Genomic DNA, 72,089 nt, shown 5'->3' with positions numbered 1-72,089 from the left:
AATAAATGACATATGAATCAGTTCTAATGAGGTGGATGAAACTGGAGCCTATTATACAGAGTGAAGTAAGCCAGAAAGAAAAACATCAATACAGTATACTAATACATATATATATGGAATTTAGAAAGATGGTAACAACAACCCTGTATACAAGACAGCAAAAGAGACACTGATGTACAGAATAGTCTTTTGGACTCCGTGGGAGAGGGAGAGGATGGGATGATTTGGGAGAATGGCATTGAAACATGTATAATATCATATATGAAATGAGTCACCAGTCCAGGTTCGATGCATGATACTAGATGCTTGGGGCTGGTGCACTGGGATGACCCAGAGGGATGGTATGGGGAGGGAGGAGGGTTCAGGATGGGGAACACATGTATACCTGTGGTGGATTCATTTTGATATATGGCAAAACCAATACAATATTGTAAATTTAAAAGATAAAATAAAATTTAAAAAAAGAAAAAGAAATGACATAAATTCTTTACTTACAAAAGAAACTACTACCCAAGTAATAACAGCTGAGTAAAAAATGTAGAATACCTATTGCCTCATGTCCACAATTGCAGGTCTGAACTCTGCCCTCAATATTTCTCCACACAACACTGAACAGATTATCTACCAGTTTTATACAGAACACAAGAAAGGAACACAATGACTGTAAGGATTCCCAGGTGGCGCTACTGGTAAAGAACACATCTGCCAATACAGGAGAAGTAAGAGATGTAAGTTTCATCCCTGGGTTGGGAAGAACCCCTGGAGGAGGGCAAGGCAACCTACTTTAGTATTCTTGCCTGGAAAATCCGTTAGACAGATGAGCCTGGTGGGCTATACTCCATTGGGTCACAAAGAGTCAGACGCGACTAAAGTGACGTAGCAGGCATATAGACATGAAGGAAAAAGAAAAGGAGGAAGAGGAGAAAGAAAATGAAGGAGAAAAATAAGGAGGGGTAGTGGCTTTCACTCACCATCTACTGGGCACTCTGCATGGATTATCTCAATCAATATGCACAATTATTACATGAACTAAATATCATTGGGGACACTGAGGATAAAAAGGAAAGGGCATATAAGAACATTGCGTCTTACTTGAGATTGTGCAGAAATCCCAGGAAATAAACTTTTCATTATACATCACTCCACAGGAAAGTAAGAGAGTCCACCATACCTGTTTAACAACCAGGGCAGTCTCAAAAGGCCAGTACAATTTTACGATTCAGTTCAGTTCAGTCGCTCAGTCGTGTCTGACTCTTTGTGACCCCATGGACTGCAGCATGCCAGGCCTCCATGACCATCACCAACTCCAGAGTTTACCCAAACTCATGTCCAAAGAGTTGGTGATGTCATCCAACCATCTCATCCTCTGTCATACCCTTCTCCTTCTGCCCTCAATCCTTCCCATCATCAGGGTCTTTTCTAATGAGTCAGCGCTTCCATCAGGTGGCCAAAATGGAGTTTCAGCTTCAACATCTGTCCTTCCAATGAACATTCAGGACTGATATCCTTTAGGAAGGACTGGTTGGACCTCCTTGCAGTCCAAGGGACTCTCAAGAGTTTTCTCCAACACCACAGTTCAAAAGCATCAATTCTTTGGCACTCAGCCTCCTTCACAGTCCAACTCTCACATCCATACATGACTACTAGAAAAACCATAGCTTTGACTAGACAGAGCTTTGTTGGCAAAGTAATGTCTCTGCTTTTTAATATGCTGTCTATTTTGGTCATAACTTTTCTTCGAAGGAGTATGCGTCTTTTAATTTCATGGCTGCAGTCACCATCTGCAGTGATTTTGGAGTCCCCCAAAATAAATTTAGCCACTGTTTCCACTGTTTCCCCATCTATTTCCCATGAAGTGATGGCACAGGATGTTGTCTGAATGTTGAGCTTTAAGCCAACTTTTTTATTCTCCTCTTTCACTTTCATCAAGAGGCTCTTTAGTTTTTCACTTTCTGCCATAAGTGTGGTGTCATCTGCATATTTGACGTTATTGATATTTCTCCCGGTAATCTTGATTTCAGCTTGCACTTCATCCAACCCATCATTTCTCATGATGTACTCTGCATATAAGTTAAATAAGCAGGGTGATAATATACAGCCTTGATGTACTCCATTCCCTATTTGGAACCAGTCTGTTGTTCCATGTCCAGTTATAACTGGTGCTTCCTGACCTGCATACAGATTTCTCAAAAGTCAGGTCAGGTGGTCTGGTATTCCCATCTCTTTCAGAATTTTCCAGTTTATTGTGACCCACACAGTCAAAGGCTTTGGCATAGTCAATAAAGCAGAAATAGATGTTTTTCTGGAACTCTCTTGCTTTTTTGATGATCCAGTGGATGTTGGCAATTTAATCTTTGGTTCCTCTGCCTTCTCTAAAACCAGCTTGAATATCAGGAAGTTCACAGTTCACATATTGCTGAAGCCTGTCTTGGAGAATTTTGAGCATTACTTTACTAGTGTGTGAGATGAGTGCAATTGTGCTGTAGTTTGAGCATTCTTTGGCATTTCCTTTCTTTGGGATTGGAATGAAAACTGCCCTTTTCCAGTCCTGTGGCCACTGCTGAGTTTTCCAAATGTGCTGGTATATTGAGTGCAGCACTTTCATAGCATCATCTTTCAGGATTTGAAATCGCTCAACTGGAATTTGAAAATTTGAAATCGCTCAACTGGAATTCCATCACCTCCACTAGTTCCAGTTGAGGATACATATAAGAAACACTAAAAGAGCTGACAATTCAAGTTTTGATCTGTCATTGTCGTCAAAGAAGAAAATGACTATTCATTGCATTAATTGGATTGTTTTTCTCAATAGCCATGGCCTCATAATTTCATACAGGTTTTCTTAGTTCAGTGTCACTTGACTTTGTGAGGAGCTTGAGAAGAAGTACAAGTCAGTGATGAGAAACCATAAATCATTACCTACATTCATTCTCCTGGGACTAACAGATGATCCTCCAATGCAAGTTCTGATTTTTACACTTCTATTTGCTTCCTACACATTGAATGTCACTGGGAACCTGATCATCATTATAATCACTTTAGTAGATTCTCACCTTAAAACTGCCATGTGCTTTTTCCTCAAAAACTTCTCCTTTTTAGAAGCCTTATTCACCACTGTCTGCATTCCCAGATTCTTATACAGCTTATCAACTGAGGACAAGACTATTTCTTATAATGCTTGTTTTAGTCAGATATTTTTTATCTTCACTTTTACAGCAACAGAATTTTTTCTCCTAGCCATCATGTCCTATGATTGCTATGTGGCCATCTGCAAACCTTCACATTATGCAACCATCATGAACAGTAGAGTCTGTGGAAGACTTGTTATTTGCTGTTGGATAGCAGATTGCCTGGTCATATTTCTACTAGCTTCCCTGGGCTTAGAGCTGGAATTCTGTGACTCTAATATCATTGATCATTTTGTCTGTGATGCCTTTCCTGTGCTAAAAATCTCTTGTTCAGACACATGGTTCCTAGAACAGATAGTTTTTACCATTGCTGTGTTGACTGTCATTGGAACATTTCTGTGTGTGTTTCTGTCTTATACATACATCATCGAGACTATTATAAAGTTGCCTTCGGCTCAGCAAAAATGAAGGCCTTTTCTACCTGCTCTTCTCACCTGATTGTGGTTTCTATCACCTATGGAAGCTGTATTTTCATCTATGTCAAACCTTCAGCAAAGGATGAAGTGACTGCCCCCATGTTAAACCCATTTATTTATAGTCCGAGGAACAAACAAGTGAAACGAGCTTTTACAGAGTTAATTGAAAGAATTTCATTGATCTCAAAGAAGTAAAGAAATGTTGAAACTAAGCATAAAATATCAATATAAAAAGAGCAGTGGGCCTCAAGGTCACAATCTTCCTTTATTAACTATTAAATCCTGGTGTATTGTCTGTTCATATTAACATGCTCATACCACTGTTATTATTGATTCTTGGACCTAAAGTCATCTTTTCAATGCTTGTTGAAATAAAAAACTTGTGTCATTTCAACTCTTGTTGAAAATAAACTTTATCCAAGATGACATCTCATATGAAGAAAATGTAAAGGGCCTTACTGAAACTCTAACCTTGTTCTGATCAGTAAAAGAACTATTAAATATTACATGGAAAAAATTGAATTATTGAACTGAAAAGGAAAATAGTGGAGTAATGGTATCCATTGCTTTTTTTAATGCAAACATCCAAAATGCATCTATATGATTATAATTACTCTTCTCATGCAGGAATTAATTATTTAAGATAAGAATGAGTTAGTTTGAGCAAAAAAGGAATGCATTTTAACTCTGGAAAGAAAAATATATGACTTTAGACACCTGGAAATCCACATCGGCCTTGCAAAAGAAACTTTAAAGCCCAAAGACTTGGAATTTAGATTTATTGGATTCTCTCTAAAGTGAAAAGCACAGCTTCTATGTTAATTTGTCATCCAGGTGGCCAAGACCTGGTAAAATCTGCTGACATAATAATTCAACTTAGTTCTGAAATATATAATACAATGCCAGTCCTAAATATAGTAAATTAGACCAACAGAAGCCAAAATCTCAGGAAATTAAAGTTCTAGAGATCAAGAAAATTAAGCTAGCAAAATAAAAGGAGCCTTGGTTTATAGACAAGGAATCCAATATGAAGGCATAATTGTTTCCTCAATGATTTTTTTTAACATTGCAAAAACATCAGGGTCTTTTCAAATGAGTCAGTTCTTGGCATTACATGACCAAAGTATTGAAGTTTAAGCTTCAACATCAGTCCATCCAATGAACACTCAGGACTGATCTCCTTTAGGATGGACTGGTTGGGTCTCCTTGCAGTCTAAGGGACTCTAAAGAGTCTCCTCCAATGCCACAGTTCAAAAGCATTGATTCTTCAGCACTCAGCTTTCTTTACAGTCCAAGTCTCACATCCATACATGACTACTGGAAAAACCATAGCCTTGATGAGATGGACCTTTTTTGGCAAAGTAATGTCTCTCCTTTTTAATATGCTGTTTAGGTTGGTCATAACTTTCCTTCCAAGGAGTAAGCATCTTTTAATTTCATGGCTGCAGTCACCATCTATTAGGATATGATATACATTTTATGGATTAATTTCTGAAATATTTATTTATGAAATAAATAAACACAAGAGAAAAGCAGGGCTCTTTGATTTTCAAAATGATTTAGATAATATAAATATAAACATAAAATATTTAGAGCAGTGCATCATCTCATTTTTGTTCCCTGTGCACCAATCTCTAAACTGTTTCATCTTCTCTCCTCTGAGGATACTACTCCTGACAGCTGCATGTTGTAGGCTTTTTGCCAACATTATGACACTAAAGAGTCTATAGTGATTTTATTGAATCTGGGCCTCTAAGGACCCTTTTGTTTATTCATTATGTTATAAATATGCTAAATAAAGCAAATGCCAACTTTGTTAATGTGCAAAACTCTCTTTGCCCTAAGCAGTCAGAATATAAAGATCTCCAAAGGCTAAGAAAATTCTTAGTAATTTTCAACTCTTGGAACTGTTTTTTATTTCAGGTACAGGCAGAAAAAAGAAATTATCTCCTAGGATTATAATAGCCAGAGTGATTTGTGAGGAAATTGTTTTAATTTTTGGTGATGAATAATAGAAAGACTTATGCAATACCAAACAGCAGATAAAGTGAAGTTATGAACAAGAGAGAACAGAAAGGCACAAATTAATTTTAGCCTTAAGTACCAATGTTGCTAAACAATCACCTGAAGTTATGACTGACTAGCAAAAAGTAAGTATGATAAAGTTTTTATTTTCAGTATTCTTAGTAAGAAATGGTCATAGATTACTATGTAAGAAATACATTATATTTGTGTTTATCAAGTCAGAACTCTTAGTGTATATTTTGATATTTCTTAATGAAACAAAAATTATTTATTGTATGTCAGTTTTAAAATTTATTATCCTTCCAAAGTTAAATTAAGGACAAATTATTTTTAAGCATTAATTGTGAAGTACAATTTGAGCTATATCAAGACAATAAGCACCTACCTTATCCTTGATCATAACATAAACAAAAATATATACACATTAACACATACAAATAAGATCATCTCTCCCATAAAAAGGTCATACAGTCTGATAATTTATCATCTATTTTGACATCCCTCTCTTTCTTTAAAAATACTGATTTATTAGAATGTTTAAAAAAATGAGAAATTAATCAGTTACATCCTAGGTCAATTACTTTCTCAAACTCTGATTTATAACATCTAGGAAAAACTGAGTTTCATGTAATGAACTTTATTAATGATCGAAAAAGACACCATATTATTTTTTAGAACACTGATAAACTGACTGGAATGTGAAAGGCTGAGTTCAGTATCACAGTTATGTCTTAAGTGCTCATAGCTAGGAGAAGGGAAGGTAGTTAAGCTGTCAAACTGTTCACAGCATCTCAAATTTATCTGCCATGGTTGTACCTGGGTAGCCCCTCACTTGGAAAAGCTTTCAGCCTTCGAGCAAAGAATAAACCAAAACTATTTCCTTGTGTATGATAGTAGCTGTAAACTCTGGAGTTTAGTTGGAAACACTATAAATCTGGGCAAAGAGTTGAGCCTTACTCCTTGCATCATTAGCAAGGAGTATATTTACTCTATTTTTTAAGATCACATTTAAAATGTTTGCTCTAAGACAGGAAAAAAAGTTAAATCACAGAAAATAATTCCATTCTGCAGGGGAAATTTCTTAATTGTTGATTGACAAAGGGAAATCCCAAGCCCTGGAGGCATGAATGAACCCTGAAAACAATTGAAGTTAGTATTTTTATAATTAATTAGTAAAAGTTAAAGAATAACCTTAGAAAAAAAGTCCTAGTATTACAAAGTATTTTACCACTAGCTTTCATAACTTATGGATAGACAGACTAAGCCAAAAATATTAGGAACAAAGATAAAATTATCTGATTGAAAGATGAGGCAAGAATGAAAATACAATAGCTATTAACATATATAAAATAAAATACTACTCATAGACAAGATATTCATTTCAAGACAGTCAAGTCAGTTTGCCTGTCATCTATAGCCAGTATTGAGCACTCATTTTGGCTTCATTACACTCTTTTCAAGTGTCTCTGAATTTTTCCTGATGACTGGGCAAAAGCAGAAATCCTTGATGAGAAACCACACAGTAACAACATTCATCCTGCTGGGACTGACTGATGACCCACGAATGAAAGTTCTAGCTTTCATCTTTCTTTTTTTCACCTACATGTTGAGTGTAGCTGGGAACCTGACCATTATCTTCCTCACCCTCACAGATGGCCATCTCAGGACAGCCATGTACTTGTTTCTCCAAAATTTCTCTTTCTTGGAAATCTCATTCACAACTGCCTGTATTCCCAGATTTCTGTACAATATATCAACTGGTAACAAGGCCATTACCTACACTGCTTGCGCTATTCAAGTATTTTTTACTTATCTTTTTGGGATAACGGAATTTTTTCTTCTGGCCACTATGTCCTTTGACCGCTATGTGGCCATCTGCAAACCCCTGCATTATGTAACCATCATGAATAACAGAGTCTGCCACAGGCTTATTATCAGCTGCTGGATGGCTGGTTTGTTAATCATCATTCCCCCACTTAGCCTGGACCTCAATCTGGAATTCTGTGACTCTAATGTCATTGATCATTTTTTCTGTGATGCCGCTCCCCTTCTAAAGATATCATGCTCAGACACATGGTTCATAGAGAGAATTATTCTAGTGTGTGCTGTCTTGACTTTCATCATGACCCTTGTGTGTGTTATTCTGTCCTACATGTATATCATCATGACAATTCTAAGATTATCTTCTTCTCAGCAAAGGAAAAAAGCCTTTTCAACCTGTTCTTCCCACATAGTTGTAGTTTCCATCAGTTATGGCAGCTGCATCTTCATCTATATCAAACTTTCAGCCAAGAAAGACATGGCTCTTAATAAAGGAGTCTCTCTTCTCATTTCTTCTATTTCACCAATGTTGAACCCATTTATTTATACTCTAAGAAATAAGCAAGTTAAGGAAGCTTTGCAGAACTTCATCAAAAAGATTGAATTCTTCTTAAAGAAGTAAGAAAAAAAAGTAGTTGACTGGTCATAATGAAAGAATAAATATTTTCTCAACTTTACTAGTAACATTTTAATCATAATCAAGCCTTCCCTTAATCCAAGTCTATGCCCCAACCACCAATGCTTAAGAAGCTAAGTTGACTGATTTTATGAAGACCTACAAGATCTTCTAAAACTGTTAGTTGCTGTTAGCAACAACAACAAAAACATGTCTTTTTCATCATAGGGGATTAGAATGCAAAAGTACAAAGTCAAGAGATACCTGCCTTGGAGGACAAAATTTCCTATGACAAAGGCTAACAGAGTTTCATAGAGAGAACACATTGGTTAGCACACACCCTCTTCCAACAACACAAGAGATGATTCTACACATGGATGTCACAAAATCATCAAAACTTAAATCAGATTGATTATATTCTTTGCAACTGAAGATTGAAAAGCTCTATACAGTCAGAAAAACAGACATGGAGCTGACTTTGGCTCAGATCATCAGCTCCTTATTGCAAAATACAGGCTTACATTGAAGAAAATAGGGGAAACCACTAGATCATTCAAGTTTGACCTAAATCAAATCCCTTATGACTGTACAGTGGAGGTGATGAATAGATTCAGGGGATTAGATCTGGTACACAAAATGCTTGAAGAACTACGGATAGAGGTTCATAACATTGTACAGGAGGTGGTGATCAAAACTATTCCAAGGAAAAGAAATGAAAAATGGCAAAGTGATTGTCTGAAGAGGTATTACAAATAGGTGAGAAAAGAAGAGAAGTGAAAGGCAAAGGAGAAATGGAAAAATATACCCAACTGAATGCAACGTTCCAGAAAAGAGGGAGGAGAGATAAGAGAGCCCCCTTAATTGAAAAAGGCAAAGAAGTAGAGGAAAACAACAGAATGGGAAACACTAGAGATTTCTTCAAGAAAATTGGAGATGTCAAGGGCATATTTCATGAAAAGTTGAGCACAATAAAGGACAGAAATGGTAAGGACCTAACAAAAGTGTAAAAGATTAAGGAGTGGCAAAAATCCACAGAAGAACTCTGTGGATTTATGAGAAGAAAAGGCCTTAATGACTCAGATAATCACGATGGTGTGGTCACTCACCTAGAGCCAAACATCCTGGACTGTGAAGTCAAGTGTTCCTTAGGAAATGTTACTACAAATAAAGCTAGTGGAGTTGATGGAATTTCAGCTGAGCTTATTAAAATCCTAAAAGATGAGGGTGTTAAAGTGCTGCATTCAATATACCAGTAAATTTGGAAAACTCAGCAGTGACCACAGGACCGGAAAAGGTCAGCTTTCATTCCAATCCCAAAGAAAGGCAATGTCAAAGAATGTTCAAACTACCATACAGTCACACTCATTTCACAGGCTAGCTAGGTAATGCTCAAAATCCTTCAAGCTAGGTTTCAGCAGTTTGTGAACTGAGAACTTGCAGATGTACAATCTGGATTTAGAAAAGGCGAGGAACCAGAGATCAAACTGCCAAAGTCCATTAGATCATAGAAAAAGCAAGGGATTCCAGAAAAGCATCTACTTCTGCTTCATTGACTACACTAAAGACTTTGACTCTGTGGATCACTACAAACTGGAAAATTCTGAAAGAGATAGGAATACCAGACAAGCTTACCTACCTCCTGAGAAACCTGTATGCACATCAAGAAGTAACAGTTAGAACCAGACATACAACAGACTGATTCAAAACTGGGAAAGGAGTATGTCCAAGCTATATATTATCACCCTGCTTATTTAACTTTTATACAGAACACAATATGTGTAATGCTGGCCTGGACGAATCACAAGCTGGAATTAAGATTGCCAGGAGAAATATAAACAACTACCAATATGCAAATGATACCACTCTAATGACAGAAAGCAAAGAGGAACTAAAGAACTTTGATGAGAGGAGAGTGAAAAAGATGGCTTAAAACTTAAAGGTATCCAGTTCCATCACATTATGGCAAATAGATAGTGAAAAAGTAGAAATAGTGACAGTGAATTTTATTTTCCTGGGCTCCCAAATCACTGAAAGACAGTAACTGCAGCAATGAAATGAAAATACACTTTCTCTTTTGAAGAAAAGCTATGACAGACATAGTGTATTAAAAAACAGAGATATCACTTTGCTGACAAAGGTTCATATAGTAATACCTACAGTTTTTTCTGGTAGTCATGTGGATGTGAGACTTGGATCCTGAAGAAGGGTCCAAGAATTGGACCAAGGGCCCAAAGAATTGATGCTTTCTAATTGTGGTGCTAGAGAAGACTCTTGAGAGTACCTTGGACACCAAGGAGGTCACACCAGTCAATCCTAAAGGAAATCAACCCTTAATATTCATTGGAAGGACTGATGCTGATGCCAAAGCTCTAATACTTTGGCCAGCTGATGCAAAAATCTGATTCATTGGAAAAAACCCTGCTGCTGGGAAAGATTAAGGGCAAGAGAAAAAAGGGATGACAGAGGATGAGATGGATGTATGATATCACTGACTTGACTCAATGGACATGACTTTGAGAAAGCTCCAGGAGTTCATGAAGGACAGGATAGCCTGGATTGCTGCAGTCTATAGGACTGCAAAGAGTCAGACATGGCTTAGCAACTGAACAACAATAATCTCATTTCAAGTTTTTTGTTTGTTTTTTAACATTTTGCAACTTCTTTAACTTTACTGATTGGGTACTATTTCAATTTGATTCCTCTGTTTCAAATTCGTTTAATAATTCCATCCATATGGATATGTTTATAACAATATTTGGGTTAAAAGTTGTGAGTAAGGTCTAATTCAGTAATTAAAAGCGAAAGTTTCAGTTGTTCAGTTGCTGAGTCATGTCCAACTCTTGGTGACCCAGTGGACTGCATCATGCTAGGCTTCCCTGTACTTCACTATCTCCCAGAGTTTGCTCAAACTCCTGTCCATTGAGTCAGTGATGCCATCCAACCATGTAATCCTTTGTCACCCCCTTCTCCTCCAGCCTCAGTCTTTCCCATCATCAGGGTCTTTTGCAGAGAGTCAGGTCTTTGCAACAGATAGCCAAAGTATTGGAGTTTCAGCATCAGCATCAGCCCTTCCAATGAATATTCAGGGTTGATTTCCTTTAGGATTGACTGGCTTGCTCTCCTTGCTGTGCAAAGGACTCTCAAGAGTCTTCTAGCACCACAGTCTGAAAGCATCAATTTTGTGGTGCTCAGTCTCCTTTATGGTCCAACTCTCACATCTGTACATGACTACTGGAAAAAACCATAGCTTTGACTCTATGGATTTTTGTCCGTGTGAATAAAGACACTTCAAAATGTATCCAAACAAAATAAATTTAAATACAACTCAGAGATGGAATATAAGATCTCAATAGTTGCATGGTCAAAACATTTAGAAATGATGCAATAACGTGAAACTGAGATTACCAAACTGATATACAGTCAATGGAATGCAGAATTATAATTCAATCTGCTGCTGCTGCTGCTAAGTCGCTTTAGTCTACCCAACCACAAATTCAGATCAGTTTAAAAAAAAAAAAAAATGAAGAGAAACAGATTCTCTAGTGTATTGAAAATTTGAACCTTGATTGTAAAGCATTGAAGTGGCATTTTAAAGTCTATAAATCAGACATAAAATTTTAAATGTAAATATTTAAAATAAACAGTTTAAACTTAAGTACCCAACTTCAATAAAATTAAAAATTTGAGACAAGTTAGAGCATACCTAGTGAACAATAGGGATTCCCAGATGGCTCAGTGGTAAAGAATCTGCCTGCCACTGAAGGAGACCCAGGACGTGTGGTTTAGATCTCTGGGTCGGGAAGATCCCCTGGAGTAGGAAATGGCAACCAGCTCCAGTAAGGAACCTGGTGGGCTCATCTATGGGATGGCAAAGAGTCAGCTAGAACTGAGCGACCGAACACAGCAAGCAATACCATGGGAAATATCTATAGAAAGCACACAGTTATAAAGTTTGTATGTCTAAGACATTTGTATGTATAAATTTGTACTTGACAGTAATTTATGTACTTACTAATCTTTGATAATAACATTTTTCAAAGTAGATTAAAAATAAAGTGGCATACTCATTTTAAGCAATTAGAAAAACTACACAATGAAACAAAGTGAACAATGAAAGATTAAGATAAAAAGCAAAAGCAATTAAGTGTTAAATTTAAGGCAAATAATTCAGAGATTGATTCTCTCTAAAACTTAAGGAAAAATAATCTTACATACCTAAATACGGAGAAAAAAGAAATTAATATATTTGAGGTTAAGAATTAGAAACAAGATATAAATATCAATACACAGGAGATTCAAATATATATAAACACATACTTCATTCAATTTTACAATACATTTTACAGAAACACTGAAAGATAAAAACCTCTTGGTAAAATATGAAAAAAGGAATTATGTATTTAAATACAGCAAAACCCATATAATTTATTGGATAAGTGAAAATTTCAGACTGTAGAGTGGAAAGAGAATAATTAAAAAAAAAATTCTCACTAACTTGATAAATGTTCTAAAAAATTTCAGCCTAAATGAATCCATTCCAATCCATAAAAAATTATAACTTCATTTAAGTGTATAAATAAAGATTTCCCTATAAATATCTGTAAGTATATGTTAGGAACATATTAAAAGAAAAAAGAACAAGACCAACTAGAGTTTAATCTAAAAAAAAAAGCTATGCCTCAGTAAAATCTATCCACATACTTTATCATATCAATTTTTAATGATACACATCAGAAGAGTAGATAAATAGATGGTGAAAATCTTTCATAAAATTTAATAATTAAAAATTCACAATTAAATGAGAACATGGTAAAATAATTAATAAAACTATTTATAAAAAATAAAATTTGTTTTAAAGAATAAATTGCTGATAGACTATGATTAGACTTGGGTTTCCCTAGTGGCTCAGTTGTTAAAGAAACTGCCTGCAACGCAGGAGACCCAGGTTCAATCCCTGCGTTGGGAAGATCCCCTGGAAAAGGAATTGGCAACTCACTCCAGTACTCTTGCCTGGAGAATTCCATGGATAGAGGAGCAGGAGAGTTTACATTCCATGGGATCACAAAGTGTCAGACACAACTGTGTGACTTTCTTTTTTTTCTTTCAGACTATGAATATAAATCAAGGACCAAACATGGACGCCTAATTTCATCACACAATGAGGACCGGCAGTGGGACAGCCAGGGCACCCGGCATGTCATCTGGCTACATTGAGCGGCTGAAGGTCATGTCCCTGATAGTTAGGGCCTGGCAAAATGTGGTCCACTGGAGACGGGAATGGCAAACCACTTCAGTATTCTTACCTTGAGAACCTCATGAACAGTATGAAAAGGCAAAAAGATATCACACTGAAAGTTGAACCCCCCAGGTAGGTAGGTGTCCAATATACTACTGGGGAAGAGCAGAGAAATGACTACAGAAAGAATGAAGAGGCTGAGCCAAAGTGGGAAAGAAGCCCAGTCATAACAAACACTCTCTTCCAACAACACAAGAGATGACAACAATAATTTCATCCTTGTTATTCAACATTGTTTTATGGTCTTGAAACATCATAAGAAAATAGACGAACTATAAATAGAATTTGTTATAAATGCTATGCAGAAGATATAAAATATAGCTTTTAACAATTTAAATATGCATATTTTATGCATCATTAACCTGAATATAAAATTTTATAATGTATGATAGCTAATCATTTACATCATAATATATTTAATAGGCAGCATTTTTTTCTGTATAGCAGTAAAATAAACCATGTCTGTGAATTAATGTTGTTTTAAGTTCATATAAAGAGGTACATAGTAAAAGAAAAAATATCATATATTACACATATATATGAAATCTAGAAAAATGGTACTGATGAACATATTTGTAACTCAAGACATAGATAATGGACTTGTGGACACAATGAGGGAAAGAGAGGATAGGATGAATTGAGAGAGTAGCACTGACATATACAATACCATATGTAAAATATTAGCTAGATAAAATAGATAGCTAGTGGGAAACTGTTGTGCAGCACAGGGTGCTCAAATCTGCTCTGTGATGACCTGGACGAGTGGGAATGCGGTATGGGAGGGAGGCTCAAGTGGGAGGGGATATATGTATGTTTATAGCTGATTCATATTGTTCTTCAGCAGAAACTAACACAACATTGCAAAGCAACTATTCTCCAATTTAAAAAAAAAATTTAAAAAGAAGTATACACTCTTCCACTAAAGTTATTGAAAGAGGTATGAATTCAAGAAACTTATAGAGAAATGATAGGATTTAGACAAGAATTTAAAATGGGTAAGGATATTTTTTTAAAAAAATCAGTGGTATATTTTGTATAAGAATAAATATTTAAAAAGCATAATAAGAAACCAATTTCAATCTAAACAATAAAGAAAGGATGCCATTAAGGAATAAAGCAGTTTTCTAAATGAGGAAAGAGACACAATCAATTTAAAGATATACAATCATGGAAACACATAATTTTTAAAGTTATGTTATTCTTGGCTGCAAAGCAACACACCAAAAGTGTAATAATTCACCTAAAACTAACATATAAAATTTAATATAATTATCATTAAAATTCCAACAATTATGCTATTCATCACACAAAATTATTTATAGATGCACCTGGAAGACTAAAATTCACAAACTTCCCACGAATGTATAAGTAACAGCCATTGAAATAAATTTAAAATGTGTATTGGCCTAGAAATAATTAATGCATAGAACAAAAATATAGAAATGGTTTTGTGTAAATAAACTAATGTATTCAATTACAAAAATGGAATTTGAGTTCAGTATGAAAAGAATTAATGAATGAATGTTGTGACTAAAACTTATTCTTCTGCAAGTAAATATGTTAGACCTATTTTTCACAACATAAACAATGGATCAATGACTTAGATATTACTTATTGATCTGTTAGTAGATTGGTAGGTTGATTGACGAATGATTACACACACATGTTCAGTGTGCATATGAATTTCTCATTAAAAAAAAAACATTTAATGCTGTGGTTAAGACATCACAATGAAAAAAGAAAAAAAAGAACATTAAAATAAAGGAAAGAGATGTCATACTTTTGAAAAAACTGAATTTAAAACATTATAATACACAATGGACTATGTCAATTTATCTCAATCAAATTGGGGATAAAAAAAATCTCTTTTCTAACCTAGAGGTAATACAGCAAACAAATGCATAGAAAAAATTGTTTATCTTTCAGAGTAATCAAGGAACTGCAAGAGAAAAAGTTTTAAAATAGCTTTTTATATCTACTGCAACAGCAAAATTATAGCTTTTTATTACAGTAACTGTCAATGTTGAAATGAAACTGTGTATTCATCAGTTCAGTTCAGTTCAGCCGCTCAGTCCTGTCTGACTCTTTGCGACCCCATGAATCGCAGCACGCCAGGCCTCCCTGTCCATCACCAACTCCCGGAGTTCACTCAGACTCACGTCCATCGAGTCAGTGATGCCATCCAGCCATCTCATCCTCTGTCGTCCCCTTCTCCTCCTGCCCCCAATCCCTCCCAGCCTCAGAGTCTTTTCCAGTGAGTCAACTCTTCACATGAGTCGGCCAAAGTACTGGAGTTTCAGCTTCAGCATCATTGCCTCCAAAGAAATCCCAGGGCTGATCTCCTTCAGAATGGACTGGTTGGATCTCCTTGCAGTTGATCACAATTATTAATGCAATACTTTTAGAAAAGAATATGGCGATAAAGAACAGTAGCCATAAATATATTTTAAGTAAAAATAAAATATTTTATAAATAAAATTATACCATAAACTAAGCTTAAAAAAAAGCATATGCTAGATTAATATCTAAATTATAAGAGAGCTCTTACATATACAAACAGAAAGTATAAGTAATTAAATAAAGAATAGGAATACATAATTGCCTATGGGTAAATCAAATTTAGAGGCAAATAGTAAAGTAAAAAAATAATAATAATAATGAAAAAAATAAATAAATATATGGAAATTTGCTTAAACTCATTCATAGTCTAATACAAAATTAAGCGACATTGAGATACTGGGGATGTTGAAAACAGTTTTTATCCTCTTTCTTTTTTTTTTATTATTTTTTATTTTTTTTTAACTTTACAATATTGTATTGGTTTTACCTCTTTCTTAACTCTCACAGTGTCTATCGGAATGTAAATTGCTATGTAAATGTAATTTATTGATAATTGTAAAATAAATGTAATTTTAAATGAAATATAAATTACAATATTGCATTACTATATTTACTTAAGCTGCTAAAGGAAACAAACTAGTCCATAGTGACAATTTATCAATGGTTGCCTGAGGAATAGGGAGGTGCAGAAAGACTAGGGCACAGGAGATAATAAAAATCCATCAACACTTAAGGATGATGGACATGTTCACTTTTTTATTATGTAAATGTTATCACTGGAGTGTACATATGTCAAAACTTTAAAAATGTGCAGTTTATTGTATTATGATTTTCCTTTGATAAAGCTCTTAAGAGAAATAAGACAATGAACAGAATAACCTGATACTTGTCATCCTCTTTTCTCCAAGGACACTAGAGCCAAAACACTTTTTTGTATTTTGCTTTTGCCAAATAGAATTACTCCAAAGATTCATTAGTGACTTTTCAGCACAAGTCATCAAGGACCCTTTTTAAAGGCATTTATTTGCAAGGAGAACAAATTTAAAAAGAAGAAAAAAAAGGCAAAGCTGATATTCAAACCTTTGCCTCTGTTCAAAGATTCTGAAATACCAGCTCTTGCAAAAGAGGAGGGAGTCTAAGGCATTTCACTGCCATTAGGATCATTTTTTCCCCACCTTTTAAAAGTTAATCTATATACAAAACAATTTCTTAGGCTTTTCCTGGGAAAGTCAAACCAATTTTTAGAGACAGCAATTTCAGAGAGCTTTCTATATGTTCAAACACCCTGTGAGAGTGATAAACAATGCATGAGCCAAGCAGAAGTTTCTATGAAAATCTTCATCGAACTTTCCATTTTCAATTAAATGCCTTTAGGAATTTTAATCAACTTAAGGAAGTTATGATTGACTGACACAAAAGTAAGTGTGATGTTTTGCACCATTAGTAATATTTCTGTTTGTTTAATTTCAGCTGTAATTTTCTCAGACAAAAAGGAAATTCATGTGCTTGCATTAACCTAAGATCTATGAGATATAATTTCTGTATTTTACAAAGTCTTCAAAAATATGTATTAAATAACTTAATAGAAATAGGTGGATATATAAATGAAAATCCAAATGTAGTATATATGCAGAAATAGCATCAGCTATACCATCAATCTCAAGTTGGAAAATATATGTACGTGTGTGTGGTGTGTCTGTGTACTTCTTCCTTCATCACTCTAAGAGATTAGTTGCAGTAACATCACTCACTGGAAATCCCTCCTTTTGAATATTTATTGAAAGATAAATGAACCAAAATGTTTGTTGTATGTCAGTGTCAATTAGCTTATGGAATTATCTTTTTTTATTTTTATTTTTTTACAGTCAGCCTTTCTTGATTATCCATTTTAAATAATCAGTGTGTATATGTCAACCCTAAAATCCCAGTCATTTCCTCCCCCTGCCATCATTTCCGTCTGGGATGGTAAATTTATTCTCTAAGTCTATGAGGTATGTCTTATAAGACTATTTCAAAAAAATATAGTTTTTGAACATTGAGTAATGTCCATAATACATTGAATAAGGTTACATAGTGATACATATGCAGTTTGAGAGATTAAAAAAAAAATTACAAGAAATAGATAGATGGCAATAATCATTCCCTACTACTTCTGAATTAAATCTAATATATATATTGTATACAACCCAAATTCTATGGGAGGGTCCTAGTTTTCAAAACTATAAGCCTAGGTCAGCACGTCATCCCCATACTGGTGGCTGCCAACACATGGATTTAATGTTATTAATTGGTCAAACCATCAGATACAGCTCTTCTCCTACCTCAGTATGAATAAAATGCAATTTAAAAACAATGAAGAGAAACTCTTCAAAGACACATAAACTATGATTTCAAAGGGAAATTTTTTCACTCATTGATGTAGTATTACAATCTTTGAGACACTTATTCTATATTGAAAATGATCAATTACCCCACTTCAGTAATTAAATCGGGATGCCTGAAAAATAACGATGCAGTAGCTTTTAGTATAAACTCAGCATCAATAAAACCCTTGATTTCTGGAATTAACATTGCATTTCTAGATAACTGAGCATAGAAACACAGAATCAATGAAAATACAATTACTTATTTGAAAAACCAGGGTTAGAGGCGATGGACCCTATAGCTTTTCCCACAGTTGCAAATATCACACTACATCTAAATTATTTTTTTTAAATAGCTCTTCTTTAAAAAGGAAAAGCAAAATAACCAGAAAATGTCTAGCTATCAACTGTTATACAAAAAATTGAATAAAAATACTGAGTATCAGAATTTTAGCCCAAATATGAAGAAACACTTTTGTTGTTTTGTTGTTGTGCTTGTTAAATATAGACACATAAATTTATTAAGAAAATAGTCTTAGGCATTGACAATACATGTAAGACTACATTAGTTGTTGTTGCTATAAGGGTGAGTCAGTTATGATCTCAGCAAACATATTCTCTAGCTAAGTACTAACATAGTGGCAAGTTTTGCTGTTTGTGGGAACACAGAAGTAGGTATGTAGGATAAGGCATCTAGTACAATTGCACAAAACTTCTCAGAGGAAATTTTACTTCAACTGAAAATCAATTATTAGATCTACTCAGTTAAGTTGCTGAATATAGGACAGAGTATATAAGCACGTACAATAATACCATGCACAGATTGGGTGGTTAATAAATGGAATCTGTGAGTACACAGGAAGGGTGATGAAAGTGACAAACTATGTAGATGATCATGACCTGTGATTTAGTCACACTGAAATTGACACGAATGGTTTGGTTGTAGGTTCAGTACAGATGTAGATATGCTTGGTGTTCAAGCCAATATATTAAGTCAGAAAAAATCCATTAGTAGAAGTAGAAACATGTGTTTATTAACTGAAAAGTGCTATATAAAATTATAGCAATTGTGGAGAAAAAAGGGAGAGGTATGCAATCAGAAGTGAAGCGGATTTAAATATGCCCAAGCAATCAAAACAAACAGATAATACAGGAAAATCACGTGTAATTTTAAAGTTCCTTTATCAAAGCACTTCTTTTAAAAATATAATAAAATTGTGTTTAAAATCCTGTATGTTGCACAGCAGTTTGTACAATGATACTATTGTTCATGGGAGAAAACACACCTATCCACAACAGGAAAAACAAATAAACAAAAAAAAAAAAAAAAGAGAGAAAACTCAGAGATTCCACATTCTGGTCAAGACTCTAGAGGGAGTCCAAATTGCAAATCATGTGTTAGTATTTTGGGGGCTTCCCAGATGGTTCAGTGGGTAAAGAATACCCCTACAATGCAGAAGACTCAGGAGGTGCAAGTTCGATCCCTGGGTAAGGAAGATCCCCTGGAGGAGAGCCTGGCAACCCACTCTAGTATTCTTTTTTTTTTTTTTTTAAATTTTATTTTATTTTTAAACTTTACATAATTGTATTAGTTTTGCCAAACATCAAAATGAGTCCACCACAGGTATACATGTGTTCCCCATCCTGAACCCTCCTCCCTCCTCCCTCCCCATACCATCCTGGGCAGAGAAGTCTGGTGGGCAACAGTCCACAGGGTCACAAAGAGTTGGAAACAACTGAAGAGACTGAGCGTTCACGTTTTAGCATTTTGACAAGAATGGAATTGTTAAGCAAATGCACACTTTGATGATGTGTTTTTTCTTTCACTTAACTCTGAATATGGAAGATTTAGGGGAGTCAAATGACATTTTCCTACTCATGAAATTACACTATTTTAGCAATGTATTCAATCATATGCCTATTGTTATTGTTTTTTAGTAGCAAAGTTCTGCCCAACTCTTTTGCAACCCCGTGGATTGTAGCCCACCAGGTTCCTCAGTTCGTGGGATTTCCCAGGCAAGAATCTTGAAGGGTGCTGCCATTTCCTTCTATAGGGGATCTTCCCCACTCAGGCATTAAACCCCTGTCTCTTGCATCTCGTGCATTAGTAGGTGGATATTTTTATCACTGAGCCACCAGTAAGCCAATCATATGCATATTATGATTTAAAATATGAAAATCTAATGAAGATAGAGCTGATTAAATTAGTATTTATACAGGCAATATGTTCTACATAATAATCTCTGAATAACTGTGAATACTGTTTGGAAAAAAGTCATCGGTGATGAAAAACTACCATAGCAACCTTTATTCTGCTGGGGTTGACAGATGACCCTGCGCTGAAGGTTTTGATTTTTATCTTTCTATCTCTCACATACATGCTGGGTGTCACTGGGAATCTGACCATCATCACATTCATCTTTGTGGATTCTTACCTGTGCCAGCCAAGTGTTTTTTACTGACCTCTTTGCAATAACAGATTTTTTTCTCCTGGCTACCATGTCTTATGACTGCTATGTGGCGATCTGCAAACCTCTGCATTATGTGACCATTATGAGCAGCAAAATCTGCCAGAGACTTGTTTTTTTGCTCTTGATTGGCTGGACTATTGGTCATAATATCCCCACTTAGTCTGGGGCTAAATCTGAAATTCTGTGACTCCAACAGCATTGATAATTTTCTCTGCAATGTCTCTCCCCTCCTGTAGTTATCCTGTTCAGACACATGGTTCATGGAACAAAGTGTTTTAATTTGTGCGGTGCTGACCCTCATTTTGACTCTTAAATATGTAGTTTTATCCTATACTTAAATTGTGAAGACAATTTTAGGATTCCCTTCAGCCCAACAAAGAAAAAAGACTTCTTCCACCTGTTCTTCTCACATGATTGTGGTTTCCACCATATATGGCACATGCATTTTCATCTATATGAATCCTAGAGCCAAGGAAGAAGTGCCTATTAATAGAGTGATTTCACTACTCATGTCTTCCATTTCACCTATGTTAAATCCATTTATTTATGCACTGAGAAATAAGCAAGTGAAAAAATCCTTCAATAACTTGATCAAATGAATTTCATCATTATTAAAGAAGTAAAATAAAATAGCAGTCATTAAATAAAGTTAACATAGAATATGAGTGGCTACCAAACCTTTCTATTGAAGCTTATAATTTTCTTTACCTTTTAATAATCTATATTTCAGTTTCATTTCTCTGTTTCTCTTAGATTTACTTACATTACACCTTAATCAAGTTAATTATTTGCTTTATTTTTTCTCAACTTCATGACAATTTGTCTTGGTAAAGAAAATGAAAATATATTTCTCACCAATTTATCTGTAGATAAATATGTTGTTGTGTTAAGTTTCTTCAGTTGTAGCCAACGCTTTGCTACCCTGTGGACTCTCACCCACTAGGCTCCTCTGTCCATGGGATTCTCCGGGCAAGAATACTGGAGGGGGTTGCCATTTTCTTCTCCATGGAATCTTCTGACCCAGGAATCAAACCTACGTCTCTTTTGTCTCCTGCATTGCCAGGCTGGTTCTTTACCACTAGTGCTACCTGGGAGGTTCAAGTAATATAATCCCATATAATTAAGCTTTATGGTATAATAAAAACAATTCATGAATATTCCATAAAACTGGTAGCATAATACCACTGATTGCTGTACTCAAATATGGATAAAATTCTACAAAAATTCCAGTGAGAACTGAAATTGTGTGATAAGATATTGAATAGAATGAATGAGGGCATGATGTAAAAGTACAATGAACCACTGAGAAAGATAGTTGTAACATTTCTAATGTTCTAGGAAAACACATTAAAAACAAAAATATGTTGGATAAAATCTCTCAAATACTTTTTTTAATATTGGTAAAAGAGAAAGTTAAATGTGAACAATTATAATGCATCAAAGGCACAAAATAATCACAAAGGAAGATAAATAATCCCATTTATGACCCAGGAAAGGAAAATCCCATTTATGACCCAGGAAAGGAAAAAATGAAGAATGGAAAGGACAAGCTATTGGATTATGAATTAGAGGCTGGAGTTTAAAAGCCCATTTGGTGGCAGGAGTTGAAGAGTCAGAATCCAAATGGTGAAAATACTTACAGTGACAGAGCAGCATAAAGTCAAGACTTCAAAATTGTGATTTCAGAGGAAAACATTGGCCTCCCACGTAAAAAGACAGCGATTTTCTCTAAGAAATTTTTCTGTCTCTTCTTGAGTTATGAGCTACAAATGAAGACATGGAGACCATTATTATGTTTCTCTTTCTATCTGAGAAAGACTTTACAGCCCAAATTTTATATATATATATATATATATATATAGCTACTAATACTATATATAAAAAATGCAGTAGTGAATTCAGTGCATGCAGTGAGATAGAGACACTTCATAAGAATTCATAGAAATCATATAAAAGCTACCCTCAGAAGAAATCAAATAATTCTTCAAACATAAATTATTCATTATTAAAAAAAACAAATGGAACAAAAATAACATTTTACTGCTCATTATAAAATTTAGATTAGAATACTTAGCTATTCTAATTGCAAATTAGAATAACTTCACAGATGTACTATAACAATGGAAAAACAACACAATACGTGAAGATATAGTGCTAATGAACAAAGTTTTAGCAAGCCAGAATTTTAAAAATTAATTCAAGGTGTGGAAGACCAATCTATCAGTCTCCATAAAACATTTAAGAAGGCAAATATAATGCATGTTTAAAGAGATAAAAGGATCAGATTACTTTAAAACCACAGTAAATCACTAGATAAACTTGTTATGATTGCAATTATACAAACAATATCTCTCCATATTGAATTTTATTAAAATGTCTTAATATTTGACAAAAATATGATTATGAAGTTATAAGATAAGCTATAAAATTCACTGATGAATATAGGTAGGCTATTTCAAATAGCACCAAAAAATAGTCCAAATTATGCTATGATCAAGGTGCATTTCCATAATACAAGAGTAGAGATAGATAATAGAGATATAAAGAAATGTATACAGAAATAGGAATATATATCAATACATACACACATATATATTAAATATAGACCAATTTTGCTATAACAACAAAATAAAGAAAGAACATTATATTTAGGTTTTGATTAATTGATCAAATGATCACTGGATACAAATCACTAATCTCTCCTAATACACTTAAAGTAAAATGAGAATATAATTAACTACCAAAACAAAATAATTTCTAAAGAAATAAAAGTTACATACTTTTACTGTGCTGTGTACTCATCTTAATTAAAATCAAGAACAAATGAGAAAAAAGAAACAAGTGAGGGATGCTCACCTTCATCCCTGATAATCAGAATTTCATTGCCAGCTTGAAAATGCCATAAGATAAATAGTATAATAGTTGGAATTATTAGAATATAAGTTATGAAACTACTGTAGTTAGAAATTATGAAAACCATGTTTTTTCAAGTGTTTACCTGTTTGAGAAGTGAATGGACCTTACTGTAATTGCCATTTTAATATTTTACATGTTTTATTCATTACTTTTTCATTAAAGTACATAAAATAATGACATATTTAATTAGAATTGATGAAATCTAATAGAAAACTTAGAAACATAGTAAGAACATTTAGTTATTTGGATGAAGAAAGGATGAATGCAATCAAAAAGTTAGTTTTGCAACATTTATAGTGGCAATAAGCTCCTCCATCAAAGCAATCAATCTGACTGCTAAAGAATAGATTCTATCAGGGATTCAATGTGTTACAAAATAAAATACTAATTTTCCCACTCAATAGACAAATTTAACACAACTCCAGTTGGAATCAACTTTTTAAAAATTTTGAATTGCACAAATTATCTCAGTATGAAACAGTTAAATCTCATGAATGTGGAGCACATAAATGAAAAATGATTATTAGTGAATAGAAACTTACTTTAAATAGTATCAAACATATTATAGATCAGTAAAACCAAATTAATATGTACTTGCATTAAAAAAGATAAAGCATTCAGTAGAACCTTTGAGAACACGAAAGTATACACTAAAAAATAGCTTTTATTTTTACATAAAGTTTTACTTTACTTGTTAAATAAAAGTGGGATGTTTTCAGTTCATTAAGAAAATCATTGTTTATATAATAATTGCTTCAGTCACAAGAAAAGCTCAAATGAAAAATTTATTTTTTATTCACACAAACGGGTTGCAGTCTAAATGATTTAAAATTTTAAGTGTGAAAATAAGCCATGAAAACAAGACAAAACAAAGCAGCAGTAACTGTTTCAGGTAATGAATGCTAATGAGCTTCATTGTGGTGGCTATTTCTCAATGTATATTTATAAGAAACTATCAGATTTTATACCTTACACATACATGTATATTCTCATTCGTACCTCAGTAAAGGTGAAAAAATATGTTTTAGAGAAATAAAAAAATGAATAAGACTATATGATTCCATTTATATAATAGTTTAGAAAATGCAAACTAAACTATAATTATAGAGACAGATAGGTATTTGAGAGCAGCAGCAGGGATGAGTGGGATAGAGAGAGTAAACAGGAGCACATGGAAACTGGAAAATGAAGGATTAGCATGATGGGCTGATACTTGGGAGTACACATATGTCAGAATATCAAACTGTACACTTTAAATAGTGAAGTTTATTGTATGTCAATTATATCTCAATAATGTAGTTAAAAATTAAAGAGCAAAAAACACTTGATAGTCTTGACTGTATAAAACTATACCAGAGGGATGGTATGGGGAGGGAGGCGGGAGGGGGGTTCAGGACTGGGAACATGTGTACACCCGTGGCGGCTTCATGTTGATGTATGGCAAAACCAATACAATATTGTAAAGTAACTAGCCTCCAGTTAAAATAAATAAATTTAAATTAAAAAAAAAAAACCTATGAACTATAAGGCAAAACTCAATATCAACACTTAAAGACTCAAAATCTTGAAATACATATATAATAACTATAAAAGAACAAGCCATGAATCAGTATAAAAATTAATTTACCAAATCTAATTATAGTGGCAAATATTTGCTATAAACTGATCTCATGATTTCTATAATATTATATAAATTTTCTAAAAGCAAAATATTTTTATTGAGAAATTTCACTTCTATAAATTATTCTCACACATTAAAATACATTTGTATGAGCATCCTTTTGATAGAATAATTAGCAGCTTTGGACAATAAAAATAATTTTACACTTAGTTCAGGTATTGTTTTAAAACTGGCCAAAATTGCCATTGAGGTGACATTACTAAGCAAAAAAAAAAAAAAAAAAAAATTGATACTCTGAGGTAAACAAGTTATGTTTAAATATATAAAAGTGTGTTGTTGTTTTCATGAAATACACATAACAAAATTTATCATTTTGACCATTTTTAAGTGTAAAATTCAGTGGCATTAAATCCATTCATATTGCTGTGCATACATGCGTGATTCTCAGTTGCTCAGTCTAGTTCGACTCTTGGCGACCCCATGGACTGCAACCCATCAGGCTTCTTTGTCCGTGGGGTTTTCCAGGCAAGAATACTGTGGTGGGTTGCCATTACTTTCTCCAGAGGATCTTCCTAAACCAGGGATCAAATCCATGTCTCCTGCATCTCCTGCACTGCAGGCAGAGTCTTTACCACTGAGCCACCTGGGGAGCCCATATTGTTGTACAATCATAAAAAAATATTTTGCATCCAATTACAAGATATGGTGGCAAATTTTTAAGTATTCACAGGTAGTCTGTGCCAAGACAGAAATATCTAAGTATAAGTTCTATAATGTAAACATTAAACTAGTATAATTTTATAAACTTTTCCTTTCTCTTATCTGATTGGAATTGTCCAAAAATAAAACATTCATATAATTACAGATTTCATTCATATAATTAAACAGTTAATTTTTTCAAGATTTTTGTAATGATTTATGTAAGTGAAATGATACCACTTTCCTGCTGACTTGGGTCAAACGCTGCTGTAACATCCTCCTGTCTCCAAAGACACAGTGTTATGTGTTTTTTTGCCAAACTTCATTACTCAGAAGATTAAGTAATGACTCTTGATTGTAGATCAGCAAGGACCATTTGTTTGTATCACCTAGTTGTATTTTCTGCAAATTAAAAAGAAAAGTGACATTTGACATTGACTGTAATAGCATTTCCTCTGTCCTGCTGATTTAACATATATCTCCTCTAGCAGAGGGGAGAGTTCCTCAGCTCTTACTGTCATTTATTTTTGTTTCAATAATGGAGATAGTAAGAAAATATTTGGAGGTGTGACTGGAAGATGTAGAAGGGAAGGGAAGGTGATTATCATATGTATCAGCAGTAGAGGTTACATACATATTCAGTAAAGGTAATGCAGGAACAAAAATGTGGACTATGTAGCAGGAGATGGTGGGCAAGAAGCAGGGCTTAGTTTGTTTGTAATAACTAAGCACACTTAACCTAAAAAATGAGTTTGAGCAAGCTCCGGGAGTTGGTGATGGACAGGGAAGCCTGGCGTGCTGCAGTCCATGGGTTAGCAAAGAGTCAGACACCACCAAGCAACTGAGTGAACAGAACTAAACTTAAGAAGAAACTAGCACACAAAATTTTCTTTTGGAGCAAAGACCTTACATTTTGCTCTAGAGTCTATAAAGTAAACCCCAGTTATCATAGCACTGGTTTATAAAGATTCAAGGTGTCAAGAAAAGATATGAATTCAAGCCAAAAGATATCATTGCAACCCATAAAACTTCTCAGCATCTACTTAGTTACAGTGGAAAATCTTAAATACAAGATAGACATATGTGTGTGGATTTATCTCTGGGCTTTCTATTTTGTTCCATTGATCTATATTTCTTTGTGCCAGTACCACACTGTCTTGATAACTGTGGCTTTATAGTAGAGCCTGAAGTCAGGTAGGTTGATTCCTCCAGTTCCATTCTTCTTTCTCAAGATCGCTTGGCTATTCAAGGTTTTTTGTATTTCCATACAAATTGTGAAATTATTTGTTCTACCTCTGTGAAGAATACTGTTGCTAGCTTGATAGGGATTGCATTGAATCTATAAATTGCTTTGGGTAGTATACTCATTTTCACTATATTGATTCTGCCAATCCATGAACATGGTATATTTCTCCATCTATTAGTGTCCTCTTTGATTTCTTTCACCAGTGTTTTATAGTTTTCTATATATAGGTCTTTAGTTTCTTTAGGTAGATATATTCCTAAGTATTTCTCCAAAGAAGACATACAGATGGCTAACAAACACATGAAAAGATGCTCAACATCACTCATTATCAGAGAAATGCAAATCAAAACCACTATGAGGTACCATTTCACACCAGTCAGAATGGCTGCGATCCAAAAGTCTACAAATAATAAATGCTGGAGAGGGTGTGGAGAAAAGGGAACCCTCTTACACTGTTGGTGGGAATGCAAACTAGTACAGCCACTATGGAGAACAGTGTGGAGATTCCTTAAAAAACTGGAAATAGAACTGCCTTATGATCCAGCAATCCCACTGCTGGGCATACACACTGAGGAAACCAGAAGGGAAAGAGACACGTGTACCCTAATGTTCATCGCAGCACTGTTTATAATAGCCAGGACATGGAAGCAACCTAGATGTCCATCAGCAGATGAATGGATAAGAAAGCTATGGTACATATATACAATGGAATATTACTCAGCCATTAAAAAGAATACATTTCAATCAGTTCTAATGAGGTGGATGAAACTGGAGCCTATTATACAGAGTGAAGTAAGCCAGAAGGAAAAACACCAAACAGTATACTAACACATATATATGGAATTTAGAAAGATGGTAACAATAACCCTGTGTACGAGACAGCAAAAGAGACACTGATGTATAGAACAGTCTTATGCACTCTGTGGGAGAAGAAGAGGGTGGGAAGATTTGGGAGAATGGCATTGAAACATGTAAAATATCATGTATGAAACGAGATGCCAGTCCAGGTTCGATGCACGATACTGGATGCTTGGGGCTAGTGCACCGGGATGACCCAGAGGGATGGTATGGGGAGGGAGGAGAGAGGAGGGTTCAGGATGGGGAACACATGTATACCTGTGGTGGATTCATTTTGATATTTGGCAAAACTAATACAATTATGTAAAGTTTAAAAGTAAAATAAAATTAAAAAATAAATAAATAAACAGAGAACCATAAAAAAAAAAGATAGACATAAAACATGTTGGTGTATATACATATATATATATATACATCAGATCAGATCAGATCAGATAAGTCACTCAGTTGTGTCTGACTCTTTGCGACCCCATGAATCGCAGCACACCAGTCCTCCCTGTCCATCACCAACTCCTGGAGTTCACTCAGACTCACGTCCATTGAGTCAGTGATGCCATCCAGCCATCTCATCCTCTGTCGTCCTCTTCTCCTCCTGCCCCCAATCCCTCCCAGCATCAGAGTCTTTTCCAATGAGTCAACTCCGCATGAGGTGGCCAAAGTACTGGAGTTTCAGCTTTAGCATCATTCCTTCCAAAGAAATCTCAGGGCTAATCTCCTTCAGAATGGATTGGTTGGATCTCCTTGCAGTCCAAGGGACTCTCAAGAGTCTTCTCCAACACCACAGTTTAAAAGCATCCATTCTTCAGCATTCAGCTTTCTTCACAGTCCAACTCTCACATCCATACATGACCACAGGAAAAACCATAGCCTTGACTAGACGACCCTTTGTTAGCAAAGTAATGTCTCTGCTTTTCAATATGCTAACTAGGTTGGTCATAACTTCCCTTCTTAAGAGTAAGCGTCTTTTAATTTCATGGCTGCAGTCAATATCTGTAGTAATTTTGGGCCCCAGAAAAATACAGTCTGACACTGTTGCCACTGTTTCCCCATCTATTTCCCATGAAGTGGTGGGACCGGATGCCATGATTTTCGTTTTCTGAATGTTGAGCTTTAAGCCAACTTTTTCACTCTCCTCTTTCACTTTCATCAAGAGGTTTTTTAGTTCCTCTTCACTTTCTGCCATAAGGGTGGTGTCATCTGCATATCTGAGGTTACTGATGTTTCTCCAGGCAATCTTGATTCCAACTTGTGTTTCTCCCAGCCCAGCATTTCTCATGATGTACACTGCATATAAGTTAAATAAACAGGGTGACAACATACAGCCTTGATTTACTCCTTTTCCTATTTGGAACCAGTCTGTTGTTCCATGTCCAGTTCTAACTGGTGCTTCCTGACCTGCATATACGTTTCTCAAGAGGCAGATCAGGTGGTCTGGTATTCCCATCTCTTTCAGAATTTTCTACAGTTTATTGTGATCCACATAGTCAAAGGCTTTGGCATAGTCAATAAAGCAGAAATAGATGTTTTTCTGGAACTCTCTTGCTTTTTCAATGATCCAACAGATGTTGGCAATTTGATCTCTGGTTCTTCTGCCTTTTCTAAAATCAGCTTGAACATCAGGAAGTTCACAGTTCACATATTGCTGAAGCCTATCTTGGAGAATTTTGAGCATTACTTTACTAGCGTGTGAGATGAGTGCAATTGTGTGGTAGTTTGAGCATTCTTTGGCATTGCCTTTCTTTGGAATTGGAATGAAAACTGACCTTTTCCTGTCCTGTGGCCACTGCTGAGTTTTCTAAGTGTGCTGGCATGTTGAGTGCAGCACTTTCACAGCATCATCTTTCAAGATTTGGAATAGCTCAACTGGAATGCCATCACCTCCACTAGCTTTGTTCGTAGTGATGCTTTCTAAGGCCCACTTGACTTCACATTCCAGGATGTCTGGCTCTAGGTAAGTGATTACACCATTGTGATTATTTGGGTTGTGAAGATCTTTTTTGTACAGTTCTTCTGTGTATTCTTGCCATCTCTTCTTAATATCTTCTGCTTCTGTTAGGTCCATACCATTTCTGTCCTTTATTGAGCTCATCTTTGCATGAAATGTTCCTTTGGTATCTGTGATTTTCTTGAAGAGATCCCTAGTCTTTCCCATTCTGTTGTTTTCTTCTATTTCTTTGCATTGATCGCTGAAGAAGGCTTTCTTATCTCTTCTTGCTATTCTTTAGAACTCTGCATTCAGATGTTTATATCTTTCCTTTTCTCCTTTGCTGTTTGCTTCTCTTTTTTTCACAGCTATTTGTAAGGCCTCCCCAGGCAGCCATTTTGTTTTTTTTGCATTTCTTTTCTATGCGAATAGTCTTCATCCCTGTCTCCTGTACAATGTCATGAAACTCATTCCATAGTTCATCAGGCACTCTATCTATCAGATCTAGGCCCTTAAATCTATTTCTCACTTCCACTGTATAATCATAAGGGATTTGATTTAGATCATACCTGAATTGTCTAGTGGTTTTCCCTACTTTCTTCAATTTAAGTCTGAATAATTTGGAAATAAGGAGTTCATGGTCTGAGCCATAGTCAGCTCCTGGTCTTGTTTTTGCTGACTGTATAGAGCTTCTTCATCTTTGGCTGCAAAGAATATAATCAATCTGATTTTGGTGTTGACCATCTGGTGATGTCCATATATAGAGTCTTCTCTTGTGTTATTGGAAGAGGGTGTTTGCTATGACCAGTGCATTTTCTTTGCAAAACTCTATTCATCTTTGCCCTGCTTCATTCCGTATTCTAAGGCCAAATTTGCCTGTTACTCCAGGTGTTTCTTGACTTCATACTTTTGCATTCCAGTTCCCTATAATGGTAAGGACATCTTTTTTGTGTGTTAGTTCTAAAACATCTTGTAGGTCTTCATAGAACCATTCTACTTCAGCTTCTTCAGCATTACACAGACATTATTAACACATATAACACATTGTATATAATAAAATAAAAGATTAAATAAAAAATTATAAATCAGTTAAATAGTATATAACAAAAAGATTTCTCTAAATATCACATACAGATTGGAGAGAAGTCAGAAGTCTGTGATGAGAAACAGAGAACAACTCTCATTCTGCTGGGACTGACAGATGACCCAGAGCTGCAGATTCAAATTATCTTTTTATTCCTCACCTACACACTGAGTTTAACTGGAAACATGACCATCATCACACTCACATTTGTGGATTCCCACCTGAAAACACCAGTGTACTTTTTCTTTAAAAATGTGTCCTTGGAGATCTCCTTCACATCTTCTTGTATCCCCAGATACCTGTATAGCATAGCTACAGGTGACAGGGTCATTGCCTATAATGCTTCTGTCATTCAAGTATCTTTTACTGACCTCTGTGGAGTAACAGAATTTTTTCTGCTGGCCACCATGTCCTATGACTGTTACGTGGCCATCTGCAAAAGCTTGCACTCTGTGACCATCATGAGCAACAGAGTCTGCAGGATTCTCATCATCTTTTGTTGGATGGCTGGTTTGTGTGTATTAATCCCACCACTTAGCCTTGGTTTAAATCTAAAATTTTGTGACTCTAACAAGATTGATCATTTTGGCTGTGATGCATTTCCTTTATTGAAAATTTCATGCTCAGATACATGGTTGAAGGAACAGATGGTTATAATCTGTGCTGTGCTGACCCTAAATATGACTCTTATTTGTGTAGTTCTGTCATATGCCTGCATCATCAAGACAATTTTGAGATTCCGTTCTGCTCAGCAAAGGAAAAAGCCCTTTTTGACCTGTTCTTCTCACATGAGAGTGGTTTCCATCACCTATGGCACATGCATTTTCATCTACCTGAATCCTACAGCAAAGGGAGAAGTGACCATTAAAAAAGTGGTTTCACTCCTCATTTTTTCTGTTTCATCTACGTTGAACTCATTTATTTATACCTTCAGAAACAACCAAGTTAAGAAAGCCTTTAAGGACTCAATGAAAAAAATTGCCTTGCTCTCATCTAAGTATGAAAGAATATTTTTAAAATATCATCTCAAAAGGATAGGAAGGAGACTTTGTAGAAGCTTATAGTTTACTATTAGCAAAATACATATTATTACACTGAACACACATATATATTAGATAAAATTTAATATTCTTTTGAAACTATGGTAAAAGTTGTCAATAGAATGTATCAGAAATAATGATTTAACTGGTTAGAGCAATAATCTATAAAAACATGTGGATAATCAGGAGAATATAGGCAGGCATATGGGAGGAGACGTTGCACTATAGATCACAGAGACTTAAGGCTGAAGTCTCAGGATTACTGCAGTAAGAGCACTTGTAACACAATAGATGCACATGTAATGAAAGTTTGAATTAGTAAATCATACTTATTTTCATGGAAAGATTACATTTTTTCCTGAGAAGTATTATCTGCAGCTTACACAGCTGTGAGTCAAGGGAAAAACATTCCCCAGTATATTTGAACCTATGCCAACATCTGACACCAATTAAGCTTTTATAGTCCAGATTCTATCATAACAATCTAAATGATTAGCTACAACAAGTTGAAAAATCCACACAAACGTAATTCCTGGGAAATCATAGCTTTTACACCAAATCAACTAATTACTATCAGGAAAGCAATGAAATACAGATATAACATCACAAATTTGGAACACTGAAAAAGCTATGGTCAATAGGAATTCTGTTAACTTAAATTATTCATTATTTACAAAAATGTAAAGTAGCCACAAAGAGGGGAATTTGTACTCATCTGAATAAAATGAAAAAAAAATGAAGAATTTACAAAAGTAAATGGAAAATGTAACTTACTATGGGTAGAGAATGAAGTCAGTTAAGTAAGCTAAAGAGATTAAAAACCACTTCTTTGAAAAGTCCAACAGCATAGCTAAATCCCACTCCAATGAACGTAATGAGTGAAAAACAAATAATTGATATGTTATTGGGAGATCTGGGACAAACAATAATATAAGAAAACAAAATAATTAGGAAAAATATGAGGGAGAATAAATAAATGATTGCATTTGATTGATATTAAAGTCTTATTCAAATTTTGCTTATCTGAAATGGAGGTATTATATGTCATACAAAGAATTATATCAGTCATGGTTCAGTTTAATCAGCAACATTTTGTTTTCAATAATAATACACAATAAAATTGTATTCTTAAAGTGATGTCTTAAAATTGATGAAATTTGATATTTTTTTAAAAATCTCAAGTAAATTCTTACATATTCAGAAAACTCAAGAAACTCTAACAGGGAAATAGTGCAATTAATGAGGGAATTTGGTGTCTAGATGAAAAAATGGAAATTATTTAAAAATCAGTAGACAATCATAGCAATAAGCAATGGGAAATTTGTAATATGAGCATGTACATGTGTATTTATGTATTTTGGAATAAGCAACCATTAAGTAATTATAGATTATGTATTGTAGAATCACATATTACTTTATTTGTGTACAGCCATTAAGCAAGTAGAACATTGAAACAAGACAAATTTTAATACAGGATATCTGAAGCAGAAACTAAACTATGCAATCAGAAAGAAGAATGGGTAGAACAAGACAAAAAATAAAAATGAAACATTGATCATAAAATCACATGAAATATGAGTTTCAGTAAATATATATACATATATATGTATACATATATTTGAGTATAAACAAACTTTTTTTCAAATACATTTTATTCTACAATTGAATGATAGATCATTAAATATCTGTTGCCAAGTGAAAGAAATGAAGTTGCAGTTTATTTTGTTAATATTAGTTCAATAAAAATATAAATGTGAAAAGATAAATTCTTTGAATGTGTAAATATTGTACATTATACAATGGAACGTTATTCATCCATAAACAGTGGGAAATCATATCACTTGCAACAGCATGACTGGACCTTGAGGGTATTATGTTAAGTGAAATAAGTCAGAAATAGAAAGACAAATACTGTATAATCTCATTTTTTTGTGGAATTAAGAAACAAAAACAAAACACAGAAGTCAACCTCATAGAGAAAGAGATTATATTTGTGGTTACCAGAAGAGGGAGGGCAGAGGCAAATGAAGAACATGATGCTAACACTGCTGTAAGGTATATTTCAAAGTTGTTAAGAGAGTAGTCCTAAGAGTTTTCATCAAAAAGGAAAAAACATGTTTTGTATCTATATGAGATGGATTTTCACTATACTTATGTAGTAATCATTTTGCAATGTATGTAAGTCATTATACTGAATGTCATAAACTTGCCATCCAGTGTGGCATATCAACTGTATCTCAATAAAACCATAAAACATTAAATATAAAAATCCCATTAAAAGTAGAGCACTGTAAACTCAAGTGGAGGGTATTTGAAAAAACTAAGGTGGAAATTAATAAAATAGAAAAATATTTGAGAAATCATCAAGATTAATGAAGGCATGCCAATAATGTGGCATTGGTATAAGAATAAACAAATACATCAGCAGAGAGAATAAACAGTGAAGGAATAATATATACAAGTATGGTAAAATGAGGCATGACAAAGCAGTACAGATAGAGTAACATTTTCAAAAATCCTGGGCTGTAAGAAATATTTCAGATTTTTATTTTGGTTATTTTTTTGTTGTTTATTCCTGGTAAACTTGTGAAAATCAATCTCGAAATTCAGGTAAGATAAGTAAACTTTTAATATGCATATAGGTCAGTTCAATTCAGTCACTCAGTCATGTCCGACTCTTTGCAACCCCATGAATCACAGCACGCCAGGCCTCCCTGTCCATCACCAACCCCCGAAGTTCACTCAGACTCCCATCCATTGAACAGTGATGCCATCCAGCCATCTCATCTTCTGTCGTCCCCTTCTCCTTCTGCCCCCAATTCCTCCCAGCATCAGAGTCTTTTCCAATGAGTCAACACTTTGCATGGGGTGGCCAAAGTACTGGAGTTTCAGCTTTAGCATCAGTCCTTCCAAGAAATCCCAGGGCTGATCTCCTTCAGAATGGACTGGTTGGATTTCCTTGCAGTCCAAGGGACTCTCAAGAGTCTTCTCCAACACCGCAGCTCAAAAGCATCAATTCTTCGGCACTCAGCCTTCTTCACAGTCCAACTCTCACATCCATACATGACCACTGAAAAACCATAGCCTTGACTAGACGGAACTTTGTTGGCAAAGTAATGTCTCTGCTTTTCAATATGCTATGTAGGTTGGTCATAATTTTTCTTCCAAGGACTAAGCATCTTTTAATTTCATGGCTGCAGTCACCATCTGCAGTGATTTTGGAGCCCCCAAAAACAAAGTCTGACACTGTTTCCACTGTTTCCCCATCTATTTCCCATGACGTGATGGGACCAGATGCCATGATCTTTGTTTTCTGAATGCTGAGATCTAAGCCAACTTTTTCACTCTCCTCTTTCACTTTCATCAAGAGGCTTTTTAGTTCCTCTTCACTTTCTGCCATAAGGATGGTGTCATCTGCATATCTGAGGTTATTTATATTTCTCCCGGCAATCTTGATTCCAGCTTGTGCTTCTTCCAGCCCAGCGTTTCTCATGATGTACTCTGCATAGAAGTTAAATAAGCAGGGTGACAATATACAGCCTTGACATACTCCTTTTCCTATTTAGAACCAGTCTGTTGTTCCATGTCCAGTTCTAACTGTTGCTTCCTGACCTGCATATAGATTTCTCAAAAGGCTGATCAGGTGGTCTGGTATTCTGATCTCTTTAAGAATTTTCCACAGTTTATTGTGATTCACACAGTCAAAGGCTTTGGCATAGTCAATAAAGCAGAAATAGATGTTTTTTTAGAACTCTCTTGCTTTTTCCATGATCCAGCGGATATTGGCAATTTGATCTCTGGTTCCTCTGACTTTTCTAAAACCAGCTTGAACATCTGGAATTTCACTCAGGTATCAAAACCCACATTATCAATCAATTCTAAACCTCAGTATTTTCAAATATTTCCAGTTAACTGTAGAAATTATTGTTTCAATAAAAAGGTAGGAAATAGTAACTTCATGACTCCCTCCAAACTGGAAAACTTCAGTATTTTTTAAAGTTGTCTTCTTTGTTTTTCAGCATAGTATGGATCTAAGTCTCTCAACTGAGTATAATACATGCATATCAAGAAGAGTTTAACTCAATGAATTACAATTACAGACTATCTAGAAAAATGATTAGAAAATGCAAGATGAGTTTGCATAAAATTCAATATTATTTGAAATTTTGACTTCATGGAAAAGTAAAAAAAAAAAAAAAAACTTTAGTGCCAGAGTTGCAAGATCTTACATAATCATCTTTTAATTTCTAATCAATACATTTTAAATACATTGCTACATTATAATGCTTAAAACAGAGTGAAAATACAAATTTTTAACAAAAGAAAATCTAAAATTCATACACAGTGAAAGTTTGCCATTTAGCATTTTATCCCTATTAATTGTTTGCCATTTAATTAGGTAATTGGATGCATTATGTGTGTACAATATTAACTCAAAATAACTACTAATATGAGAAAGTTGTAAAAACTGTCAGCTATTGATTATTTACCAAAAACAGCTTGACATCAAGCATTAAATATACAACTGACTATAGCAAATGCAGTCATATATGGTTTCCAATAATATTTAATTCTTCAGTCTTTTACTATAAATCATTGTTATATGTGTTAATTAAACAGTTCCCCCAGAGGGACAATTTCACAGTTTTCTTGAAAGTATATATTTATAATTGTTCTCAAATTGATAAATTATATGGCAGAGAGATTTTAAGTTGCATAATGAGAAAAGTTTTTGATTTCTCAAGAAACTATAATTCCATTACTTTTTTAGTTGTGCTATTTTTCCTGTAATTACTGAGTAAGCCATAGTATGGAGAGAATAATATGTGTAATACTCTAATAAGATGGTCATGTTATGCTCATGGCCTTATATAGTAAATTAAAAATAGTGTTTAACATGATTTATCATTTCCTGAATTTCTAGAAAGAATGAAATCATGAAACACAGGTCTCTCTTGAATATTCTTGCTCTGCCTCTTTCTGTCTGAATTTAATTTCCTAAGAAATATTGTGGAAGAAATGGAATTTTAAAAGTTTCAAAGAAGGAAATGACAGTTTCATAGTTACTGAGTGGAACACATGCATGCAATTGCACAGTCATGCCAGATCTTTGTGACATCGTGGACCATAGCCCATCAGGATCACCTGTTCATAGACTTTTCCAGGCAGGAATACTGGAGTGTGCCATTTCCTACTGTAGAGGATCTTATGCACCCAGGGATTCAACCTGTGTCTCTTGTGTATCCTGCATTAGCAGGTGGATTCTTTACCCCTAGTACCAACTGGAAAGTACAGAATGAAAAGCTGAGCCCAAAGGAAGGGAAGTGCATGAGAGAAGGATGGGAATTTGAATAGAAAAAAAATGTATACAATATGCTTGTGACATTGCTGTCAATGAAAGTATGAGTAATGAAAAAATAGCTCTATGGAGACAATGTGAAAATTAATAGATTTTGAAAAGTTCTGAGTTTTATTTATTGCATTTAATTATGCCTCCAATTTATGAAATAGGACTTTTATTTTTTCATTTCCTTGAGAAAAGTACATTCTTCCTTGCCATGTCTATGAAGGCTCGCTTGACTTGCTGATTCCTCAAGGTATAGATAAATGGGTTTAGCATGGGGGCAACTGAGGTATTTAGCACAGCTACTCCCTTACTCAAAGAGACCCTGTCCTTTGCTGATGGACTCATGTACATGAAAATGCAGCTGCCATAAGAGATGGAGATGACAATCATGTGGGAAGAACACGTGGAAAAGGCCTTTGTCCTCTGAGTGGTAGAAGGGATCCTCAAAATTGTTCTGATGATATATGTGTAGGACAGAATTATTAGTGCCAAAGTAAACATCAGAGTAAACACAGCACAAGAAAACACCATTATCTCTAGGAATTTGGTGTCTGAACAAGAAAGTTGTAAAAGGGGGGAAAAATCACAGGTGTAATGGTCGATAGCATTGGACTTGCAATAATCAAGCTGTAGGGAGAACATGAGTAATGGAAATGTGATTAAGAATGAAGCCAGCCAAGAGGCCAAGACAAGCAGTGTGCACACTCTATGATTCATGATGGTCATGTAATGCAGCGGTTTGCAGATAGCAATGTAGCGGTCATAGGACATGGCAGCCAGAAGATAAAACTCAGTGACTCCCAAGAGAATGAAAAAAAATAACTGAGCCATACAGTCATTATAAGAAATGGTTTTATCTCCTGTAATAATGGTGGCCAGAAACCTGGGTATAGTGACAGTTGTGAATGAAACTTCCAATATGGAGAAACTTCTGAGGAAGAAATACATGGGGGTCTGGAGGTGGACATCCAGCAGCGTCAGGATGATAATGGTCAGGTTCCCAGTGATGCTGAGCATGTAGGTGATGAGTAGAAAGACAAAGATCACAACCTGAAGTTGTGGGTCATCTGACAATCCCAGGAGGATAAAATCTGTTATTTCCGTGTAGTTTTTCATTTTCTTCTTCTTCTGAGTAACTTTCAAGAGAAAACCGAAACCGAAGAACTTAAAGAAAAGAGAATTATACATGGACTACACTGGAATTTATTTCTGAGTGTGTTATGCCATACTGATTTAACTTGGGAGATCTTTGAAACAACTTAATGCAAATAGAGAACTCCCTTTAAAAGAATTTCTTACTATATGCCACTGTGTGTGTTTTCCGTAGAATGGTTCTTTTAAAATCTCCATTTTACTGATTGGAACTATGCTAAAAATACTTCTAAAAATTTTATCCAAATCACACCCTCTAAATGGGAAGAGCAGGAATTTTAACCTAGGCTTTTCAAAGTGTTTGAAATAGTAGAAAAGAAATGCTACCTGTTGACTTTTTAAAAATCCTTCCCTAAAAGTTTTCTTTCCCATCGAGAATCTTGTCTTTTATTCAAACCTGGTAAAATTATATTATTTCTTTTTTTTCTTTTCATTTTTTATTATTTATTTTCCCTCTTTCTTTTGTATACTCATTTATTTTTTTGTAATTTTATTATTTTTTCCATCTTTTTTTTTACTTTACAATATTGTACAATACAGGCAAAACCAATACAATATTGTAAAGTATATTATTTCTTAATCTTTCACCTAGTTTTTTATTGTTATTTGCTAGTTAACATATAGAAAATTCAAAAATGTCAGGAAAAAGATCACTTAGCTGGATCTGTCTCCCAAATGAAAGTCATTGGACTTAAATCTTCAACAATGGAAACAATTTCTAAGATTTCACTCTGACTCACATTTACCTCCCAAGCTCCTATTCCTTATCTGAAGCCACATCTAATGGATGCATCGTCATGACCTCCTCAGATATTAAAGCAGTGGTCCCCAACCTCTGAGATCTAATGTCTGATGATCCAAGGTAGAGTTGATGTGATAATAAAAGAGATGAAGTACACAATACATGTAATGCACTTGAATCATCCTGAAACCACACCCTTGCCCTCAGTCCATGGAATAATTTTCTCCCATGTAAACTGTCTTTAGTGCTGAAATGTTTGAGGGCCACTGTAGAGAGTCCAGAGTTCAGAGAAGGCAGAGTACATGTTTAGTAGACTGGATCTGTGTCATGGGCTAAGAAGACCAAACTGTGTGAAAAATCTAAAATAAAGCATAAAAAAACCCATCTTCCTGAAAAGATTTTTTTTGTTCAAAATGTCTCCTATCTAAATGATGCTATTGTTCTCTCTCCCTCTCTGTCACTTTAAATGTGTGTGGGTGTGTGTGTGTGTGTTTATCATTCTACTGCATGTTATACTTTTAGATTTTTCCTTTTATCTACATTAATATTCCTTAATAGAAGGTCTATTTTGCTAGTACTTTGGAGTAATCCAAGAAATAGTAAGGAAATGCCATTATTTTTGTCTTCCTATATAACGGTAATGATAACATACCTTCATTTTAAAAGGAAGCTAAGAGTTCTCTCAGTAAATAGAGTTTTTCCCCTAGGCCTGTGGAATTTAGGATAACAAGCTTCATATTCCTTTCAATCCTTTTGTTCTTTTTTAAAATGAATTTTAAAAATTCATTTTTTTAAATGAATATCTCATTGTCAAATCAGTCTTGTAGCTCACTGAATGTGAAAATCAACTTCTATAAACATATATCCTCAAGGCAATTTTCACCCTCAGCATTGCTAAACAGTGTTCCAATTCTCTATCTTTCCCTCTTACTTGATGATCATTTTCTGTGGTATGTTTATATGCTAGGTTATTTTGTCATAGAAGAGAACAGAATATTGGTGGTAATTTGATATCTTGGGTAAATTTTGAGTTTAAAACAACCTGAACTTTTTCTGGAATGATCCACTTCACTCTTGACTGTGCTTGCTGACATCTAAGATCATGTAAGAACTTTATCCTGACTGCAGTAAAAACAAAAACCCATAAGAAGAATTAACTTAGATTATTTTCAGATTATTGCTTTAAGACTGCCTTCAAATAGTACTACAGTTAGTTCAGAATTCTGTCTCTGAGTCCTTTGGGGGGAAAAAATGTCCTTGCTTTTTTCTTAATGGAAAAAGGGAGTCAGATCAAGTCAATCAGATCAAAGCACCAACCAGCATGAATAGGAACAATGAAGGAAAACTGTAATCACCTAAATTACTCTCAAAATCTATAGGTTTTCATAGAGATGCTCTAATTCTTCCCTGATTGACTCAGTTTGTTAACTAGTATCTATATTTGAAGATAATTTTAACTCAAAAAAGAAAAGAAGTTATAATAATATGGCATCAGGACTTAATATATAACATGTGAGATTATTTGAGGTTTGCATTTCAAGAGAAATATATGAAAAATACAGCTTTTTCTGAGTTTTAGCTTTGTTTTTTGTTTCTCCACTGGAAAGATGGGGATAATATTTCAGGGAATAATTGTGAGGGCTAATTTACGTTATAAGTAAAATTCAACTATACAAAGCTTTTAAAGCATGTACTCCACATAGAAAATATTGCTCCTTATTATTTCCTAAAAGTGAAATCAGTTATCATATTTGAGGAAAAGGGTCCCGCTTGGAAACAAGAATATTCATTTCAAGGAAACTCATTTGAGAGACAATGCTGATTTATGCATATATCTCATTGACTCATTGCGATTCTTATGTTACTTTTGAAGAAACTGAGCATGAAACTTTAAGTAACATAATGAAGATAATACTACTAGTTAATGCACAAATTGGAACTCTAAGCTCTTTTTTCTGAAACTGAAGCATGTGCTACTTATTAAATCTATATTCAACTAGGGGGACCAAATTCAGAAAGTAGTTTTCTGAAAACTAATAAAGAACTAAATTAGTAGGACAAACAGGGAGTGTAAACATGTTCACTTTTCATAATCCTGGACATATACTGAAAGAAATGCAACCCCAAAATATTCTACTCAACTGGATGATAGGTTAAGCCAAGAATGACTGAATCAACACTAATCAAAAGAATGCTTTATATGCCTTTAACATTGCAAACTTACTTCTTCTTGTCATACAAATGCATCACATGAGCCGGTTTCAATTATTAAAAATTTACTGGCAACCATTTCAGTTTTAGGTTAAGCAATCCAGTACTTCTAAGAGTCGTTCTTTCTCAACACATTGGAGTTATCTTATTTCTCTAGATAGTATTTTTAATACATCTTCCATTGTAGCCATGGGAGCAAAAATAGTGAAGAGAATCAAGATATGGAGTTACTGTGGTCCTTTCTGGTTAAGATTTTTATGTGGATTTTAACCTGCATGAGCCGCATGTTGTTTAATCCACCACATGGGCAAGGCTCTTGGGAAATACTCTAATGACTCAAATGTGCCAACAAGGGCCAAGAAGAAAATGTTCCAAGGATTATAAATATGCTATCAACATTTGTACCACTATTGAGACAGAAAACTTGGAAGACTATGTCCAAACTGCTAGAAAAGTATGAGAGATAGGATAGAAGTAATGGAATATTTTGCATTTTCTCTATATGAAAATATCTAAACCTGAAAAATTTTGGAAAATATTTCTTGAATTTTCTAAGGCAGGATTCCTCTGAAGAATAGGCTTTTTTACTTCTTGTTTGCTGAAATACTGGGAACGTATCTCATATCTAAATGTTATACTTTCTTTTCTCATATAATAAAATGTCTCCATAAAATAACTTTGAAAAGGGGCAATTCTCCAAGAAGACCTAAAAATTCCTAATGACTATTCTTAATTCTTAACAACGGATAAAATATGTCATGCATAAATTAACAGAATGACTAAAAGATAGATGAATGCACTATAACAGTCGGAGACATCAATACCTATCTATCAGAAAGAAACATATCCAGCAGGTAGAAAATCAGTAAGGACATAAAGGAACTCAAGAAGGTCATCAACCAACCAGTTAAAACTCACACCTATACAGTACTTCATCCAGTAACAGGAAAATCTACGTTCTTCTCAAGCTTCATACAGAATTATTGTCAAGACATTTTGGACCATCAAATGCATAAGTGAATTTAAAAATGAGAAATAATAAAGCAGAAGTTTCTATGAAAATCTTCATCAAACTTTCCATTTTCAATTAAATGCCTTTAGGAATTACTATTTTAATCAACTTAAGGAAGTTATGATTGACTGACATAAAAATAAGTGTGATGTTTTGAACCATTAGTAATATTTCTCTTTGTTTAATTTCAGTTGTAATTTTCTCAGAGAAAAAGGAAATTCATGTGCTTGCATTAACCTAAGACCTATTAGCTATAATTTCTGTATTTTACAAATTCTTCAAATATATGTATTAAATGTCTTAACAGAAATAGGTGGATATATAAATGAAAATCCAAATATAGTATATATGCAGAAAGAGCATCAGCTATACCATCAATCTCCAGTTGGAAGATATATGTACGTGTGTGTGGTGTGTCTGTGTACTTTTTCCTTCATCACTCTAAGAGATTAGTTGCAGTAACACCACTCATTGGAAATCCCTCCTTTCGAATATTTATTGAAAGATAAATGAACCAAAATGTATATTGTATGTCAATGTCAATTAGTTTATGGAATTATCTTTTTTTATTATTTTTTTTTACAGTCTGCCTTTCTTGATTATTCATTTTAAATAATCAGTGTGTATATGTCAATCCTAAAATCCCAGTCAATCCCTCCCACTGACATCATTTCCATCTGGGATGGTAAATTCATTCTATAAGTCTATTAAGTATGTCTTATAAGACTATGCAGCATTTTGTAAGAAAAAATACAGTTTTTGAACATTGAGTAATGTCCATACCACATTGAATAAGGTTACATAGTGATACATATGTAACCTGAGAGATTAAGAAAAAAAAAAAAAGGATGACAAGAAGTAGATAGATGGCAATAATCATTCCCTACTACTTCTGAATTAAATCTAATATATATGTTGTATACAACCCAAATTCTCTGGGAGGGTCCTAGTTTTCAAAACTATGAGCCTAGGTCAGCACTTCATCCCCATACTGGTGGCTGCCAACACATGGATTTAATGTTACAAATTGGAGAAACCATCTGATACAGTTCTTCTCCTATCTCAGTATGAATAAAATACAATTTAAAAACAATGAAGAGAAACTCTTCACAGACTCATAAACTATGATTTCAAGGGGAATTTTTTTTCACTCATTGATGTAGTATTACAATCTTTGAGACACTTATTCTAAATTGAAAATGATCAATTACCCCACTTCAGTAATTGTCCGGATGCCTGAAAAAGTAACGATGCAGTGGCTTTTAGTATAAACTCAGTATCAATAAAACGCTTGATTTCTGGAATTAACATTGCATTTCTAGATAACTGAGCATAGAAACACAGAATCAGTGAAAATACAATTACTTATTTGAAAAACCAGGGTTAGAGGCGATGGACCATATAGCTTTTGCCACAGTTGCAAATATCACACTACATCTAAATTATTTTTTTTAAAACGATGCTGGATGCTTGGGGCTGGTGCACTAGGACGACCCAGAGGGATGGTATGGGGAGGGAGGAGGGAGGAGGGTTCAGGATGGGGAACACATGTATAATTTTTTTAAAATTAAAAAAAGAAAAAAAAAGGAAAAGCAAAATAACCAGAAAATGTCTGGCTATAAACTGTTATACAAAAAATTGAATAAAAATACTGAGTATCAGAATTTTAGCCCAAATATGAAGAAACACTTTTGTTGTTTTGTTGTTGTGCTTGTTAAACCTAGACACATAAATTTATTAAGAAAATAGTCTTAGGCATTGACAATACATGTGAGACTACATTAGTTGTTGTTGTTATAAGGGTGAGGAAGTTATGATCTCAGCAAACATATTCTCTAGCTAAGTACTAACATAGTGGCAAGTTTTGCTGTTTGTGGGAACACAGAAGTAGGTATATAGGATCAGACACCTAGCAGAATTGCACAAAACTTTTCAGAGGACGTTTTACTTCAACTGAAAATCAATTATTAGATCTACTCAGTTAAATTGCTGAATATAGGACAGAGTATATAAGTACTTACAATAAAACCATGCACAAATTGGGTGGTTAATAAACGGAATCTGTGAGTACACAGGAAGGGTGATGAAAGTGACAAACCATGTGGATGATCATGACCTGTGATTTAGTCACACTGAAACCAACATGAATGGTTTGGTAGTAGGTTCAGAACAGATGTAGATATGCTTGGTGTTCAAGCCAATATATTAAGTCAGAAAAAATCCATTAGTAGAAGCAGAAACATGTGTTTATTAGCTGAAGAATGTTATATAAAATTGTAGCAATTGTGGAGAAAAAAGGGAGAGGTATGTAATCAGAAATGAAGAGGATTTAAATATGTCCAAGCAATCAAAACAAACAGATAATACAGAAAAATCACATGTGTAATTTTAAAGTTCCTTTATCAAAGCACTTCTTTTAAAAATATAATAAAATTGTGTTTAAAATCCTGTATGCTGCACAACAGTTTGCACAATGATACTATTGTTCATGGAAGAAAACACATTTATCCACAGCAGGAAAGAAGAATGAACAAAAAAAGAGAAAAAACTCGGAGATTCCACATTCTGGTCAAGACTCTAGAGGGAGTCCAAACTGCAAATCATGTGCTAGTATTTTTGGGGCTTCCCAGGTGGTTCAGTGGGTAAAGAATACCCCTACAATGCAGAAGACTCAGGAGGGGCAAGTTCGATCCCTGGGTCAGGAAGATCCCCTGGAGGAGGGCCTAGCAACCCACTCTAGTATTCTTGCCTGGAGAATCCCATGGGCAGAGAAGTCTGGTGGGCAAAAGTCCCTAGGGTCTCAAAGAGTTGGACACAACTGAAGAGACTGAGCATTCACGTTTTAGCATTTTGACAAGAATGGAATTGTTAACCAAATGCACACTTTAATGATGTGTTGTTTCTTTCACTTAACTCTGAATATGGAAAATTTAGGGGAGTCAAATGACATTTTCCTACTCATGAAATTATACTACTTTAGCAATGTATTCAATCATATGCATATTGTCATTGTTTTTTAGTAGCAAAGTTCTGTCCGACTCTTTTGTAATCCCATGGATTGTAGTCCACCAGGTTCCTCAGTCCATGGGATTTCCCAGGCAAGAATCTTGGAGGGTGCTGCCATTTCCTTCTATAGGGGATCTTCCCCACTCAGGCATTAAACCCCTGTCTCTTGTATCTCATGCATTGGTAGGTGGATATTTTTACCACTGAGACACCAGGTAAGCCAATTATATGCATATTATGATTTAAAATATAATATGAAATTGACTGCAAGGAGATCCAACCAGTCCATTCTGAAGGAGATCAGCCCTGGGATTTCTTTGGAAGGAATGATGCTAAAGCTGAAACTCCAGTACTTTGGCCACCTCATGCGAAGAGTTGACTCATTGGAAAAGACTCTGATGCTGGGAGGGATTGGGGTCAGGAGGAGAAGGGGACAACAGAGGATTAGATGGCTGGATGGCATCACCAACTCGATGGATGTGAGTCTGAGTGAACTCCGGGAGTTGGTGATGGACAGGGAGGCCTGGCATGCTGCGATTCATAGGGTCGCAAAGAGTCGGACACGACTGAGCGACTGATCTGATCTGATCTGATCTGATGAAATTGTAATGAAGATAGAGCTGATTAAATTAGTATTTATACAGACAATATGTTCTACATAATAATCTCTGAATAACTGTGAATACTGTTTGGAAAAAAGTCATCAATGATGAAAAACTACCATAGCAACCTTTATTCTGCTGGGATTGACAGATGACCCTCCACTGAAGGTTCTGATTTTTATCTTTCTATCTCTCTCATACATGCTGAATGTCACTGGGAATCTGACCATCATCACATTCATCTTTGTGGATTCCCACAAAATGTTTTTTTTAACAAAATTTCTACTTCCTAGAGATCTCATTAACAACTGCCTGTATTCCCAGATATTTATATATCATTACAACTGGTGACAATGTCATTATCTACAATGCCTGTGCCAGCCAAGTGTTTTTACTGACCTCTTTGCAATAATAGATTTTTTTTCTCCTGGCTACCATGTCTTATGACTGCTATGTGGCCATCTGCAAACCCCTGCATTAAGTGACCATCATGAGCAGCAAAGTCTGCCAGAGACTTGTTTTTTCCTCTTGGTTGGTTGGACTGTTGGTCATAACCTCCCCACTTAGTCTGGGGCTAAATCTGAAATTCCATGATTCCAATGTCATTGATCATTTTCTCTGCAGTCCTTCTCCCCTCCTGTAGATATTCTGTTTAGACACATGGTTCATGGAACAAATTGTTTTAATCTGTGCGGTGCTGACCCTCATTTTGACTCTTAAATATGTAGTTTTATCCTATACTTATACTGTGAAGACAATTTTAGGATTCCCTTCAGCCCAGCAAAGAAGAAAGACTTCTTCCACCTGTTCTTCTCACATGATTGTGGTTTCCACCACATATGGCACATGCATTTTCATCTATATGAATCCTAGAGCCAAGGAAGAAGTGCCTATTAATAGAGTGGTTTCACTACTCATGTCTTCCATTTCACCTATGTTAAATCCATTTATTTATGCACTGAGAAATAAGCAAGTGAAAAAATCCTTCAATGACTTGATCAAATGAATTGCATCATTATTAAAGAAGTAAAATAAAAGAGCAGTCAATAAATAAAGTGATTTATTTATTAAATCAGTACCACTGATTGCTGTACTCAAATATGGATAAAATTCTACAAAAATTCCAGTGAGAACTGAAATTGTGTGATAAGATATTGAATAGAATGAATGAGGGCATGATGTAAAAGTACAATGAACCACTGAGAAAGATAGTTGTAACATTTCTAATGTCCTAGGATAACACAGTAAAAACAAAAATGTGTTGAATAATATCTCTCAAAATTTTTTTTAATATTGATAAAAGAGAAGGTTAAAATGTGAACAATTATAATGCATCAAAGGCACAAAATAATCACAAAGGAAGATAAATAATCCCATTTATGACCCATGAAAGGAAAACCCCATTTATGACCCAGGAAAGGAAAAAATGAACGATGGAAAGGACAAGCTATTGGATTATGAATTAGAGGCTGGAGTTTAAAAGCCCATTTGGTGGCGGGAGTTGAAGAGTCAGAATCCAAATGGTGAAAATACTTAACAGTGACAGAGCAGCATAAAGTCAAGACTTCAAAATTGTGATTTAAGAGGAAAACATTGGCCTCCCATGTAAAAAGACAGCAATTTTCTCTAAGAAATTTTTCTGTCTCTTCTTGAGTTATGAGCTACAAATGAAGACATGGAGACCATTATTATGTTTCTCTTTCTATCTGAGAAAGACTTTACAGCCCAAATTTTATATATATATATATATATATATAAAGCTAATACTATATACAAAAAATGCAGTAGTGAATTCAATGCATGCAGTGAGATAGAGACACTTCATAAGAATTCATAGAAATCATATAAGAGCTACCCTAAGAAGAAATCAAATAATTCTTCAAACATAAATTATTCATTATTAAAAAAACAAATGAAACAAAAATAACTTTTTACTGCTCATTATAAAATTTAGATTAGAATACTTAGCTATTCTAATTGCAAATTAGAATAACTTCATAGATGTACTATAGCAACACCACAACAAAAAAAAATATGTGAAGATATAGTGCTAATGAACAAAGTTTTAGCAAGCCAGAATTTAAAAAATTAATTCAAGGTGTGGAAGACCAATCTATCAGTCTCTATAAAACATTTAAGAAGGCAAATAAAATGCATGTTTAAGGAGATAAAAGGACCAGATTACTTTAAAACTAACCATGGTAAATCACTAGATAAACTTGTTATGATTTCAATTATACAAACAATATCTCTCCATATTTAATTTTATGAAAATGTCTTTATATTTGACAAAATATGATTATGAAGTTATAAGCTATAAAATTCACTGATGAATATAGGTAGGCTATTTCAGATAGAACCAAAAAATAGTCCAAATTATACTATGATCAAGGTGTATTTCCATAATACAAGAGTAGAGATAGATAAGAGATAATAGAGATATAAAGATATGTATACAGAAATAGAAATATATATCAATACATACACACATATATATGAAATATAGACCAATTTTTCTATAACAACAAAATAAAGAAAGAACATTATATTTAGATTTTGATTAATTGATCAAATGATCACTGGATACAAATCAATAATCTCTCCTGCTTCTGCTGCTGCTAAGTCGCTTCAGTTGTGTCCAACTCCGTGCGACACTGTAGACTGTAGCGCACCAGGCACCCCCTTCCCTGGGATTCTCCACGCAAAACGCTGGAGTGGGTTGCCATTTCCTTCTCCAATGCATGAAAGTGAAAGGTGAAAGTGAAGTCACTCAGCCGTGTCCGACTCTTAGCGACCCCATGGACTGCAGCCCACCAGGCTCCTCCGTCCATGAGATTTTCCAGGCAAGAGTACTGGAGTTGGGGTGCCATTAATCTCTCCTATTACACTTAAAGTAAAATGAGAATATAATTAACTACCAAAATAAAATAATTTCTAAAGAAATAAAAGTTACATACTTTTACTGTGCACTCATCTTAATTAAAATCAAGAACAAATGAGAATAAAGAAACAAGTGAGGGATGCTCACCTTCATCCCTGATAATCAGAATTTCATTGCCAGCTTGAAAATGCCATAATATAAGTAATAAAATAGTTGGAATTATTAGAATATAAGTTATGAAACTACTGTAGTTAGAAATTATGAAAACCATGTTTTTTCAAGTGTTTACCTGTTTGAGAAGTGAATATACCTTAATGTAATTTCCATTTTTACATTTTACATGTTTTATTCACTACTTTTTCATTAAAGTACATAAAATAAAGACATATATTTAATTAGAATTGATGAAATCTAATTGAAAACTTACAAACATAGTAAGAACATTTAGTTATTTGGATGAAGAAAGGATGAATGCAATCAAAAAGTTAGTTTCGACAACATTTATAGCAGCAATAAGCTCCTCCATCAAAGCAATCAATCTGACTGCTAAAGAATAGATTCTATCAGGGATTCTATGTGTTACAAAATAAAATACTAATTTTCCCACTCAGTAGACAAATTTAACACAACTCTAGTTGGAATCAACTTTTTAAAAATTTTTCAATTGCAAAAATTATCTCAGTATGAAACAGTTAAATCTCATGAATGTGGAGCACATAAATGAAAAATGATTATTAGTGAATAGAAACTTACTTTAAATAGTATCAAACATATTATAGATCAGTAAAGCCAAATTAATATGGTACTTGCATTAAAAAAGATAAAACATTCAGTAGAACATTTGAGAGCATGAAAGTATACACTAAAAAGTAGCCTTTATTTTTATATAAAGTTTTACTTTACTTGTTAAATAAAAGTGGGATGTTTTCAGTTCATTAAGAAAATCATTGTTTATATAATAATTGCTTCAGTCACAAGAAAAGCTCAAATAAAAAATTTATTTTTTATCCATACAAACGGGTTGCATTCTAAATAATTTAAAATTTTAAGTGTGAAAATAATCCATGAAAACAAGACAAAACAAAGCAGCAGTAACTGTTTCAGGTAATGAATGCTAATGAGCTTCATTGTGGTGGCTATTTCTCAATGTATATTTATAAGAAACTATCAGATTTTATACCTTATACATACATGTATATTTTCATTTGTACCTCAGTAAAGGTGAAAAAATATGTTTTAGAGAAATGAAAGAATGAATACGTACTATATGATTCCATTTATACAATATTTTATAAAATGCAAACTAATCTATAATGATTATGATTATGATTTTTATATAATTTTATAAACTTTTACTTTATAATGATAGAGATGCATAGATATTTGAGAGCAGCAACAGGGATGGGTAGGATAGAGAGAGTAAACAGGAGCACAATGAAACTGGAAAATGAAGGATTAGCATGATGGGCTGATCTTGGGAGTACACATATGTCAGATATCAAATTGTACACTTTAAACAGTGAAGTTTATTGTATGTCAATTATATCTCAATAATGTAGTTAAAAGTTAAAGAGCAAAAAACACTTGATAGCCTTGACTGTATAAAACTATACCAGAGGGATGGTATGGGGAGGGAGGCGGGACAGGGGTTCAGGCCTGGGAACATGTGTACACCCGTGGCGGATTCATGTTGATGTATGTCGAAACCAATACAATATTGTAAAGTAATTAGCCTCCAATTAAAATAAATAAATTTAAATTAAAAAAACTATGAACTATAAGGCAAAACTTAATATCAACATTTAAAGACTCAAAATTTGAAATACATATATAATAAATATAAAAGAATAAGACATGAATCAGTATAAAAATTAATTTACCAAATCTAATTATAGTGGCAAATATTTGCTATAAACTGATCTCATGATTTCTATAATATTATATAAATTTTCTAAAAGCAAAATATTTTTATTGAGAAATTTCACTTCTATAAATTATTCTCACACATTAAAATACATTTGCAAGAGCATCCTTTTGATAGAATAATTAGCAACTTTGGACAATAAAAATAATTTTATGCTTAGTTCAGGTATTGTTTTAAAACTGGCCAAAATTGCCATTGAGATGACATTACTTTGCACCAAAAAAAAAAAATTGATACTCTGAGGTAAACAAGTTATGTTTAAATATATAAAATTGTGTTATTGTTTTCATGAAATACACATAACAAAATTTATCATTTTGACCATTTTTAAGTGTAAAATTCAGTGGCATTAAATCCATTCATATTGCTGTGCATACATGCGTGATTCTCAGTTGCTCAGTCTAGTTCGACTCTTGGCGACCCCATGGACTGCAACCCATCAGGCTTCTTTGTCCATGGGGTTTCCCAGGCAAGAATACTGTGGTGGGTTGCCATTACTTTCTCCAGAGGATCTTCCTAAACCAGGGATCAAATCCATGTCTCCTGCATCTCCTGCACTGCAGGCAGAGTCTTTACCACTGAGCAACCTGGGGAGCCCATATTGTTGCACAATTATAAAAACATATTTTGCATCAAATTACAAGATATGGTGGCAAATTTTTAAGTATTCACAGGTAGTCTGTGCCAAGACAGAAATATCTAAGTATAAGTTCTATAATGTAAACATTAAACTAGTATAATTTTATAAACTTTCCTTTCTCTTATCTGATTGGAATTGTCCAATAATAAAACATTCATATAATTAAGGTTTTCATTCATATAATTAAGCAGTTAATTTTTTCAAGATTTTTGTAATGATTTATGTAATTGAAATGATACCGCTTTCCTGCTGACTTGGGTCAAACGCTGCTGTAACATCCTCCTGTCTCCAAAGACACAGTGTTATGTGTTTTTTTGCCAAACTTCATTACTCAGAAGATTAAGTAATGACTCTTGATTGTAGATCAGCAAGGACCATTTGTTTGTATCACCTAGTTGTATTTTCTGCAAATTAAAAAGAAAAGTGACATTTGACACTGACTGTAATAGCATTTCCTCTGTCCTGCTGATTTAACATATATCTCCTCTAGCAGTCGAGAGAGCTCCTCAGCTCTTACTATAATTTATTTTTGTTTCAATAATGGAGATAGTAAGAAAATATTTGGAGGTTTGGCTGGAAGATGTAGAAGGGAAGGGAAGGTGATTATCATATGTATCAGCAGTAGAGGTTACATACATATTCAGTAAAGGTAATGCAGGAAAAAAAATGTGGACTATGTAGCAGGAGATGGTGGGCAAGCAGCAGGGCTTAGTTTGTTTGTAATAATTAAGCACACTTAACCTGAAAAGTGTGTTTGAGCAAGCTCCAGGAGTTGGTGATGGACAGGGAAGCCTGGTGTGCTGCAGTCCATGGGTTAGCAGAGTCGGACACAACCAAGCGACTGAAGTGAACAGAACTGAACCTAAGAAGAAACTAGCACGCAAAATTTTCTTTTGGAGCAAAGACCTTAAATTTTGCTCTAGAGTCTATAGAGTAAACCCCAGTTATCATAGCACTGTTTTAAAAAGATTCAAGGTGTCAAGAAAGGATATGAATTCAAGGACGCAATTTTCTGATTTCATTTCTAGATAAGGAAAAATCTTGAAAGCCGAAAGATATCACTGAAACCCATAAAACTTCTCAGCATCTACTTAGTCACAGTGGAAAATCTTAAACACAAAATAGATATAAAACATGTTGGTGTGTGTATATATAGATATATAGATATATATATGAGAAGGCAATGGCACCCCACTCCAGTACTCTTGCCTGGAAAATCCCATGGATGGAAAAGCTTGGGCTGCAGTCCATGGGGTCGCTAAGAGTCAGACACTACTGAGCGACTTCACTTTCACTTTTCATTTTCATGCATTGGAGAAAGAAATGGCAACCCACTCGGGTGTTCTTGCCTGGAGAATCAGAGGGACGGGGAGCCTGGTGGGCTGCCGTCTATGAGGTCGCACAGAGTCAGACACGACTGAGGCGATTAGCAGCATGTATGTATATGTATATGTATATATATATATATATATGTATATATATATACACACACACATACACATTAACAAATATAACACATTATATATAATAAAATAAAAGATTAAATAAAAAATTTAAATCAGTTAAAATAGTATATAACAAAAAGAAAATTTCTCTAAATTTCACATACAGATTGAAGAGAAGTCAGATGTCTGTGATGAGAAACAGAAAAACACTCATTCTGCTGGGACTGACAGATGAGTCAGAGCTGCATGTTCTAATTTTTATCTTTTGATTCCTCACCAACACACTGATTTTAACCAGAAACCTGACCATAATCACACTCACATTTGTGGATTCCCACCTGAAAACACCAATGTACTTTTTCTTAAAAAATGTCTCCCTGGAGATCTCCTTCACATTTTCTTCTATCCCCAGATACCTGTATAACATAGCTACAGGTGACAGGGTCATTACCTATAATGCTTGTGTCATTCAAGTATCTTTTACTGACCTCTGTGGAGTAACAGAATTTTTTCTGCTGGCCACCATGTCCTATGACCATTGCGTGCCCATCTGCAAACGCTTGCACTATGTGACCATCATGAGCAACAGAGTCTGCAGGATTCTCATCATCTTTTGTTGGATGGCTGGTTTGTGTGTATTAATCCCACCACTTAGCCTTGGTTTAAATCTAAAATTTTGTGACTCTAACAAGATTGATCATTTTGACTGTGATGCATTTCCTTTATTGAAAATCTCATGCTCAGACACATGGTTGATGGAACAGATGGTTATAATCTGTGCTGTGCTGACCCTAAATATGACTCTTATTTGTGTAGTTCTGTCATATGCCTGCATCATCAAGACAATTTTGAGATTCCGTTCTGCTCAGCAAAGGAAAAAGCCCTTTTTGACCTGTTCTTCTCACATGAGAGTGGTTTCCATCACCTATGGCACATGTATTTTCATCTACCTGAATCCTACAGCAAAGGGAGAAGTGACCATTAAAAAAGTGGTTTCACTCCTCATTTTTTCTGTTTCATCTACGTTGAACTCATTTATTTATACCTTCAGAAACAACCAAGTTAAGAAAGCCTAAGGACTCAATGAAAAGAATTGCCTTGCTCTCATCTAAGTATGAAAAAAATATTTTTAAAATATCATCTCAAAAGGATAGGAAAGAGACATTTTTGAAGCTTATAATTTACTATTAGCAAAATACATATTATTACACTGAACACACATATATATTAGATAAAATTTAATATTCTTTTGAAACTATGGTAAAAGTTGTCAATAGAATGTATCAGAAATAATGATTTAACTGGTTAGAGCAATAATCTATAAAAACATGTGGATAATCAGGAGAATATAGGCAGGCATATGGGAGCAGAGGTTGCACTATAGATCACAGAGACTTAAGGCTGAAGTCTCAGGATTACTGCAGTAAGAGCACTTGTGACAAAATAGATGCACATGTAATGAAAGTTTGAATTAGTAAATCATACTTATTTTCATGGAAAAATTACATTTTTTCCTGAGAAGTATTATCTGCAGCTTACACAGCTGTGAGTCAAGGGAAAAACATTCCTCAGTATATTTGAACCTGTGCCAACATCTAACATCAATTAAGCTTTTATATTCCAGATTCTATCATAATAATCTAAATTATTAGATACAACAAGTTGAAAAATCCACGCAAATGTAATTCCTTGGAAATTATAGCTTTTACACCAAATCAACTAATTACTATCAGGAAAGCAATGAAATACAGATATAACATCACAAATTTGGAACACTGAAAAAGCTATGGTCAATAGGAATTCTGTTAACTTAAATTATTCATTATTTACAAAAATGTAAACTAGTCCCATGGAGAAGGCAATGGCACCCCACTCCAGTACTCTTGCCTGGAAAATCCCATGGATGGAGGAGCCTGGTAGGCTGCAGTCCATGGGGTCGCTAAGAGTTGGACATGACTGAGCGACTTCACTTTCACTTTTCACTTTCATGCATTGGAATAGGAAATGACAACCCACTCCAGTGTTCTTGCCCGGAGAATTCCAGGGAATGGGGAGCCTGGTGGGCTGCCATCTCTGGGGTCACACAGAGTCGGACACAACTGAAGCGACTTAGCAGCAGCAGCAGCAGCAGCAGCAAACTAGTCCCAAAGAGGGGAATTTGTACTCATCTGAAAAAAATGAAAAAAATGAAGAATTTACAAAAGTAAATGGAAAATGTAACTTACTATGGGTAGAAAATGAAGTCAGTTAAGTAAGCTAAAGAGATTAAAAACCACTTATTTGAAAAGTCCAACAGCATAGCTAAATCCCACTCCAATGAATGTAATGAGTGAAAAACAAATACTCGATATGTTATTGGGAGATCTGGGACAAACAATAACATAAGGAAACAAAATAATTAGAAAAAATATGAGGGAGAATAAATAAATGATTGCATTTGATTGATATCAAAGTCTTATTCAAATTTTGCTTTTCTGAAATGGAGGTATTGTATGTCATACAATGAATGATATCAATCACCGTTTAATCAGCAACATTTTGTTTTCAATAGTAATACACAATAAAATTGTATGTCTTAAAGTGATGTCTTAAAATTGATGAAATTTGATATTTTTTAAAAAATCTTGAGGAAATTCTTACATATTCAGAAAATGCAAGAAATTCTAATAGGGAAATAGTGCAATTAATGAGGGAATTTGGTTTCTAGATGAAAAAATGGAAAATATTTAAAAATCAGTAGACAATCATAGCAATAAGCAATGGGAAATTTGTAATATGAGTATGTACACATGTATTTATGTATTTTGGAATAAGCAGTCTATAAGTAATTATAGATTATGTATTGAATTAAATATTACTTTATTTGTGTACACCCATTAATCAAAGTAGAACATTGAAACAAGACAAATTTTAATACAGGATATCTGAGGCAGAAACTAAATGATGCAATCAGAAAGAAGAATGGGTAGAACAAGACAAAAAAATAAAAATGAAACATTGATCATAAAATCACATGAAATATGAGTTTCAGTATATACATATATATGTATACATATATTTGAGTATAAACAAACTTTTTTTTTCAAATACACTTAATCCTACATTTGAATGATAGATGATTAAATATCTGTTGGCAAGTGAAAGAAATGAAGTTGCAGTTTATTTTCTTAATATTAGTTCAATAAAAATACAAATGTGAAAAGATAAGCTCTTTGAATGTGTAAATATTGTACATTATACAATGGAGTGTTATTCATCCATAAACAGTGGGAAATCATATCACTTGTGACAGCATGACTGGACCTTGAGGGTATTATGTTAAGTGAAATAAGTCAGAAATAGAAAGACAAATACTGTATAATCTCGTTTTTTTTGTGGAATTAAGCAACAAAAACAAAACAAAGAAGCCAGCCTCATAGAGAAAGAGATCATATTTGTGGTTACCAGAAGAGGGAGGGCAGAGGCAAATGAAGAACATAATGCTAACACTGCTGTAAGGTATATTTGAAAGTTATGAGAGTAATCCTAAGAGTTTTCATCAAAAAGGAGAAAACATGTTTTGTATCTATATGAGATGGATGTTCACTATACTTTTGTAGTAATCATTTCACAATGTATGTAAGTTATTATGCTGAATGTCATAAACTTGCCATCCAGTGTGGCATATCAACTGTATCTCAATAAAACTATAAAACATTAAACATAAAAATCCCATTAAAAAGAAGAGCACTGTAAACTCAAACAAGTGGAGGCTATCTGAAAAGACCAAGGTGGAAGTTAGTAAAATAGAAAAATATTTGAGAAATCATCAAGATTAATGAAGGCATGCCAATAATGTGACATTGGTATAAGAATAAACAAATATATAAATATTTGAGAGAATAAAGAGTGAAGGAATAATCTATACAAGTATGGTAAAATGAGGTATGACAAAGCAGTACAGATAGAGTAACATTTTCAAAAATCCTGGGCTGTCAGAAATATTTTAGACTTTATCCTGGTTATTTTGCTTGTTTATTCCTGGTAAACTTGTGAAAATCAATCTTGAAATTCAGGCAATATATGTTAACTTTTAATATGTATATATTTCAGTACAAATATTTAAATAAAAAATAGCGTAGAATGAAAAGCATACAGCTAATATCACAATTAATAGCAAAAAAAAATTAAAAAGGGCAATGTTTTCTACCTAAGATCAGGAATAAGAAAAAGAGAGCCATAGCAAAATTTCATAAAAATAAAAATTAAACACATGGAGATTTTTTTAATAAGTGGAACTATTATTAAACAACATGCTTGTTTATGTAGACAAGAATACCAAAAAAAAAAAAAAAACTGCTAGAACTAAGAAAACATAGCAAGGGCACAGAATAAAATGTCAGTGCACAAAAATTAACTGTATTTCTACATACTAGCAACAAACAATCTGAAAACAAAATTCTTAAAATTCAAAATAACCTAAAATGCCTTTAGAATGAATTTAACAAAAGGCATCTAAGCAATGACATCACTTTGCTGACGAAGGTCCATAGAGTCAAAGCTATGGTTTTTCCAGTAGTCATGTACGGATGTGAGAGTTGGATCATAAAGAAGGCTGAGCACCAAAGAATTGATGCTTTCAAATTGTGGTGCTAGAGAAGAGTCCCTTGGACAGCAAGGAGATCAAACCAGTTAATTCTAAAGGAATCAATTCTGAATATTTATTGGAGGGACTGATGCTGGAGCTGAGCTCCAATACTTTAGCCACCTGATGCAAAGTGCTAATTCATTGGAAAAGACCCCGATTCCGGGAAAGAGTGAAGTCAAAAGGAGAAGAGGGAGGCAGAGAATGACATGATTAGATAACACCACCAACTCAGTGGACATGAATTTGAGCAAACTCAGAGAGATAGTGAAGAACAAGGAAACCTGGTGTGCTGCAGTTCATGGGTTCGCAGAGTCAGATACAACTTAGTGACTGAACAAAAACAAAATCTACACAGAAAATACAAAACATCACTAAGATAAGTCAAACCTAAGGAAATGGAGCTGCAGACCACTTCCTTGGGTTGAAATAGTTTATGAGTGTTTTTTTTTTTTTTTTAATCCATAGATTCAAAGCATCCTCATTCAAATTCCAAGCAGGATTTTTGTCAAAATTGATGAATTGATATTAAAATTCACACAGAAACTGCAAGGACCCAGTAAAATCAAAATAATTTTAAACATGATTAACATATTTGGGGAGTATACACTACCTGATTAATGTAAGCTACAATAATTTCATCAGGTTTTGCCGGGTGGCTCAGTGGTAAAGAATCTGCATGCCAATGCAGGAGACATGAGTTCAGTCTCTGGGTTAGGAAGATCCCCTGGAGAAGGGAATGACAACCCACTCCAGAGTAAAGAATCTGCATGCCAATGCAGGAGACATGAGTTCAGTCTCTGGGTTAGGAAGATCCCCTGGAGAAGGGAATGACAACCCACTCCAGTATTCTTGCCTGGGAAATTCCATGGACAGAGGAAGCTGGCAGGCTACAGCCCATGGAGTCTCAAAGATTTGGACATGACTTAGTCACTAAACACCAATTTCATAGAAGGTGAAACTTCCAGAATGGCTGTGTGAGAAGATCAGCAAAAATTCTCCCTGAAAAACAAGAATAAATATGGACCAAAATTGGCAGATTTTTTTCCTACTGATGCTTTTTAAAATATTCATTTCCGAAACACACGTTTATGAACTCTATCTGCAGGGTTCATTATAACATGAAAATTTGCAGTCACAAAGTAAGGGCTCTGAGACAGGAGAAGGAAAAAGAGAGAGAGAGCTCAACATGTTTAAAAAATCAAGAAACCTGAGTGAAGGTTACATGTTCTTGTAACTTTTCTTGTATATCTAAAATGATTTCAAAAATTTAAGATTTTCAAAATATTAAAGAAATATATGCCAACTAAATCCAAAGATTGTGAGACTGGATTGAAAGATAAGACTCAACCATATGCTACTTACCGGAGACAATCTGTAGGAAGAGATAGAAGGAAAAATATGGATAGAGAGATTTACCCATGCAAATACCAACAAAAGAAAGCTGATTGAGGTGTATAAATATGAGATAAGGTAGACTTCAAAGACATATTATAATCAATAAAGAGATACTTTTCATGATATACAATGTTCAACTCAATAAGATTACATAAGTTATTTTTTTGCAGTTAACGTTGAAATACATGAAATTAAAATTGATAGAATAAAAGATAAAAATAGAAAGATCCAGAATTATAAAGATTTATAGCTGATGAAGCAGACACCTGTACTGAATTCAGTGCAGACATAGGAAGTTTGAACAACACTGAAACCTACTATTATGATTGACATTTAGAGAACTCCCTATCAGTAATTGTATTATATACATATTTTTTAATTTCACAAAGAACACTCATAACATAGAATATTTGTTGGAGCTTTGTCTCAACAAATATCCAAATATTGAAGTAACTTAGATTACATTATATAACCAAAATGGAATTGAACTAAAAATTAACATTTCAATAAAAGATTACTAGAAAGCCATGAAACATTTGAAATTATGTAACCACTTACACATAGCTTGTGGATTAGTAGGAGAAAAGAAGGTGGGAGGATAGAAACTGTATTGAACTACATGAAAATGCTGTATTTGTAAGAAAATTCAAGTTTTAAATGCATATATTTTCAAAAAGAAATATTAAGTACTTAAACTTCCATCAGTATGTACATTGGGGACTACCAATATAAGATATTCAAAGCCAAAGATGGTTTTAAAAACTAATGAAGTATTCAGAAAATGAATACTATACACCAGGAATTTTTCTGCTGAAACTGGTAGAAATTATTGAAGTGATACTTAGTTCCTAGTGTTTATAAGTCTGAAAAGTCACAGTTTATGATTCACTTCTACAAACGTTTCCTACTTTAAATGTTCTTAATAAATCTGCATGCTGCTGCTGCTGCTAAGTCGCATCAGTCATGTCTGTGTGACCCCATAGACGGCAGCCCACAAGGCTCCCCCATCCGTGGGATTCTCCTGGCAAGAATACTGGAGTGGGTTGCCATTTCCTTCTCCAATGCATTAAAGTGAAAAGTGAAAGTGAAGTTGCTCAGTCGTGTCTGACCCTCAGCGACCCCATGGACTAGTAATGTATAAAAATAATATATCTATGTGTATACATACAGATGTCAACAACAGCTAACTGTTTACCATGTATGATCATACATGTATTTTCTTTGTATTTATTTTTACAATTAAAATTAAAGTCGTTCCCTGTAATTAAAAGAGTCTATGATGAAGTTCATGTTTATTTCTGTTTCTAAGAACTCTGTCCCCATTGTTCCTTCAGGAGTATTTCTTTCCCCCAAAGTTAATTACATGCTAAATTCCTTAATGACTTTTGAACCAGTCACCAAGGACCTAAGTGTTTATTCACTTAGTTATGATACATTAAAAAAATGATAGTATTTCAAAGGAATCATATCATCAAGCTCTCTAAAAAACAGAGTGATATCTTGTGCATGCCAGCCTTTTTACTTAGAGTACAAGTAAACATTGTTCGATTTCAGTGGGACCAAAATCTTGAGGAAATCTCAAAATGTTTTATTTTTTTATTATTATTTTTTTAATTAAAAAAAATCAAAATGTTTTAGAGATAGAAAACTTGGGAATCTTTGCCTGTGAATGTGTTAGTGTTGTTTCCTAAAGAAACAGTGATTGGCAGTGTACCTACCTATTTCTACTCCTTGGAATTTGATACATTCCTGCTCAGCTACTGTCACCTTGAGGCATTTGGGAGTGAAATGACTATCTGAAGCTATCATTACCAGAAGTGTGTTCATCTTGGTCACTTATCCTCAACTTATCAGAATGATAGACTGATGCTTGCCTCTGAGAGCTAAGATGATTTCATATTTTCTGAAAAGATCTTTTTACGAAGTTAAGACAAGTCATGAAATAAATATATGAAAATCGTGTTGGCCTGCTTATGCACTGGTAAAACTAAGTTATCTCAGTGTAACATTATTTTTGAACATCCAAAGCAAACTTTCTTGGTATCCCAAGCACATGTGAAAAAATACAGAGACTAACATACATGGTAGTTGTGTCTTGAGCTCTAACATTTTAGAGGAAAATCTTGGTGAGTGAGAAGAAGCAAAATAGTGAGTTAAAAGTGAATTGAAGAATAATTGGAAAAAAAGGGCTATCAGACTACCAGTAAAATCACCTACATCAACAGTCTCTTCTGCTTCTATGGCTGAGACAGAATTAAACAAGTGTACTGCAAAGTAAAACAAACTGAAAAGAAGAATTTGAGAATGTGGAAAGAGTTATAAAAATAAGCTCTCTCATACAGTAAAAGCAATTTTGAGAAAACATTCCCTTAATCAACCATGGAATACATATCAGTTAGAGGTGAGGATAGATATCTGTTCACAATTCATTGTTAAGTTCAAGATGAAAATCTCTGCAAACCACTTTACAAGAAGTAGTTTTGCTAATACCCACTGATAACATGATTTTGATACATTTTTTCAATATTAATCTCAATTTTATAAACAGACAGGCTGAAATCAGGAGCCTGTGATGAGAAACCATACAAGACTAACAGCATTTATCCTGATGGGATTGACCAATGACCCACAATTCCAAGTTCTAGTATTTATCTTTCTGCTTAAGTTACATATGTTGAGTGTAACTGGCAATCTAACCATCATCTCCCTCACCTTAGTGAATTCACAGCTTAAATCTGCCATGTGGAACCTTCTCCAGGATAGATCACATCCTGGGCCATAAATCTAGCCTTGGTAAATTCAAAAAAATAGAAATCATTCCAAGCATCTTTTCTGACCACAATGCAGTAAGATTAGATCTCAATTACAGGAGAAAAACTATTAAAAATTCCAACATATGGAGGCTGAACAACACGCTGCTGAATAACCAACAAATCATAGAAGAATACAAAAAAGAAATCAAAATTTGCATAGAAACGAATGAAAATGAAAACACAACAACCCAAAACCTGTGGGACACTGTAAAAGCAGTGCTAAGGGGAAAGTTCATAGCAATACAGGCATACCTCAAGAAACAAGAAAAAAGTCAAATAAATAACCTAACCCTACACCTAAAGCAACTAGAAAAGGAAGAAATGAAGAACCCCAGGGTTAATAGAAGGAAAGAAATGTTAAAAATTAGGGCAGAAATAAATGCAAAAGAAACAAAAGAGACCATAGCAAAAATAAACAAAGCCAAAAGCTGGTTCTTTGAAAGGATAAATAAAATTGACAAACTATTAGCCAGACTCCTCAAGAAACAAAGGGAGAAAAATCAAATCAATAAAATTAGAAGTGAAAATGGAGAGATCACAACAGACAACACAGAAATACAAAGGATCATAAGAGACTACTATCAACAATTATATGCCAATAAACTGGACAACGTGGAAGAAATGGACAAATTCTTAGAAAAGTACAACTTTCCAAAACTCGACCAGGAAGAAATAGAAAATCTTAACAGACCCATCACAAGCACGGAAATTGAAACTGTAATCAGAAATCTTCCAGCAAACAAAAGCCGAGATCCAGACGGCTTCACAGCTGAATTCTACCAAAAATTTAGAGAAGAGCTAACACCTATCCTACTCAAACTCTTCAAAAAAATTGCAGAGGAAGGGAAACTTCCAAACTCATTCTATGAGGCCACCATCACCCTAATACCAAAACCTGACAAAGATCCCACAAAAAAAGAAAACTACAGGCCAATATCACTGATGAACATAGATGCAAAAATCCTTAACAAAATTTTAGCAATCAGAATCCAACAATACATTAAAAAGATCATACACCATGACCAAGTGGGCTTTATCCCAGGGATGCAAGGATTCTTCAATATCCGCAAATCAATCAATGTAATACACCACATTAACAAATTGAAAAATAAAAACCGTATGATTATCTCAATAGATGCAGAGAAAGCCTTTGACAAAATTCAACATCCATTTATGATAAAAACTCTCCAGAAAGCAAGAATAGAAGGAACGTACCTCGACATAATAAAGGCTATATATGACAAACCCACAGCAAACATTATCCTCAATGGTGAAAAATTGAAAGCATTTCCTCTGAAGTCAAGAACAGGACAAGGGTGCCCATTTTCACCATTACTATTCAACATAGTTTTGGAAGTTTTAGCCACAGCAATCAGAGCAGAAAAAGAAATAAAAGGAATCCAAATTGGAAAAGAAGAAGTAAAACTCTCACTGTTTGCAGATGACATGATCCTGTACACAGAAAACCCTAAAGACTCCACCAGAAAATTACTAGAACTAATCAATGATTATAGTAAAGTTGCAGGATATAAAATCAACACACAGAAATCCCTTGCATTCCTATACACTAGTAATGAGAAAATAGAAAGAGAAATTAAGGAAACAATTCCATTCACCATTGCAACGGAAAGAATAAAATACTTAGGAATATATCTACCTAAAGAAACTAAAGACCAATTTTAGAAAACTATAAAATATTGGTGAAAGAAATCAAAGAGGACACTAATGGATGGAGAAATATACCATGTTCATGGATTGGAAGAATCAATATAGTGAAAATGAGTATACTACCCAAAGCAATTTATAGATTCAATGCAATCCCTATCAAGCTACCAATGGTATTCTTCACAGAGCTAGAACAAATAATTTCACAATTTGTATGGAAATACAAAAAACCTCGAATAGCCAAAGCTATCTTGAGAAAGAAGAATGGAACTTGAGGAATCAACCTACCTGACTTCAGGCTCTACTACAAAGCAACAGTCATCAAGACAGTATGGTACTGGCACAAAGAAGGAAATATAGATCAGTGGAACAAAATAGAAAGCCCAGAGATATATCCAGGCACCTACGGACACCTTATCTTCGACAAAGGAGGCAAGAATATACAATGGATTAAAGACAATCTCTTTAACAAGTGGTGCTGGGAAAACTGGTCAACCACTTGTAAAAGAATGAAACTAGAGCACTTTCTAACACCATACACAAAAATAAAGTCAAGATGGATTAAAGATCTCAATGTAAGACCAGAAACTATAAAACTCCTAGAGGAGAACATAGGCAAAACACTCTCCGACATACATCACAGCAGGATCCTCTATGACCCACCTCCCAGAATATTGGAAATAAAAGCAAAAATAAACAAATGGGACCTAATTAAACTTAAAAGCTTCTGCACAACAAGGAAACTATTAGCAAGGTGAAAAGACAGCCTTCAGGATGGGAGAAAATCATAGCAAATGAAGCAACTGACAAAAAACTAATCTCAAAAATATACAAGCAACTCCTACAGCTCAACTTCAGAAAAATACATGACCCAATCAAAAAATGGGCCAAAGAACTAAATAGACATTTCTCCAAAGAAGACATACAGATGACTAACAAACACATGAAAAGATGCTCAACATCACTCATTATCAGAGAAATGCAAATCCAAACCACTATGAGGTACCATTTCACGCCAAGTCAGAATGGCTGTGATCCAAAAGTCTACAAGCAATAAATGCTGGAGAGGGTGTGGAGAAAAGGGAACCCTCTTACACTGTTGGTGGCAATGCAAACTAGTACAGCCACTATGGAGAACAGTGTGGAGATTCCTTAAAAAACTGGAAATAGAACTGCCTTATGATCCAGCAATCCCACAGCTGGGGATACACACTGAGGAAACCAGAATTGAAAGAGACACGTGTACCCCAGTGTTCATCGCAGCACTGTTTATAATAGCCAGGACATGGAAGCAACCTAGATGTCCATCAGCAGATGAATGGATAAGAAAGCTATGGTACATATACACAACGGAGTATTACTCAGCCATTAAAAGGAATTCATTTGAATCCGTTCTAATGAGATGGATATAACCTACAAGGGAAAAGAGGCTGAAAAAAAAAGAACATATGTAACTTAATTATTTTGCTGTTCACCTGAAACTAATACAACATTATAAATTAACCATGCTTCAATTTAATAGGAAATTATTCTTGTTTACTAAGCTGACAAAAATTTTAAAATTGATTCAAAAAACACTTTACAAAATAATACTCTACAATACACTTTTAAAGAATAAGGTCTCCTGGAGCTTCTTAAGCATATTTAATAATTCAGTTTAAGAATTTTTAAAACTATGGCTTTTAAATGAATCATGGAACATTCATTTAAATTACTTAAGAAATACAATACTCCAAAAATTTATATTCCATAATACAACCAAATCCCTCTATTCATTTTATTCTAACATTTTATTAGAGAAAATAAATTTTGCAATTTTATATTTCTAACACAGAAATACTTCATTTTGAAGAACAGAAAGTTAAATTTAGATGTATAGAATGGAAAGGTTTTCTAAGCTCAAGTAAGCACAAGTTATATAATAAGTTAAATATTAGAGATCAATTCTTGTACTAGAAGCATCAAAAGAGCTTGTGTTCAATGTTTCTTTTATGCTTTCATGTTGATCATTTCAATAAACAGTATTACTTGTCTGAAGCAGAAAATATCTTTCTAAATACATCTCCGAAGGCTTGTTTAACTTGCTGGTTCCTCAGAGTATAAATGAATGGGTTCAACAAAGGAGCAATTGAAGTATTTAATACAGCCACTCCTTTGCTTAAAGTGATCCTGTCATTTGGTGAGGGCTTTATGTAGATGAATATACAACTACCATAAGTGATGGATACAATAATCATGTGAGAAGAGCAGGTAGAAGAGGCTTTTTTCTTTTGTTGAGCTGAAGGAAATTTTAGAATTGTCTTGACGATATAAGAGTAAGAAAGAATTACCAATAGCAATGTGACCACGAGGATTATCACAGCTAATAAAAATGCAATCATTTCTAGTAAATGTGTGTCTGAGCAAGAAAGTTGTAGGATAGGAGAAATATCACAAATGAAATGATCAATGACATTTGAATCACAGAAATCCAGGTGAAGATCCAAAATTAGTGGAGGGAAAATAACCAAGAATCCAGTTGCCCAAGAACTGAGTACCAGATGATGACAAATTGTGCTGCTCATGATGGATGTATAATGCAAAGGCTTGCAAATGGCAACGTAACGGTCCTAGGACATAGCCGCCAGAAGGAAAAATTCTGTAAGTCCCAAGAATATGTAAAAAAATAACTGAGACAGGCAACCAATATGAGAAATCGTCTTTTCTCTGTTTACAGTGGTGATTAGGAATCTGGGGATGCAAGCATTTGTGAATGAAATTTCCAGGAAAGAGAAATTACGGAGAAAGAAATACATTGGGGTCTTGAGATGGGAATCCAACAGAGTGAGGGTAATGATGGTTAAGTTTCCAATCATGCTCAACGTGTAATTTAGAAGTAGAAACAAAAAAATTAGGATCTGTAACTGAGAATCATCTGTCAGTCCCAGAAGGATAAACTCTGTGTGCCTTGTATGGTTCCTCATTTCTCCTCTGTAATTTCAAACAATTTATTGTAATAAAAAGGTATAAAAATAAGAAACTACAGGAATAGTTTTATCTTTAAGATATTATATATTAAAGGATACATGTGCACAAACATACCCATTTGCCTGAGTTTGAAGATATGCTCTAGAACTGTGCTGCAAATACTAATATTACCAAAGTCAACTCAGTTTTGGAAATTGACCTATAATACCCATAATAGTTATTTTTCACCCTTATTTACAAACTCCCAGTCAATTACAACTGCTTCCAATTTGTCCATTGTTAAATAATTAAATAAATCCTCGGTTCAGATTTCAAAATTAATTCATTCATTTTAATTAATTTTATCAAAATAAAATTATGCAAGTGAAGTGAATTAAAACCTACAGTTAAATTCTGAAACTTTAGATTTCATATTAAAGAGACATTTGATTCAAGCCCAATTAGTCACCTAGAGAAGCAACTTCTCTAGGAACTACTGATGAAGGCATAGAAAGGACAACAAGAGAAAAAGAGAATATAAGTGTGTAGTACCCCAGCAAAATAAATACAAGTCGAATCTAGGAAAACTTGAATATAAAGCAGATATAATCACATTTACAAAAAATTAACAATGCATTTAGAACTTCAACATTTTGCCACATGTAATAGCGAACAAATAATAAAAGAGAAAACACAGAAAAGACAATCACAATCTCCACCCAGTTACACATATTCAGAGTCTAACATCACTTGCCATTAAATTATCTTTTAATCAGATATTAAATTAGAGTGCATATATGTTTTTCATAAAAAGGAAATCTTTCAATAAAATGTATTTTTATTCTCTAATTTTGTATAAAAGCAAAAGAATTTTAGTGAAATCAGAGTACTAATTGGTTATATATTTTAGAGGCATATGTTCAACTAAAATATACCCAATGATGCACTTCATTTTCCTCTTACTCTGAAGAAATGTTTGTCAACCATTTGTGAAATAGGTAGACTATTTCCAAATAAACATAGTATATAAGCACTGAAAGAAAAGGAAAATAGACTGCATCATAGAGTATACAATGTTTTCTTCATTTTAAAATAAAATAATGTACTTTGCATTCCTTCTCAGCAATTATTTTGCCAATCAATATCTTTGCCTGTTCTAAAACTTTTCTTTTTCTTATTGAATACATAATGTTTTTCCTTCTACATGATTTAGCCTGTTACTTCACATAGGAATTCACAAACCCCACATTATTTAGATAAATAATTTTATTAATAATCATTAGCACATCTTTGTTTTTCATTTCACGTATATTAGCATATTCTTCTCCTCTTAGATTAATACTCCAATGAATTAGCTCCAGGCTGTTAATGGAAAAGGCAGCTCTTAGAGAACCATAGATGAATCTCAACCTTCCTTCCTTGACCTGGTCTTCATTTGGCCCTGTTTATTTTGTTAACATGCTCTTTCCCTAATTTCTTTTTCCTGAAAAATATATTGAACTTTCTTGTAGGTTAATTGTTGGTATCAGAGTAATTTCAAAATCAAGCAGCAGATATTTGTTCTGCAACCAGTGCAGATTTGAAAATCCATAATTATCAGTGATAAATTGTCATATATCAAAGTGTTGGTCAGAATTAGTACTCCTCAGGGAGTTAATTTTTCTGTTTTTTCAAAAATATATTAAAACGTGAAATAAACTCTCCAAGAAAAACATCCCCCAACCTCGTAATGTTTGATTGACATCTAGAGTTTCCAAGGTTCTCTTTGTCTAGAGCAGTAGAATAATTATCATTCCCTTCACATTCCCACAGTGTCTGGTGTAAACCATGAAGTACTGGAAATGTAAGTGCAAATACATATTGCAAGCTTCATATTCTTGAATTTAGAGATTCATAAATAGATGAGAAATAATCAATGCTTTATTCAAAGAGAATTAATATCAGCTTTAAATCACTGTTATTTATTTATATGTTATTTACATGGTAGCAATAATTATTCTTAAATATTTAAGAGAAAAGTAAGACACTACTTACTGCCATTAGTAGAATATGTTGGTATCTTTTTTTTCTCTAGACTATATAAATAAACATCAACCATAATAGAGTCAAACATATTTATTGGAAAATAATATTAAATAAACTCTCATGTTAATTCCAATTAGAGAGTGAAGTGTGACTATATTAGTAATGGAAGTTTCTTCACTATCACATGATACTGAATGTATGTCTTGAATAATAAAATTTCTAGTAAACTTCTCTCTGTTACTATAAAATTTATATCTGTTCAACCAATCCCACCTTACCAACATCCATAATGATTATCACAGCTGAGATGACTAGCTAGTTTAGTACTTGGGAAATATCTGCCAGGTTATTTAAATTATTTAAAGAGTGAGTGCTTCTTTACAAGAAACCTAAGGGGATTGTGTCTCTAAGGGAAAGTAGACAAGATGAAACAACACTCAAAAACCCACACCAAACACCATTTATCCCTTGTCTTTATCATTTAATTAAAAATAAGCTTATTGATTCAAGCATGCTGATATGAAGTATTATGAGACTCATCACATTAAAAAAATACTCATTTCAAAACAATCATGTATACTCTGCAAACCAACAGACGTGCCAAGATACAAGGATAAATCCTCTTGAGGTTTTTGTTTTTTCCAAAATGTGAATTGTCACTAGAAGATCAGCATGTTGCTACCTACCACAAATACTTATTGTTTTTTTAAAAAAACAACTCTATTCAATATTAAAAAAACTGAACTTCTGTTTATTACTATGATTTGAGAATGGATATTTTATTTGGTGATTTGAGGGTGTGCACTTACATTCAAGCTTTTTGAAATATTACTAATTATTATAATGTCCACCTTTTGTTGAAAATTTAGTATGCATGAATCACTGCTAATTTTTGTGTTTACAGTATTTAAATTAGTCATCAATAGACAAAGTACACATATTTATGACCTTTGCTTTTGTAAAAACTAATACTTAGGGAAGTCATTTCACTAATTCACACTCGTGACAAAGTTTAAAAACTACGGAGACATGATCACAATCAGATTCATGATTCCAAAGTGTAGCTTGTTACCCATTATGCAATACTTCAAATTAACTAAATGAGTGGTTAGTTGACAGGCAGACTACAGCTAGATGATGATGATGATAGGTAGGTAGGTAGATAGATAAATAATCTAATGGTTTAATCCATACCCAGAATTTGAATGCTTAACTTTTTTTGAGTGAATAAATATATGATAAAAAGATTGACATTTTCATACCACTGTCAACGGGAAAAAAAAATGCACATGAGTGTTGTGAATTAAGTTTTACTTGAGGCAGAATGAGGACAATAGCTCTGGAAACAGTATTCAGATAGCTCTGAAAAACAGCTCCAGAGAGGTAGGGATGAAGGTCATCATTATATATGATTTTAGTGAAGAGTGATACCTGCAGTCAAGTACACATTTTGAGCAAGGCTTGCTGCTAGTCACAAGGAACAGATGCCATCAATAATGATTTTAGTGCTGTCTAGACAACCCACTCAAGTACTATTGCCTGGAAAATCCCATGGATGGAGGAGCCTGGTAGGCTGCAGTCCAAGGGGTCGCACAGAGTTGGACACAGCTGAAGCGACTTAGCAGCAGCAGCAGCAGACACAAGGAGACACATACACACAAAAAATGAGCTCATAAAATCTTTTGAAAATATCTATCTGAAGGCCTGTTCTATTAATTTAGTTCCCCTCCGCCCCCAGAGCACAGAGTGCCTCATTCCTGATCTCCACCCTGAAGTCCTTTCAGGGGTGTTGAAGGTCAGCAGTTGTAGTGGCTCATGATTTAATCCTTGTAGAGGTAAATTGCAAATGCCAGTTTGCAGTTGGCATCATACATGCAAATATTTTGTCAAGAAAATGGTTGCTCCCTTTTAAACAAAACTTGTACTTTTCAACCATATCATTAATTTATGTAAAATTTAAAGTATCATGTTACCAAAAAAAATAACACTGAAATTGAATTAAAAAATCAAATGAAATAACAATATTATGCTGTGAATAAAAGAACCACAAGAGTTAAAAACAAAGAAAGAAATAAAAATAATTTAGTGTGTGATGATTTAAAATATCATGCTCTGATCATGGACCCTCTGTGGGACAGTCTAAAGGGTAAAAGGATTACAAACATAGCTTTAAATTCATACAGTTTGTGTTTTATCACTGATAGTACTGACTGAGTAATTCTGATTTCACCTTGTCTGAATTTTAGCATTGGGTAAACTAGTAAATATACGAATGTTGAGAACTAGGAATTTCACTGAAGGGATAAGGGGTGGGGAGAGAATCAAATATGATGAGGAAATAATTCAGTAATGCTGAATTAAAATTAGAAGCAGTAGTGTAAACTAATGAATCTTAACATGTTTTTTTCCTAGCTTTGTCTTTTGAAAGATTGACAACACTACTATGCTCCAACACTGAGTGGGAAATTCCAAGATGACACAGAAGACTTCTTGAAGATCAAATTTGCAAACCAGTGAATGCCGAAAAATAATTACCTTAGAAACAAAGAATCATAACACCTAAGAATTCATAGTAACACCATTACTAATATACATAATGGTATGGCTAGTAATGTGTATATGAATTTATAATGAAGAGGGGAAACTCTATAGAATTATAATACCAAATTTTTCACACATAAAGAATTAAAAAATTTTTAAATCAACATTTCCAAACCTCATGGAACATGAAACCCTTTACATTTGTTTTCCATGATACCATGTTCATCTAGTGTTTGTCCCTCCTACCTCACTATGGCCTGTTTCTATATATTTTCTTTTGATACCACCTTATTTTGTTGACTTATGCATGTTGGATACAGATGTTAATGTAAAGAAAATAAATAATAAAATAATAGGAAGAAAATGTAAGCAAATATATGACAACATCAGAATCAGTAAAGCCATAATGGCAAAAGATTCAGAAACAATAAAACAAAAGGAAGCATATTTTACTACAATTCAACTAAATTTTCAGTGTACCACCAGCACCATAAGTACTGGTTTGGCCAAAACGTTCAATTTTTTTTTTTTTTTTCTTTCTGTGAGCTGACTCTACTAATGCTTAGTTATCTTTAACATCATTCAAAACAATTTTTTTTTAGATTGTGTTGTGACAGCTATTATATCAATGTTCATTAAAAAAACATCAAAATAATTAATTTTTGTGAGGCACTTTAATACGGAAGATGGAAGAAAAAACCATTTTCAGCATATTATGCTTTATTATATCAAGAAAGGTAAAAATGCAACTGAAGCACACACACAAAAAGGTTTGTGCAGTGTATGAAGAAGGTGCTGTGACTGACTGAAGGTGTCAAAAGTGGTTTGCAGAGTTTTGTGCTGGAGATTTCTCACTGGATGACATTGCACAGTCAAGTAGACCAGTAAAGTTGACAGCAGTCAAATAAATACAATAATGGAGAGCAGTGAATGTTACACCAACAGGAGACAGCTGACATACTCACAATATCCAAATCAAGCACTGAAAATCATTTGCAACAGCTTGGTTATGTTGAAATGAAGTGAAAGTCACTCAGTCATGTCTGACTTTTTGTGACCCCAGGTAAAGTAGCCTGTCAGGCTCCTCAGTCCATGGGGATTCTCCAGGCAAGAATACTGGAGTGGGTTGCCATTCCCTTCTCCTGGGGATCTTCCCAACCCAGGGATCAAACCCAGGTCTCCTGCTCACAC

The 72,089-nt window shown here is 34.1% G+C and overlaps 4 protein-coding genes and 4 pseudogenes across 4 annotated transcripts; 6 read left to right on the top strand and 2 right to left on the bottom strand.

Annotated features, from left to right (window-relative positions):
* The first annotated feature begins 2,804 nt into the window (after window positions 1-2,804).
* Window positions 2,805-3,799, top strand: LOC147372142 (olfactory receptor 6C2-like; annotated as a pseudogene).
* Window positions 3,800-7,109: 3,310 nt separating this feature from the next.
* On the top strand, window positions 7,110-8,072 carry LOC147372141 (olfactory receptor 6C2-like). The gene has a single exon (XM_086403611.1). It carries the CDS (start codon window positions 7,110-7,112, stop codon window positions 8,070-8,072), a length of 963 nt encoding a protein of 320 aa, XP_086259737.1.
* A 12,290-nt stretch (window positions 8,073-20,362) lies between these two features.
* Window positions 20,363-21,135, top strand: LOC147372140 (olfactory receptor 6C2-like; annotated as a pseudogene).
* Window positions 21,136-26,310: 5,175 nt separating this feature from the next.
* Window positions 26,311-31,948, top strand: LOC147372139 (olfactory receptor 6C68-like). The gene is made up of 2 exons (XM_086404324.1): window positions 26,311-26,319; window positions 30,935-31,948. Exons 1-2 carry the CDS (start codon window positions 26,311-26,313, stop codon window positions 31,946-31,948), a joined length of 1,023 nt encoding a protein of 340 aa, XP_086260450.1.
* A 5,500-nt stretch (window positions 31,949-37,448) lies between these two features.
* Window positions 37,449-40,259, bottom strand: LOC147372138 (olfactory receptor 6C1-like). Its single transcript, XM_086403610.1, has 2 exons — window positions 40,208-40,259; window positions 37,449-38,407 (listed from the first exon to the last, which is right to left on the bottom strand). Exons 1-2 carry the CDS (start codon window positions 40,257-40,259, stop codon window positions 37,449-37,451), a joined length of 1,011 nt encoding a protein of 336 aa, XP_086259736.1.
* A 5,823-nt stretch (window positions 40,260-46,082) lies between these two features.
* On the top strand, window positions 46,083-47,026 carry LOC147372137 (olfactory receptor 6C2-like; annotated as a pseudogene).
* A 6,051-nt stretch (window positions 47,027-53,077) lies between these two features.
* On the top strand, window positions 53,078-53,962 carry LOC147372136 (olfactory receptor 6C2-like; annotated as a pseudogene).
* An 11,448-nt stretch (window positions 53,963-65,410) lies between these two features.
* LOC147372135 (olfactory receptor 6C70-like) lies at window positions 65,411-66,349 on the bottom strand. Its single transcript, XM_086403608.1, is given in 1 exon segment — window positions 65,411-66,349. A coding segment is annotated over 1 exon segment (939 nt).
* Window positions 66,350-72,089: the final 5,740 nt, after the last annotated feature.

This window comes from Bos grunniens, chromosome 5, assembly GCF_055505025.1.
Source record: "Bos grunniens cultivar Pamir isolate PY7600 chromosome 5, Bosgru_T2T1.0, whole genome shotgun sequence".
NCBI lineage: Eukaryota > Metazoa > Chordata > Mammalia > Artiodactyla > Bovidae > Bos > Bos grunniens.
The sequence above is the reverse complement of the archived record's forward strand: the minus strand, read 5'-3'. Positions and strand labels throughout refer to the sequence as shown.

What these genes read in the sequence shown, in the direction of transcription:
- LOC147372141 (XM_086403611.1), top strand. Translation starts at nt 7,110, where the DNA reads ATGACTGGGCAAAAGCAGAAATCCTTGATGAGAAACCACACAGTAACA.
- LOC147372138 (XM_086403610.1), bottom strand. Translation starts at nt 40,259, where the DNA reads ATGTCAGCAAGCACAGTCAAGAGTGAAGTGGATCATTCCAGAAAAAGT. An exon ending in TCATTCCAGAAAAAGTTCAG is followed by an intron (nt 38,408 to 40,207) that starts GTTGTTTTAAAC and finishes TTCTCTTGAAAG; the next exon opens with TTACTCAGAAGAAGAAGAAA.